The sequence below is a fragment of the Pinus tabuliformis genome, chromosome 4_1 (genome assembly GCF_031772625.1).
Source record: "Pinus tabuliformis cultivar Carrire ecotype Pingquan chromosome 4_1, CPIR1, whole genome shotgun sequence".
Lineage (NCBI taxonomy): Eukaryota > Viridiplantae > Streptophyta > Pinopsida > Pinales > Pinaceae > Pinus > Pinus tabuliformis.
In genome coordinates, this window is record NC_142303.1 from 917891082 (window position 1) to 917963170 (window position 72089).

General features: G+C 36.7%; 1 protein-coding gene across 1 annotated transcript; it reads left to right on the forward strand.

The window, feature by feature from the left end:
- Positions 1-25359: 25359 nt before the first annotated feature.
- LOC149179150 (multicopper oxidase LPR1-like) lies at positions 25360-31020 on the forward strand. Its single transcript, XM_089420534.1, has 5 exons — positions 25360-25606; positions 25764-26008; positions 26122-26691; positions 29633-30625; positions 30766-31020. Exons 2-5 carry the CDS (start codon positions 25772-25774, stop codon positions 30817-30819), a joined length of 1854 nt encoding a protein of 617 aa, XP_089276660.1. The 5' UTR covers positions 25360-25606; positions 25764-25771; the 3' UTR covers positions 30820-31020.
- Positions 31021-72089: the final 41069 nt, after the last annotated feature.

Here is a 72089-nt window from a genome sequence, read left to right on the forward strand (position 1 = left end):
TGTCCGCCCCTCCTCCTCCCCTCCCCTCATTTCTTCTCTCTCTTTTTTATTTAATTAATATCTACAAAATTTATTTATTTATTATTATTATTATTATTATTTAATCTATATATATATATATATATATATATATATATATATATATATATTATTTATTTTTAAATATATTTATTCATTTATTTATTTATTTATTTTTATCTAATTGTTGATTGATTTATTTTATTTTTAGCATTATTATTATTATTATTTATATTTTTTAGTATTACTTATTTACTTTATTTTTAAGTATTATTTATTTATTTATTTAATTTTTAAGTATTATTTATTTATTGATTTATTTATTATTTATTTGTTTTTATTTATTTATTTATTTTTTAACTCTAGAATTAGTTAATCATTCGTTGTATTCCAATATTTATATGTATAGTTAAGAACTCTATAAATAGTTAATTATACTTTTATTTTAATATTTATTTTCTATGGATTTATTAGTTAATCCCCTTTAACTAACTATTAAATTAATAACCAATGAAATTAAATTATTTATATATTATTAAATTAACAACCATTTAAATTAAATTATTTAGAGGCTAGGTCCCTTATTAATTTAAATTATTTAATGTCCCTAGTCCAATTTAGTTGTTAGCCTAGTTAGCCGTTGGAGGCTCTGCTCAAGCTATTTATCATGCAAAGCTGGATTTGGTTCTTCAACTTGTCCTAACGATGAACCACACTAGTTGGTTCGAAACGCGTCGACAAATGATAGATCTTGTGATTTATGCCGAAACATCTCTCGTAACCTAATATGGATCATAGAAGCCTCAATTCAACAATTGAATCCCTGCACGGAGAAGCCATTGCGTCCAAAGTTCATCATTTTGAATAAATTATCATTTTAAATATATTAATTTTAAATTAAAAAAAAATAAAAAATAAAAAATAAAAAATAAAAAAATTAATAGATATATTTGAGTAAATAAAATAATCTTGATTTGATCATTAATAAGTTTACCCTCATTGATTTATTAAGTTATAGTTTTGGTGACTAGTAGTATTTGATATAATGAAGGTTATTTAAAGCCTTAAAAAACTCCATTGTAAAATGTGTGTAAGATGCCTAGTATTTGTCCAACTTCGATAGAGTATATATATATTGAGTCGAGTGTTTTAGGTATTTAAGTATTTCTCTATGCTATATATATGTGATACTTGGTATTTCTATATGCATGCATTTTGTTTTGTCCTGAATATTTCTGTCTTCGACTTTTAATATGTGGTATCAGAAGACGAGATGTTATATATCATAATTTTATATAATAATATGAATTATATGTATAGAACATTTATCATAAATGGAATTTACGAAATAATGGTGAATTAAATATTATGTTATATATCATTCTCTTACATAAAAAAATTATTATATGTATGAAACATTTATTGTAAATGGAATTTACAAAATAATGGTGAATCAAATATTAATAAACTCCTCAATACTTATTAGAGTAAAATTGTGTGTGTATATATATATATATATATTCATTTGAATAAATTAGATTTGATATAGAATTGTGGTAAATCAAATATTAATACATCTCGATATTCATTAGAATGTGTGTGTGTGAAGCACTAAGTAAAGTGTATTGAGGAAGAAAGACCTAGTTAAAGAGTGTTTTCCATTTGGAGCAAGAGGGGTCCAAGTAAAGAACTAGATAGATGCTTCTTGCATCAAGGCCTATTTAGACATGTATTCCCTTGGTTTGATGGTTCACTAGTAAAGTCTATATGTAGACCTAGGTGATTGGGGGGCATGTTGTATTGGTGAAAACCTAGTAAATAAACATTGATGAGGAGTAGGTGAATCTTCCAAGTCGAGTATATGGGGGCCATGTTGGAATAATGTTGACTAAATCATAAAGTAAATAAGAATTTTTGATAAGGACATTAATGGGTTTACCTTTAGTGGTGTATAGGCCTATGACATTTCCCCATGACATTATATATGGTGATATATATTTAAAGGATTAAGATACTCCATAATAAGATGTCTCAAATAACTTGCATTTGATTGACTTAGATTTATATCTTGAGTCTGAGTTAAGGTTTTCCAATGTAAATATTGACTTTACTTGCTTGTTGGCATTTCTATGTGTCATGCATATTGTATAATAAATATTTATCATGTATTAATTTAGTGATTAATTTATTCCTTTCAAAATTTTACAAGTTGTGAAAGAGGGTGAAGTTAAAATGATAACAATAATAAGAAGAGATGTGTGCAATGTTGGTTTTACCTGAGGGTTTCTATAGTAAATCACTATATATTGTGTGTACACAATTGGATTGCTTTTATAGTTTTCTTAAGAATGTATATGCATTATTTTAATTTATAGATTTAAAACTTACATGTGATATCAAAGTTATATTAGTGCCTTCAATGAGACACCTTCTTTGCTAGGAGTTTGGCTTGTTTTGATAAAATAAGTTTATATTAGGTCTATGATAAACCTAATTTGGATGGGAGCATTGTGGTGGCAATTATTTTGTTGAAAAATGATGGTTAGGAGTTGTAAAATTGAGATAAAAAAAATATTTAGTGAATGAATGTTTTGGCTCACTATATTTGGAGTAGGGAGGGATGTTGATAAAGAAGTTGTAAATGCTTCTTGCATCATTTGCTCTAGCATATAGTGGATCATTGTGCAACATATAGTGGATCAACATGTAGCATAAGAAAAAGGGAATTGAGAAAGAAGTATTTAGTGAATAAGTGTTATGGCTCATTTATTTGGAGCAAGAAGGGATGTTGGTAAAGAAGCTAATAAATGTTTTGTGTATTATTTTCTTAGGTAAACACTGGTAAGATAAGTACAAGTTATGATGTTTTTGATAGCCCCAATCACTTTTCACCTTTGAAGAGCTTGTAAATATTTTGAAAGGAAAATATAGGCACATGGGCTGAGTCGAAGGGACAATTGATTCTAGGGTTGAGGAGGACTTTGCTTGGGGCATATTTTGGGTTCTTAATACAACCATGAGGACTCACAGATGACAAAAAAAGGGAAGGTGGAATTATGGTGATTGGCTTGCAAGACTTGGTAGGAATACAAAAAAATTAACTAGTAATGACAAGGCCAACTAACACAAAAATCTGAAACAGAATGGATAGATAGGCAATCTTGATTGTCTCACAAGTTTTGGGACAGATTAGGAAAACAACATCAGGAAGTAGAATTCGATGAATTAAGGAGAAGCAGGTTACTATCATTTTGGAACGAGGGGAACGAATAGAGAAAAAAGAGGAGGGAATCATGAATTTCAAATATCGATGGAAAGAAAAGAAAATGAAAGAGGGATTTAACCAGTTGGACATCACAGAGGTAGTGCACGAAGCCGAGGAAGAATGCAGCTATAGGATCGAATTGTTGGGCAGAGAAGAAGGAGCATGAAGAGAAGAAAAAGGGAGGAGACTAAGAGAGTTGGGGAAAACTTGAAGAAGAGGGACTTGGATCAAATGTAGGGGGACTCAAGAGTAGAGGATACAGAATCATTAGGGAAATTGGATGTAGAAACCCAAGAATGTGTTTATCTAACTTGTTGGGTGTCTTCAACCTTAATACTCACCCCAATATCCTCCCTAAGATAGTGCAAGCATTGAGCAAGGTTGATGGTGAATAATTTATGCAGGCATGGAGGTGATTTAGTTTATTGTGCAACATCTCTGTAATTTGGAACCTAGGTCCAAATGGCAAAATTGTTTTGGTCCTTTAAGCAGCCTTTTCAAGCCCTAGAATCTATCTTGGGGGTGATAATTGCACAAGAGGTCTGATTGCAGCTCATCTATGGTTGGGAGGCAAGTTATTTCCCTTGACTCAGTTGCTTAGTCATAATTGAGATAAGTATATCTCAAGTTTTATGAGTACAATGAATTTCATGTATGTTATTGAGTGCAAATGATGTCATTGATGTGTGAGGTATGACCTGTGATGTGGTTATTCATCTAACAACAACATGGTTATTAGTATTATTATTTTGAAATTCTTATATAATGAAGTGTGTAATGGAAGTTTTGTTGAATAAATGGTTAAAAACTCATACTCAACCTTTTATGTCAACCAACACCAAGACTTGTTGAATTCTAACCTAAAATATTGGGTTGGGAAGTGCTCAGCAATGAATTATCTGCCATACACCTGAATATGTCCCCGCACAACTGAAAGAACACAATAAAAACCTAAGAATTGAAACAATTAACCTTATGTGTGTATGGATTCTTGAATCTAGTAAATATCAGCATTAAAGGTGATTATGGATACCGATCAGGATTATGTTGCTTGCATTAATAGATTTTTGTGTGTTAGAAGGGACTATTGTAGTTCATAAATCATATATTTACTAAATAAGTATGCTCTTGTGTGAGATCTTACCAATTGTGTTTACACTGCTAAAAGAAAGGTGTTAAATCCTATTTCCTGTAGATTATCAACATGGAGTCAAGCCTAGTGACTGGGTAGAAATTCAAGTGTCACGGTCGTATTTACAAGCATATATATATATATATATGTATGTATATATGAAATCCTACATGTTCTTTTCACAATACTATAGGAACATTGATCAAAACTATGAATTATCATGGGCTATACATGCCACAAGGATGCCTCATAGTCATTGAAGAGGCAATATGTATTACCATATTTAATCTCGGGCTACAAGAGCATCAATGTGTATATACTTGGTTGTTTTGTTATTTGTTCTTGAATGCTCGTGTGAAACCCAAACAATGCAAATGGATACCATATGGAAGACAATAATCCATCTTATATGCAAATCTATAAATCAATCTCTGACTGGGTAGAGTGTTGTATGTATTATAGTCTCTCCAGGTTATGCAGATGGTTTAATACAGTGTCCAAAATGTAATTTTACACCAAACCCTCTCATAATAATAGTTGTAGGTTGAGAAAGTATGAATGAATGACCATTTATTGGTGTTCATAAGAAATAAACAACCCCCATAGGGTTTCATAGCTAGTATACTAAGTAAGATACATGATATAAGCAACCTATAGGCATGTAGGAAATTTATAAATTAAGTAGGTTGCAATGGATGTAATGTTGAATATGTTACAGCCTGGTGAAATGAGGTAGAGAATTACATGGAGAATACCTAAATGTTGTAAAGGGAAGTTTGGTCATAAATTTGTAACATAGGCCAAGAACAAACCTACAAGCATGTTTGTATTATATAGGCTCAATGCTTGAACTGAGTGCAGATTGTTGTATATTGGAAACCACTCCCAAACAATAATCCCATATCTATAGTTTGGCCATTGAACCATGACAAGATTTTCCTTGTGGACTAGACATGGTTAAGATCCATTCTGGACACACTATGAAAGCATGGTTGCACTCACATAGGAGGTTAGCCTCCTTAGTATTTTTACCTTGGTCATTTGGTGATTGTTTGATCAAGAGGAGGGGTCGAAAACTAACGCCAATTCCCATCCATGAGGTTAAGCACCACAATCATGGTGTGGATTGTTGAACAATGGGAGGGGCTTACCCCTCGTAATAACTATCACTGAGAGGGAGGGTCACATGGAAATGTGACTCGGTGCCAGAGCGCATCGGTGCTTATGCAAACCATAGTGACTACAAGGCTAAGTGTGTGTGTGTGTGTATCTATATATATATATATATATATGCATAAAAATATTTGTGGGTCACATAGGGGTCATTCCCATGATGAAAGCATCATGTATAGTGAAAGGGGTAAAGAGGTTTAATCCCTTGACCATGACATATAGTGATGTGAACCAAGTGGAAGATGGCATGCCACTTAAGCATGCCATGACACTATGTAGGGTGCCATAGTGATGAAGTGGTAATAAAGAAATATGTCATATGGGCACCATGTGGGTGCCACAAGGCATGATAAAGTGTTGTTGCAAGAGTGCAATGAAGAGACTTTAAAATGGTATAACTTTTATTTCAGAGCCCAGTTAGGGAAAAACATTATGTTATTGAAAACATCTTTACGAGATGGACATTATGAGTTGGTTTATTTTAGTGTTAAAGAAGAAAACAAAAAAAGAAAACAAAAAAGAAGACAAAAAATAATAAATAAAATTTATACCCCGTGCTCATAATTGCACAATGAAAGTTGAGTTACCTTAGTAATCACGTCTTCTTATTGAGTGAGATAAGGGTGGAGGGGGGGCGGGGGGAGGTTGTGTTACAAAGTGGTACCAGAGCTCCCAGGTTCAACACTTGGACCTAATGGGCTCTATCACAAAGGGAAAGGAAGACAAAAGGTTTAAATCTAATATTTTGAAAATAAGTTAGTTCCCTACTATAAATTAACTACACAAGAGGCTCAAGGTTCGAACCCCTAGAGACGAGTGGAGCCATAGCACTCGAGTATTATAACTAACTAAGAATGTGATTAATTATAATCTTACTTGCGGAATGGGATAAGGACCACAAAGATTCTTTTGGTATGACTGAAACCATATTTAAATAACTTATGTACAATTATCATTATTATTATTTGTGTTTCTAAAATAAGAAGTCTAAAAATGCCTTCAATAGTTTATAATGAATTATGATCTTCAATGAGTTTCTCTAGAATTACAAGAGTATGGTAAGATATTTTATTTAACCCATTTATGTGATCATAAGTAAGAAGCTCCATTATTTGTGAGGGTTTGTACGAGTGACTTCCATAATGTATTATTGTGAGTCATGTTTATGCCTAGAGTAAGGGTATTTCTAATACAATGAAGATATGAACTTTGTTAATAAATTCTGCCAATATTGGTGATACATAACTATTGATTACTTAGGATGAAATTATATTTTAGAAATTGGGATTTTCGAGCCTTGGAGTTGGATACAATAGTATTACAACTGCCCCCCTATGGTTTATATGTGGAATTGTTGTGGTACCTTTTGTTGCTTTTATCAATATTGCTCAAGCCTTGCTTAACATTGGAGGTTTCTATATTCATCCTCACATGACCTATTCCAAAATAAACATGTTTGATTGCATAATCAAATGAGTTATCATGTATGTGAAACATATTATACAAGATATGTACTTTTGAGCTTTGCACACATGGAACTTAGCGGGTTTATAAATTAGAAAAAAATATGAAAGTGGATTTCTTAAGGCAAATATGGAGAACCTTGTCATGCCAAAGAGGTCTAGCTTGAAAAGTAATTTGATATCCCTCAAAAAAATACCTACTAGCTCTTGTATGTGAGAGAAGGTTTTTTTTAGTGTAGCAAAAAAAGTAAATTTCTATATATAGTATTTCTTTTTCAACCAATATATCTTGTTGTACTTGTCTTAAAAGGCATTGTGATCTTATTTGATATGGAGTTTCAAGAAGAAATTCACAACCATCCATTTGAGTGTCAATGTATTCTAAGGCATCAATGAAAGGCTTGATGGAAAATATAACACAACACATGTTGTTAATAACTTTTGTTTAAGTTACATTGTTGAGCTAGGGGTGTTTGGATGTCATAGGAAATTGTAAGGTGTCAACTAATAGTTGACATATCGAATATTTTTACTGCTCCTCCTTGTAGTTTGAACATTACATAGAAAATATCAAGAGAGGATCATATTCAATGGGATTTAAAAGTACAATTTCATCCTTCCCCTCCATTTCTAGCTACTCCTCTGTGACTAAAGCCATTGGTTGGTTAGATTGTTGCTTTATGCATTCTTTTCTTGAGTGCCCATGCATCCTATAACCTATAAAAATTACTTTTACCCTAGGATGTAACGTCTTTCACTTTCTTTGCCTATTTTCCTTATATTCTTGTAGGAGTGACATAAGTAGAACTTGAAGACTCGGCCCAAGACACTCTTTTGTTGTGGTTACTAACTTGAATTCACCTTTGGACCTTAGTCTCCATTTCAATACGATCTGAATGCTTACTCCAATACCATATGTTAAGAATTTCCATTTCCCTTCTAAGGCTATCTTCCAAGAAACTTAATTGAAGTGTCACATCTGAATCTGGAATTTGTAATTTGTAATTTGATGGGAAAATTCATAAATAGATAGTTACATTATTGATAGAGAACTCTGATAGAGAGATTTTTAAAGTTTAACATGTTGTAAAAAAAACTCTTCTCGTTTTATTTAGGGTTTCATCACTAGTTTTTTGTAAATCTTGTAGTTCCTTCAAACTTCAAGTCTCATATATTTTGATGAAAACATTGAAAAAAATATTGTATCGATTGTTGTATGGGTAATTCCTAAGCTTTCATAATGCACATTTTCAAGAGAAAGTTTTGGGTTTTAGATGCCTTTCTTTGATCCTTTCTTTAATCTCTTTATTGAATTATTTAGTCTGAATTATGCATCCCTACTTTGTCCTAATCAGTGGACTGTGATGACTAAAGTTGAGGTCCCCGGCCTGCCCATACCAAGTTGTGGAGAAAAAAGTTATATTAATTGTCTAATGATACTATGATTTTTTGTCTAATTGTTGGTATAAACATGATAGGATCAAACCAATCCCAGGTTGAGTCTTCAACCAAAACTTGTTTACCCAATTGTGTAACATTAAATTGGATTTCTTTGCAGAAACATGGTACCTAAACCATTTATTTTACTTTATTTAAAAAAACCTATGAATTATATAGGAAAAAAGAGTTTAGTTGCTTCCAGGTTTTTGGATAAGCTGACTAAAATAGAAGGAGTCTCACCACTGAAAATTTATGTTTCCTTTCCATACTCTTTGGTGAAATCCCTACCGTAAATAGGAAAGGAATATAATTGTAAAATATATGATTTTTAGTCAATTTGAATCCATCTTAGCAATTCATCATTTCCACTATTGATAGACTATTTTTCTTGGATAACAAACATATCACCATGATCTGTGGGGTTGGAAATGAAGATGGGTTCACAAAATTACTTTAACTTCTTGATTTCAAGAGGTTGTTCCCTAAAGAGTTGGAGAGAAATATGAAGGCTTCAGGAATATAACCCAAATCCAATCAAGATCCCTTGAAAGAGGAGCTTTCCAAGAAAGGAGAGAAAGAGGTTGAGACGCCTTCAACCACTCAAGATACCTTGTCAATGGAGGAAGGGTCTAGGTTGATAAGATCTATGGCTAATGGACTCTCAAATGTAAAATAAGAGAAAACTGTATCCCCGTGGATATTGATGGCCACCCACCTATTCCACCTGGACCTCCAGTTCATTTCAATAGTTTCCATGATTATAGCAAAATTTACTACTTTTAGTAGTTTTTTTGGTCCTAAAGTTTTGGAGTTGTTTTGACCCCCTAAACGATGTTTTTTTGAGGTATTTAGTAGGTCTGTAGCCATAAGCAGGGGTTTATCGCAAATGTTGTATTACTCAGAGGTATCTTTCTAACAAGGTATCGCACGTGCCAAACGGAGATCATATGGCCAAATTGCGACCCCGAGAAGTTGGTTGTCCAACTAACCCTAACAGGGCCCACAAACTCTTGGCGTTCCATCTCCTAGGGTTAGGGTTTTGGTTGCTTAGGGTTTCCCCTTATTGTTCAATAATAAAAGGGCCCTTGAACCTCATTGTAGGATAGTTCAAGGGCATGCAGCAACCACATCTCTTCTCAGAGATAAGCTACCATCACCCAAGCTAGTTTATTTCCATTATGTATGTAATCATTTTTCAGTTCTTTGGTATTAATGAAATGAGGATTTATTTTTGCTGCATCTATGTGTTTATGTTTATATATGTATTCGGTTGTGTTCCAGCATAAGTTTTGATTAGTGGTATTAGTGCGGTCTACTCCTTTGTCTTTCTATGCATGTCCCCAACAAGTTCGGGTATAAGGAGTTAGGGATCGAACTAGTTGAAACTTTACAAGACTGGCCTCGCTGAACCTAATGGCCTCCCATGGTGGAAGAAAATAAATATGAGGGAGTAGGAGATCCTTTCAAAATATTTATTAAAGAATGCCTCAAGTGACAAATGAATGCGATGATGGACAAATTTTCCCAGATCCTTCAACAAATGCCCATAGGCGACACATCTTCATCTGGCAACCACTCTGGAGGCACCAATCCCTTTAAGGTCAAATTTGAAATCCACATATTTGAAGCCCAAATAGATGCATATTGTTGTAGATAAATGGTTAAATCTGTTGGAAGGATATTTTTTGGTTCAAGATTTTTCCAATAGGGAAATTATTACGTTTTCACTCCTCAGAGTCACCCCCACGTCAAGGAATGGTGGGAAACCTACTATGAGCAGAGGTACGAGAGGAAACCCTCACTATTTTAAACCACACCCACTTGGAATTATTTATGACATGCCATCATGGAATAGTATTACCCTATCAGGAGCTATGAAGACAAGTACATATGATGGACTACACTGCAGTCGCAAAGGGACCAAGATGTGAATGAGTTGAAGAATCTTTCCATACACTATGCAAAAAGTTGGGTATCAAATATATCAAAAAATATTTGGTGGTCAAGTACCACGGTTGTTTGCACAAATACATTCAAGAGGAAATGGATTTCCTAGACATCTCCTCGCTTGGTTCAACATAATAATATGTTGCCAATATTGAGAAAAAGTTCAAGCAGAAGAAGCAAGACTTTGGATATGTGAACCCAAAGCAAAGAAACAGTGCCCCCAAGCCACAGAGAAAAGGGAAAAGCCAGGCTACGACCCCCCAGGACAACTCCTCAAAGCCGCAAGCTAAGAATAATGGGAATGTGAATAAAGACACCGACAAGTGGGGTGAGTTCCATAAAACTCCCACTCACAATAGGAACGAATGTCGTGCAAAGTAGGTGCTAGTGGCCAACCTAAAGGACTCAGAGATGGATGCATGCTTTGATTCTGAGGAGGAAATTGATAAGGTAACCGAAAAGGGAAATCACATCATTGATGTAGAAGCCACTGCGATGGTAGCCACCACCAAGCTCAAAAGAGCGGAACCTAGGGATCCAGAGGAGGGGGGGAACCTATTCCACTCATAGATGTGGGTAAAGGGTTCGTCAGTGTAGTTCATCATTGACAGTGAAGGCAGAAGAACTTGATCTTAGCCAAGGTCATTAAGATATAGAAGCTACTAACAACACCACACCTAGAGCTATACACCATCAGGTGGCTCCATCAAGGGCGAGATTTTCATGTCAACCAACAGTGCCGCCTACCTTATAGCATCAAGCCCTTTGCAGATGAGGTATTGTGTGATGTTTCCCCTCTAGAATTTTGTGATTTTTTGTTAGGTCAGCCATACCTATGGAAGATTCATGTTGTAGATGAATCAAAACCTCATTTTGTTATTATTACTTTGGGTCAAAAATTGTACAGGATACCAGAGGTAGTGTCGCCTATCACATTTTATTTGCTCTTTGCTAAAAAATGTGGTAATATCATCTCTCAGGCCGGGAAATTTGTCTTCCTTCTGATTTTCCCTTAGAACAAGAGGAAAATTGTGGCCACATCCACATCCTCCAAACAAATCTCCTCCGCACAAAAACAACAGATGTAAAAGGTCATGGAGGAGTACAGGGACATCTTCACTTCACCCACAGGGGTACCCCTACACTATTAGGTCAAGAACTCCATCGATTTCACCTCAGGCGCACTGCTACCTAATGGACGATCTACCAATTCTCTATTTTGGATAACAATGAAATCAAGAGGCAAATTTAGGAGTTGTTGCAGAAAGGGCACATCAAGCCAAGTTCATCACTCTATGGGAGCCCGATCATGTTGGTACAGAAGAAGGATGGAACCTGGAGGCTCTGTATTGACTGTCAAGTGTTGAATAAGATCACTTTCCAGAATAAGTATCCAATCTCACAGATTGATGACCTTCTGGACCAACTCAAGGGGGGCAAATATTTCAGCAATATTGAATTAAAGTCTAGTTATCACCAGGTATCAATCGAATCCTTTGATGTGTGGAAGAATACCTTCAAATAAAAGGAGGGCTTTTTTGAATGGTTGATCATGCCTTTCGGGTTGATGAATGCCCCTCAACCTTCATGAGATTGATGGATGCTATCTTGAAGCTCTTCACCAACTCGTTTGTGGTAGTGTATTAGATGACATCCTGATCTTTAGCCAGAGTTGGGAAGAGCACCTACACCATATTTGACAGGTCCTCCAAACCCTGTGACAACACAAATTGTGTGCCAATTTGGACAAATGCACTTTTGGTATGACCCAGGTTCAATATATGGGGTACATTATTGATGAGTAGGGTGTGCATGTGGACCTAGCCAAGATACAAGTTATTCGGGATTGTCCATCCCAACCACTCTAACAGAGCTCCACAACTTTTTGGGCCTTGCCAATTTCTATCACAGGTTCGTGTTGGGATTCTCTCATATCACTTGGCCTTTGAGTCAAGTCACCAAGGGCAGAGTGAAAGAAAAGTTATTTTGGTTTCAATCTAAACAAAAGGTGTTTTCCAAGTTGAAGCATTGCCTCTACTTTGCACCAGTGTTTGCATTACCAGACCTACATAAACTATTCAAAATTGAGACAGATGCCTTTGACTATGCTATTGGTGCAGTTCTTACCCAGCAAAGGCATCTTGTAGCATATCACAGTGAGACACTTTTAGATACAATCTGAAAGTATCCCATATATGATAAAGAGATGTATTCCATTGTGCAAGACTGCCAACAATGAAAGCATTACATTATAGGGAAGGAAACGATTATCCACACAGACCACCAACCATTGTATTTCATATAGACACAAGGAAAATTGCAGAACAATCGCCATCAGAAATGGTCCACATATCTACAAATATTTCATTTGAACATCAAGTACAAGAAGGGAAGAACTAATAATGTCACAGATTTCCTTAGCTGACCGTTGGTTATGGCGTTGACCACTGTGCTCAACTCTTATGGACACAAGACTTTAGGATGGCCACATCTTTACAAGAGCCATCCAAAATTCGGCACCACACACCAGATGCTCCTGGAAGGTAAGAAAGTTCCATACTTTCACCTCTAAGGTTCTTTGTTATACGACCTAGGACACCTCTGTGTTCCTTCAAGTGAGTGTGCCAAGGTGATTTGGGAGGGGAACTATAGTCGGGTCGTTGTACATTTTGGGGTAGAGAAAAAAATGGCAGTACTACAAAAGTATTTTTATTGGCCAAACCTTTGACAAGATGTTGTGAAGTACATCAAATCCTGCACTATCTGCACCATTGCCAAATATATAATAAGAAAAGAAGGATTTTATACTCCTCTACCTACTCCTAGCCAGCCCTGGGAATCTATCTCCATGTATTACATGTTGGGCCTTCCTTCTACCAAGCATGGAAACGACTACGTTTTCCTGGTCGTCAACAGGTTCTCTAAGATGGCCATTCTTGTGACCTTCAAGAAGAGTATCAAAGCATAGCCTACTGCCAAACTCTTCTTTGAATGAGTGTGGGTACACGTTGGGATCCCACAATCCATTATCTCATATCGGGACAGTAGGTTCCTAAGTACATTCTAGTCAAGCCTCTGATCATTTTTGGATACCAAGTTCACTAAGTCCACGACCTTCCACCCCCAAACTGATGTCCAAATAAAGGCCATCAATAGGATGATCATCAAATTCTGTGCATGTAAAACTCAGAGCATCCATGCACATGGGATGAAAGCCTCCCCTATGTCCATAACATCTACAGTATATCTCTCCATAACTCAACTGGCCATATCCCCTTTCAAGTTGGGTTGGTATTCCAACACTATGTCCCATTGATGTTGTCATACCACTTGCAGCTACTCAAATAGATTCGTCTCTTGTCCATTTCGAAGTTGATAGAGCTACCAACTTCATTGAACACATCCAGCACATCTTCTAGCAGGTCCATGACATATTAGACAGAGAAAATTCCAATTACAAATAGCGTCATGATCAACATCAAGTGCCACACAAGTTCCAGGTGGGTGACAAAGTTTGGTTACATTTGCAAAAGGAGAACCTCAATGGGGCCCAACGCAAGATTTTCTCACTCTGATATGGGCCTTACACCATAAATAAGTTTATAGGAGATAATACTTTCGAGCTTAACATTCCACCATTCCTTGGCCTACACCCAGTATTCAATGTGGACCAACTGCAGCCATACTTTCCGCCATTGTTGGACACATTAGACATTGCTGAGCAACTTACAAAAATAGAGATCAACCCAAGTTGTATCAAACAAGCCACAATTTATAGGATCATGGATACAAAAATCAAGAACACACACTAGCAAAGTATCCAGCTATATCCAATTGTCAAAGCAAGTCAACTCTTTCACCAAGGCAAGGGGCTCATCAAGGACCAAGTTCAACAGAAATTTCCTCACCTCATGGGGACTCTGCACGCAATGGGGACCATTAATTCCACCTGGACCTCTAATTGGTTTCATCAGTTTCCTTAATTATAGCACAATTTACAATTTTTAGTAGTTTTTTCAAATCCTTAATTTCTGGAGCTATTTTGACCCCCTAAATGACATGTTTTTGAGGTCCACAACATGTCCATACCCATAAGAAGGGGCATATTGAAAATTTTGTAGTAATCAGAGAGATCTTTCTAACAAGGTAGCGTACGTGCCAAACAAAGATCATATGACCAAGTTACGACCCCGGGAAGTTGGTTGTCCAACTAACCCCAACGAGGCCCACAAACTCTTATTGTTCCATCTCCGAGGTTAGCGTTTTGGTTGTTTAGGGTTTCCCCTTGTTGTTCAATAATAAAAAGGCCCCTGAGCCTCATTGTAGGACATTTGAAGGGCATGTAGCTGCCACATCTCTTCTCAGAGATAAGCTACCATTGCCCGAGCTAGTTTATGTCCATCTTGTATGTAAGCATCTTTCAGTTCTTTGTTATTAATGAATGAATATTTATTCTGCTTCATCTTTTTGTTTATGTTTATATTTGTATCTTGTTGCGTTCCTACATAAGTCTGGATCAAAACTGCATATGCGCTTATAGGACCTACACTAAGGGAACAAAACCAACCACTCAAGAACCAACCTAAATTCAATGGGCCCCCAAACATTTTGCAAAGATAGAATAAAGTGGAGGAGTCTGAATTTATTTGCCTATCTTTTAATTTTTGTTGGCAAGGTTAGTTTGGAAAATTCAATGAAAAATCTAAAGTCCTATCGTTTTGTGTCATATTTCGCAATCGTTAAAATTCCCTTATGGGTACTGTAGAAAATATGCATGTTAAAATATCTACATCCTTACTCTTATACTTAGAGAATGACTATGGTGGTGGCAGATATGAAGTTGGCCATTTGGTTAGAGGGTACAATATCTTCCATTATGGAAAAACTCTGCTACTTATTGATACACTATTAGTGTTTTCATTTAGTTTCTTCATTATCTAATGGGCCCATTTTATTTGGTAGCTTCTTACCTCAGACAAATTTAAAGGAATTTGTCTCATTGGCCCTGAATCTTTACCTTTGTGGCTCTAGACGCTAATAGAAAAATAGATTGAAGAAACTTTTAGGATTGTTTCTCCATCCATTTTATTTGGTAACTTCTTACCTCAGACAAATTTAAAGGAATTTGTCTCATTGGCCCTGAATCTTTACCTTTGTGGCTCTAGACGCTAATAGAAAAATAGACTGAAGAAACTTTTAGGATTGTTTCTCCATCTAGATTCTAAAATACCAAAAGTATAGTAGCTCTCTCTCTCTCTCTCTCTCTCTCTCTCTCTCTCTCTCTCTCTCTCTCTCTCTCTCTCTCTCTCTCTCTCGCTCTCCCTCTCCCTCTCCCTCTCCCTCTCCCTCTCCCTCTCCTCTCTCTCTCTCTCTCTCTCTCTCTCTCTCTCTCTCTCTCTCCCTCTCCCTCTCCCTCTCCCTCTCTCTCTCTCTCTCTCTCTCTCTCTCTCTCTCTCTCTCTCTCTCTCTCAATTATTGGGGAACATCTTTGACCAATTATCCTAGATGTACAATACAAAAGTTAGTTGAGGGATCATTTTTATGAAGTCATCTATACAAGAAAAAATGCAAAGGGCAAAGCACATATATGATACATATTTGGACAAGGTCCATTTCACCAAGTTTCATAGTTCTTTTTCCTGTAGGAAATTGTCCCTAATTAGAATTTTTTTCATAGATTTGGGAATTACTACTCAAATGCTAATTAGGATAAACACTTGGATTGGGTGGGTAAAATGCCTTTACATACCAACAAGTAACTTTTTTTTTTTTACAATGTCCAGTAGATCAAGCAATGTATCTACAAGAAAAGGAAGCTGAAATGAGGAATGATGGTGTCTAGATGTGTGACTAAAATTGATTCATTCGAATAGTGAGACTCATGCAACTTGACCTAATTGAAATTCACCAAATCATGGATAGAAAACTGAGTTAGAAGATCCATTTTGAAGGAATTTAGACAAGCATGTCATGTGATGGTATATTGTTCATATTGGATTGACCTGAGTTTGTGATTTTGCTGATGTTTTAACTTTTTTTTGTGAAAATGATGCTAAAATTTGTCACCAACCTAAAAATGAGGAGGTATTTGATGTTTGTCATGTAATGCCCTATAATTCACTTGTGTTTACTGAAGTGTGTCATAGAATTTGTTGTAAATTTTGGCCAAGTTTTGCACAAAGAAAGAAACCTTATATTGCTTCTTCTGTTGGTGGGATTTGGGTGTAACACGTAAATAAGGAATGGAAATTAGGGTTAAAATTGTAAGATATCTTAGGGTTTATTCGATTACAAATTTTTAAATAATTTCCTTAAATGCAAGACATCCAACCCTAGAATGGAATTTAACATAGAAGGATTTTGTGCTAATTGAGATCACAAGCAGGTCATGGGATGCATTCTCTTATGAATGCAAAAATTCAAGAATTGATGCATACTAATGTGATGTGGTATCCTAACTGAATGTAGATTGAATGTATTAGGAATGTTGGACTTAATAAGAGGGACAAACCTTCCTAAAGTGATTTAACAATAATGGTAATGATAGTCTCGATAAAAAACAAGCTGACATGCACTACTTTGTTAGTATGAATGACAAATTTGATTCTAACATTGCAATTACAGGATAATAACTATGACTAATGTGCATATACATATGTGTGTGTGTGTGTGTGTGTGTGCTTGTGAGTGTTCCTGAATTCAAAAGAAAGCTTATGTAAATGTTGATTTGTTTGTGACATATAACTGATAACAACCCTATTGATGTGTGAACAACCACATGGCAACATGTTTGAGTTCACTTGGTAAGATGACCACTTGTTTATGTATTTTTATTTTCATTAATGAACTAACAGTTGGGTGTGCATGGAAGCACATGGGAAGAATAGAAGACTTGAAGGCTTAGCCCAAGGAATTGGAAACTAAGCTCATGATCTGTAAGGAAAAGATAAAGAACCTTGTCAGGCAACAACAAGAACTGATAAATTGGAACTATGAATTGCAAGAACGCTTACAGGAATTGACGTACTAGTTTCAAACCTTAGAAAAGAGAAGTGATGATGGCAGGAAAAGGCTTCGAAAGAATGATATGGCAAGGAAACCCACCTTGTGTTGGTATTGTGGGGAAGAGCACATAAAACGAGATTATCCCCACAAGCGGAAAAAGAAGGGAAACTGATTTTGTTATATCTGTATATTCATGGTATGATGGCCAAGTGTGCCATGCGTTTTGGACTCGGGACATTGAGTTAATTTTTAGACTACTTTGTTTGATATTGTTATGCTATGCCTTTAAACTTTAAGTTTGTGATTGATTGTTAATTGATTGTTGCATATGCATGGTCATGTTGTTTTGTGTGTGGTTTTCTCTTACAATTATGCTAACATATATTATATTTATTTTTTGATGTCTTTTTTTGTTTTTCCTCTTGAAATGCCTATTGATTTTATAATTTCCCTTTTATTTACATACTTGGGGCCTGGAGCAAGTTGGTTGAGGTGGTAGGGAAGCCACAGATTCAAGAAAGGGGTGCTATATGAGTTACATACTAAGTACTATTGGGAAAATTGACATGAACATGATAACATGCATAAATGAAAATGTAAATGGTTGGAAATTTGTCACATAACAACATTGTGATAGCCAAGTAGGCCAGTTGAGTCCATGGAAATGATGGATAATAAAAGGGAGTTCTCTTAACCCTGACTTTTTCACACATGTACTTATGTATTGCATACATGATTATATATGTATGTATGTGTGTATGAAAATGCCATTATGTTAGACAGGGTTGTCAGGGATCATTCGAATGGAACAACGACTAACTATGGATGGCATGAAGAGGAATCTACTGAAAAAAAATTATACTAAACATGACCCTTACATTGTGAACATGGAAAAAAAAAGAGGTAGTATGGCATGGTTCACATGTATAGAGACGATGTGGTCTATGGACTCGATGTGATAATGTGTAATGTGTTGAGTCATGTGTATATGTGCATGTGTTATACATGTGTAAATGTGTATACGTTGTACCATGTCATGTGTACGTTTATGCTATGTGTATATGGAATTATGTTATGTGTACGCTTCAATGTGCCACACATGTATGTGTATATGTTGTGTAAAGATTTAAGATGGATAGGTATGGGACTGTTCGAGCTTGTTTTTAGGAAAGAAAAATATGGGGCTAACTGGTCCTATGATGTGTGGAATACGCGTGTTTCATGTCGAAAAAAGACTACCTAGTTTGGTAGTGCCTGTATTCTCGAGGTAGCAAATGGGATTATATATATATCCCAAGTGTCCACCATTGGTGGATGGTAGAGGAGAAGGAATTGGGTGCTTGCATTTTGGAAATTTACCCCATGTGTGTACAAGGTCGAAGACAAGGCACTAGGTGCTTGCGAGGATAGGAAATTGATCCCATGTGTACGAGAAAAGAGAAAGCCATCAAAATCAAGATAAGTACCAATACATTATTGATCTCTGAATTTTACATTATGAATATGGTTTAGTATTCTGATTTGTGATGGTTTGGATTTTTGAGCTAAACTGATATGATATTTTAATTTATGATGGTTTGATTTATGAGCTAACCTGGTTTGTTGTAGGAATTATGGAAAATTCAAAGTTCAATGCAAGGATAAACTACAAATGAGGTATAATTTACATTCATTACATTTTTCTTTATGATGAGTCTCAGGGAATCCATGTGTCTATGATGCATGCATAGACTTGAGACTACTTAGTCCCAGTAAACAAAGCTAACCACAAGGCAGAACAACTGCAATGTATAGAAGCCAAATATCTCAGGGACAGGGACATTGTAGTAAACTAGCACCATTGGTGTTAACTGATTTCCATAAGCATGCTACGACTAGTATGGTAGAATTGAGGCAGGGATATGCCTTGGTTTAGGGATCCTTCCAATGCGAGGAAGCCTTGCCAAGGAATGGATCACCTGAGGGACTAAGAAGCACAAAATGGGATTCCTGAACTTGGAAGGTGAGTGAATGCATGGAAGGGAGGTGACTAGATTACCTGAGAACTAAAAAGAATATAAGGGAAGGCCATACATTAAATTGGTTTCAAATGATCATGAGCATGGATGATTGTAATCAAAAGCACATTGGGATGTTCCCGGAAAAAATGAGTTAGGAATTGTTGGTTGAAGGAACAAGGAGCGCAAGGATAATAACGCTGGACGTTGGAGACAGGAAACACTCCAAAGAAAGGGAACAAATCCAAGTTGGATTGAATACATCAAACACCAAAAGACTACAAAAGGGGCCATTGGTAGATGGCTAAATTTATAAAGTAATGGTACCAAGTGGCTAGGTGAGCCATTATGCATATAAATTCTATTATAAAACATGAAACAAGTTGTATATATAAAGCTCCAAATAAGTTGTATTGTGTCTTTTAAGTAGTTATTTTTTATATTATATATGGTCATTGAACACTAAGGATGGTGTTCCCTCAAGGGGGAGGGGTTAGCCCTAGTCTCTTTTCACTAGTCCTAAGAATTGAGTCACTTTAACCATTTGTAATGTTATTTTTGCATCCATTACAGATCAACATTACTTTCAAGTTGGACCCAATGTTGTATACCATTTTGTGGTATAACAACAATTCGATTCAAGGTATTGAAAGTTATACATTTATCAGTACCTTACTAGAGATCTATGTATTTCTCATTTTTCGTGTAGTAGGGTCCATATAAAATATGCAACATGGGTACTCCTTGGATTAGGAATTAATTTTTTCATCCAACGAGTACTCTCGCTCAAAATTTGAGTAAAAACTTAGGTAGATAGTTGAAATACGAGTTGAAAAAGTAGTTTTATTATTTTATTATTTTTTAATCTTTTTACTTTTTTACTCCAAAAATGGTGAATCATCCCCCATGGTTGAAATCATCATCTTGAATCCTATTGGTTCTTATAAAGTTTATTTTGGTTGTACATTTTTCTTAGGAGGCCCATTTTAGACCTCAAAATTCCCCTAATGTGGATTCTTGAGTCCAGTTAATCTCAACATTAAAGGTGACTATGGATAGGATTATGATTCTTGCATTAATAGATTTATGTGTTAGAAGGGACTATTGTAGTTCATAAATCAAATCTCTATTAAATAAGTATGATATTGTGTGAGCTCTTACCCATTGTGTTTGCACAACTAAGAGAATGGTGTTAACTCCTATTTCTGGTAGATTATGAGCATCAGCCTAGTGACTGCGTAGAAAGCTTGGCGTCATGGTGGTGTGTGTGTGTGTGTATATATATATATATATATATATATATATAATCATACATGTTATGTTCACAATATTGTAGGAACAATAATTAAAACTATGAATTAACACTGGCTATACATATCACAGGGATGCCTCATATTCATTGAAGGGACTATCTGTATTACCATATTTAATCCTGGGCTACAAGATCATCAATGTGTATATACCTAGTTGTTTTGTTATTATTTTCTTGAATGCTCATGTGAAACCCAAAAAATGCAAGTGCATACCATGTGAAAGATAATAATCCATCCTATGTGCAAATCTGGAAATCAATCTCTGACTGGGAAAAGTGTTGTACGTATTGTAGTCTCTATAGGTTATGCAGATGGTTTAATATAGTGCCAAGAATGTAATTTTACACCAAACCTTTTCATAAGAATAGTTGTAGGTTGAGCAAGTATAAATGAATAACCATTTATTGGAGTTCACATGAAATAAGCAACCCATGTAGGGTGTCATACTTGGTATACTGCGTAAAATACATGATATAAGAAACCTACAAACATGTAGGAAATTTATAAATTAAATAGTTTGCAATGGATGTCAAGCTGAATATGTTATAGCCTAGCGAAATGAGGCAGATAATTACATGGAGAATACCTAAATGCGGTAAAGGGAAGTTTGGTCATAAAGATGTATCACAAGCCAAGAACAAACCTACAAGGTTGTGTGTATTCTACAGGCTTGGTGCTTGAACTAAGGACCAAGTGTTGTATATTGGAAACCACTCCAAAATCCTTCACATACAATAATCCCATATTTCTAGTTTGGCCAACGAACCATGATAAGATTTCCCTTGTCAACTAGACACGGTTGAGATCCATTCCATACACATTATGAAAGCAGTGTTGCACTCAAATAGGAGGTATTTTCCCCTCGTTCACATGGTGATTATGTGATATGGAGGAGGGCCCAGGAACTAACGCCAATCCCAGCCAGGAGGTTAAGCACTATAGTCATGGTGCAGATTGTTGAATGGTGGGAGGGGCTTACCCCTCATAATACCTATCGCTGAGAGGGAGGGTCACATGACAATGTTACTCGGTGCCATAACGCATCACTTCTTACACGAACCGTAGTGACTACGAGACTAGGTATATATATTGTTGTGTGCTAGTAAAAGGGAGTCCCACAAAGACTTTATATTATATATAAACATAGAAAATATGTGTGGGGGCATATTAACTAAGTCTAGAGGAGTATCATTGATTTGGAAGGATCACGGAGGGGTCAATCCTATGATGAAAGCATCACTTATAGTGAAAGGGGTAAAGAGGTTTATTCCCTCAACCATGATATACAAACGTGAACCAAGGGGAAGGTGGAATGCCATGACACTATGTAGGATGCCATAGTGATGAAGTGGTACTAGAGCAATTTCACGTGGGCACTATGTAGGTGCCACATGGCATGATAAAGTATTGTTGCAAGAGTGCAATGAAGAGGCTTTAAAATGATATAACTTTTATTTTCGGAGCTTGGTTAGGGAAAAACATTATGTCACCAAAAAGGTCTTGACGAGATGGACATCATGATATGATTTATTTTACTGTTAAAAATGAAAATATAAAATAAGACAAAATAATAATAATAATAAAATTTTATGTCCCATTCTCATACTGCACGTTGAGAGTTAGGTTAGCGTAGTAACCACCTATGCTTATCGAGTCAGATAAGGGGCATGGGGGAGGGGGAGGGGGGGGGTTTGTTACAATGTTTCATAGCATCATGTGCTTGGTCATACAATTGTAATTATTTTTATAGTGTTAGATTGTATCACATGTAAATGGCATATGGTTGTAGGACCTACTTAGACATGAATACCTTTGGTCTGATTGTTCACCCATATAAAGTCTAGAAGTAGACCTAGGTGATAAAGGGGCATGTTGTATTCCTATACATCCATTAATAAAATTTGAAGTGGTTAAGTTTTTATCTAATTTCATTGGACAATTCATCATAACAGATCTAATAAATTATACTTAAAATTTTGAAATGTACACTATGAGGGTTTATTTCTCATTAGATTTTTGAATCTATAATTGATTGTTTATTCCATATGCATGTAAATTATAATTATGTGGAAAATAGAGAAAAAAAATAAAAACTCACAAACCATGATTGACACAAGATATATCCTAGGAAACCCTTTCAAGAGAAAACCCTAGTTGGAAGGTGATGTTGCTGTGCTCTATTTCTCTAAATAGAAAATGGATATGAGTACAAAGAAGTAAGGCTTGTGACCCATGAGCTACTGCAGTGCACAAATCCTCTTTATGTGCTCTCTCCCTATCCCTCTTGACTACTCTACTCATTTATTGTACAAAATACACTAAAAAAGAATGGGACCCCTTTTTTGTCCTAGTGGCCTAGTTATAACATAACTTTTGACAACCTACTAATGATTAGGTTTGACCCTTTCAACTCTTAGCTAAAGTTACAATATGGACTCTTTTAGAGTCTTCTTCATCATGATCACATGGATAAGCCTTTTCCATGAGTAATGGGGGTTGATGTGGCATCCTCTCGAATTATGGTGGCCAAAACAAGAAGGTCAAGTTTTGAGCAGCATAACTTTTGCATACAAACTCTGATTGAGACAATTCTTTATGCTGTTGAAAAGGACATTGTGTGTAGAATAAGAAAAAAACTATGACATTAAAGTGACAAATTTTTACCCCCATAAAACGTTGTTTGATGCCTCAAAATACTCCCGAAGGTTTCACGTCCCAATTTGCCAAACTTGGTCCTGTTGGTAAAAATGGTCATGTGAACTTATTCGTCCACTTTTTCCACTCTGAAAGCATTGAGATGGATGACAAACAATATACTGATCTAATCTGGAAAATTATCCCAAGTCGAGTTTGAAGGAGGGGGAATGTAAGGTTAATCCTAACTTAGTCACAAAGTAAATAAAGTAACCTCGATTCAATTATTGTTGGGTTTACCATTGGTCGTTTACAAGCTCATGATATTTGATGTGAGTATTCGCATGACTATCTCCACATCATGCATGTCATTGCATGGCTATCTCCTTTACATGTATGTCCTTGCATATATTTGCATTATAATTCAATTCCCTTAACAACTTAAGGTTTTAAAATCCAAATCTCCATAAAAAAATAAATGAAGTTAATTCAATTATTAACTTAAACTTTTTTCAAAACTCTACATAATAAGTATGTTAAATCATTGTTGTCAATTACACCATTATTATAACCAATCTAAATCCATCATAACTTTGGATCTATAAGTGCCAAGAGGGGTCAATTCTCTCAAGGTGCAAAACTCTTTTTTGAGTGCAAAAGAGATTCGATCCTTCTCAACGCTTGATAGATCCAGAGTTAAGATGGATCTAGGCTAGTTTAATTTCCTCCTTTAAATAAGCTATATTCCACATGAATACCATGGGTCAATATCATGAGTTTTCGGAGCTCAAAAATCGTTAAATTCTTGACTAAATCAAATTTACCTTTTTATTTACATAACAAAACACGATATAAAATAATATTACAACATTTCTTCAGAAAACTCTAAATATAATAAAATATAAAAAATAAACACAAAAATAAAAACTTTTAATCTCAATAAATATAATAAGATTAAACATACCAGAAAGCTCTAAATATAATAAAATATAAACAAAATAAACACAAAAATAAAAACTTTTAATCTCAATAAATATAATAAGATTAAACATACTATGTGTATACGAGTATATCTAAAAACTTGTAACATGTGATTTAACAAAAGCGTGCGTGTCTAGAGGTATATTAGAGTGAACCTATACGCTAAAGAACATTTGCTTTTCTAGCCCTTATCATCACAATAAGTTGATATATCACTTATGCAAATTAAATTTAAAGAGGAAAAAAATAAATATTTAAACAAATATTTTATAAAATGTGAAATCAGATCAGTTTAAGTAGGATAGCTAAAAAAAAATAAAATTATTTTAGGTATGATATAATATTTTGGTTTTTGACTTATTTTTGTTTGGTTAAGAGTTAATTTTCTTTGGATGTGAGAAAACAAGGTAACGGTCATAGCTTTTGTTTGGTTAAGAGTTAGTCTTCTTTGAATGTGAGGAAATAAGGTAATGGCCAAAGATTCCATATAAGATAGTTTTTCATTAATATCAATAAAGAGTCAATCTACATATGTGGATTGTTTTTCATCTAAAATATATGTTCTGAAGCAATTATCCAGCGGTCTATATAGTTTTGCTTTGGATCAGACTATGAAACGTGTGGGGACCAAACTTCTCCGGAAATTAAACCATAAAACATGCGAGGACCAAACCTCCTCACTTAACACAACCACAGGACTAACCTAACCTATTTAACATAACCAAAGGACTAACCTAACCTACATATATAAATAGCACCCAAGAATAACTATCCCACTATTAATTTGACAATTAAATTATAATACATTTTCCATTAAAAAATATGATTTAATATTTCATATAAAATGTAAGAAAGTATCAGGGTAGGTATGATCTTATAATTAATTAACGGGAGTTTTACGGTTCGATTTTCATAACTCCGAGTCTAAAAAGTCGATCCCATTAAATATAAATAAAGTAAGAAAATGGATAGGTTTATAGTTTACGTTGGCTTTGATTGAGGTCACGTGACCTTGCTTTAGCTTTCCCCTTGAATTCAACGGCGTCGAACGGCCCGAGGAATCGGGTATGCGAGGAATTCGAATTGACTCAGCGATGAGCATTAATTCGCTTTTTATCGATTAAAACACAGCCAAATTTTTGTCGGCTTGGCTGCTCTGAGAGTCGTCGCGAGATATTCTGATGCTCTGTTTTTTCCCTTTTCCATACAAATTATACTAGTATAAACAGGTTAATCAGGTATAATTGCATTACTGCTCAGCTTAACCAGGATACTGAAGCTTTGCATATCACAGCACTCGAGATCATGGCAGCTCGACAGTACAGATAATTAACTATCCATTAATCAGTATCTATGTATAATTATTTCAAGAATTTGTTATTTTTGTAATTGCAGGAAGCAATATGAAGAAGATACGGGGGATGGGGCTGAGTATATGTGTTTTGCTGTTGTTTTTCATTTTTTCGGCGAAGGGGTCGCACATCAGATTTGATAGCATGATTAACATGAAGGATGGAGCTTCCTCTCTTGAGATGTTCGTGGACGAGCTCCCAGACATACCCAGACTCAGGGGATATATCTCGAAAGATGGAGTATTGAAGCCCGGGAGGCTTCGAATTGGGATGTTTGAGACAAAATGGGTACAAATTCTAATTCCTGCAAGCATTCATTTATAGGGAAATTAATCTGCATACGTATTCATGTTATGGCGATAATTAGCCCTCAATTCTCATCCCATTTTTTTTTTTGCCAGAAATTTCACAGAGATCTCCCTGCGAGTACTGTGTTTGCTTATGGAAGGTCAAGGGAGACCGCGACTGTTCCAGGACCTACGATCGAAGCCATCCAAGGCGCAGATACGTACGTGACCTGGGAAAACCATCTGCCTTCTCGACACATTCTTCCGTGGGATCCCAGCCTTAGTGTTGCCAAACCCAAATACGGCGGAATTCCCACGGTCGTTCACTTGCACGGGGGAATTGTCGAACCCGCGAGCGATGGGAACTCAATGGCGTGGTTTACAGCGGGATTCAACGAAACTGGGCCGACCTGGAAGACAGCTAAGTATCACTACGTCAATGTCCAGCATCCGGGCAATCTTTGGTACCATGATCATGCCCTTGGCCTCACCAGAGTAAATATCTTGGCCGGCCTCATGGGCGCCTATATAATTTTCAATCCCACGGTCGAGGACCCTCTCAACCTACCATCTGGTGCAGAATATGACCGTAGTCTTCTCATCTTTGATAAAAGTTTTACCAAGAACGGATCAATTTACATGAATTCCACCGGTGACGATCCAATGATGCATCCCCAATGGCAGGTAGGTACACTTACCCAACGCTCCAGTAAAGTAGTACGATGCTGTCGTGCGTCCCCTATGGTCTGTAGATACACCTCCCTACGCTAAAGTAAAATAGTACTTTTTGATTGAGTTGTAAGTCATTATGTTTTTGTGCTTCGACTTTTCTTTTCAATCTTTACTCTACTGCTGTGATACGAAACAAGCTGTTTCCTTTTTTAATTTTTAGTGAACTGTTTCTTTGTTTGCTCCGTCCTCTTTTCCCCCTTTTCGTCTTCGTATATGAAATGAACTTGCTTCTAATTTAAATGTTTATACAAAATGAACTTTATTTTATAAATCTTTAAATTATTTTTCCCGCAAGAATCTGTGTCTCCTTCTGGACACTCCCGCAGTTTTCTGACCCGTTTGGACAGTCTTTCTTCACTGTAGGAAGGATTTCTGCCTTGATCCTTCATCTGTCAGACCAATATCCCAAAGAGCAGCTCTTTATGCTCCCTGTTGTCATCCGCCCCAAAATAGCTACAATATTAGCGACTTGATTCCTCCACCGTCGAGCTTGATTGAATCCAATGCTGGCAAGAGAGTCTCTGGATTTGAAACTATCTACAACAACTCAGGTTTTCATTTACGATCTTTGAGATTCCAGGTAGAGAATGTTTATTATGACCTGGGAGTTGCCTTCGACTGTGTCCTAAGTAACAGGACAGCTCTAATAGGGCCGGTATCTTAGGACTCCAATACATCTGGCACATGTTTGGCCTGTGTCATATTCAGAGGACACCTGCCAAACATGTGTCTGACACATGCCTTCACAGTGTCCTCTGTAAAAGAGTCATGTGGCCCATAAAAACACATTTTCCCTTTCTTTTGAGTTCATGTAACTGAGGCATCAGATGTTTTGGAGTTGCCTCCGATGTTTTGGAGTGCAGCTGAGGGTTATTGTCGGATTCCAAGTGCTGTCTTCCAATCTTTAAGTGTTTTATCTTCTAGGTCTGCTGGTGCACCATTCCCTAAAAGTGAGGCTGCAATTAGCTTCAAATGATAGAAAAAACACAATCTTAGCAAAGCAACATGCTGAAAGAAAAAAGTTAGTAAGACTAAATTTGTATCATGATAATGTAAAATTATAATTATTAATTTATTTTAATTTCTAAATTCTAAAAAATGATTTTTCTTTTTCTATATTTCATCTTTATAAGCATAATATACTATATATATATATATATATATCAAAATTGTGTGTAATGTGTCCTCTGTGTCCGATTTCTGAGGTCGTCGTATTTATATGGGACACTTGTGCTTTTGTGTCCTCTGTCTATGTGGGACACTTGTATTTTTGTGTCCTGTGTCCCGTGTTATCTTGTCATGTGACTTGGACAGTGAAGTTATAGAACATCATCTACAGAACAGCACAAATCCCTTTACAGTCAACTACCAATTCTGCCATGTTAGAAATTTCACCGCAGTTCCCTGCATCTACATAGATTGGCTTATTCTCGTGATCTCTGATAAGTCCTCCGTAGCCCACCCTTCCTGGGTTACTTTATCCCTCGATTCTCTATTTAGAGAACGCTGGCTATTTAAGAGGATAGCATATACTGTTCCCAGCTTCAATATGATTCGATGCGTTCCTAGATAAATGTTGATACTCATGCTTGCTTGTCTTCTTTTTGGGAGATAGCTAAATCTTCTTCTTTCCAGCTTCTTACTTCACGGTTTATAGGGATCAAAGGGGCTTAGCCCTTTTGTTCCCTGTTGACTTGCACTATTGACTTTCCAAACACAAGTCATCCAGAGTGATCTGTTCTATGTTAATTTAGCCCTTTTCTTCATTGAGGTGTTTCAAACTTTCACCTATGCCTATAACTTTCCAAACACAAGTCATCCAGAATGGTCTGCTCCAGATAAATCTAGCCCTTTGCATCGGTGAGGTGTTCAACCTGTGCCAATAATTTTCCAAAGACGGGTCATCTAAACTGGCCTACTCTAAGTTGATTACTTCTTACATTCAGCTGCCTTGTTACAGCCTAAGCAGGAACAGATGCCAGACCAGCATCTTGTCTCGGGAAATAGGTTTATAAGCATTGCAAATCCAAGATGCAATTGGCTTCACACCCATCACACAAGTTTTAGTGACCTTGAATGTTACAAATGTTTTTCCACTGCAACATGATTGATCTCTCTGGGACATTCTCCTTCATATATTCCTTTGCTGTTTCCCATTCTATTGAACGGGATTTTCCATTCTGCATTTTCTTATTTTAGGCAAAGAAATTCTGTTCCTGTGGAATTCCAGAGTTGCTTTTGCATTCCCTACGGTATATTCTAGTCCTTCTTTGAGTTCCACTAGTCAATTTCATTCTAGTTCTTCTTTGAATCCCATCCCATTAATCAATTTCAGCTTTCATTGGAAATTAATATAAAAATTCAATTCATTTGTGTTTTGGGAGATTTCTTGTACTTCAGCTTATATGTAGACTAGACTGTTGTTCTACCTGTTTCATTTGTTCCAAATATTCCACAGTACAAAACCTGGCATTATGTTTTGAGCTGATTTAGAACTGTGCTTTGGAAATTCACTGGAGGTTACTCTGTCTAACAAAATATTTAAAAATAATAATAATAATAACAATATGAATCAGCTGTTGAATATTTTTATTTTTATTTAACTTGTATATATAGACAAACTGTGTAAATTTGTATTAATTAAAAATATTTAATTGCAGAATTCTTTTTTTTACGTTATAATTTGTTTTCATCCATCTATACCTATTGAGTTATATGGATAACAGATGCGAACTTAAAATAAAGTGAGGCTCATATGGTGTTTACATGATTTTTTCTATCTCTGCACCACAATACACATATTTTATTAGGTCATAGGTTTTTTTTTTTAAATACTCTCTGGAGCACAATACACTTAGAAGGAAATGATGCAGTGTTATGTGTATGTGTGCAGCCAGAGTATTTCGGCGATGTGATAATAGTGAATGGCAAGGCGTGGCCTTACTTGAAGGTGAAGAGAAAGAAATATCGCTTTAGAATTGTGAATGCCAGCAACTCCAGGTTCTACAGGCTGGCTTTAAGTAATGGGATGTCCATGACCCAGATAGGCTCAGATTCTGCATATCTACACAGACCGGTGAGCGTCAAGGATATACTGCTCGGCTGCTCTGAGATTGCAGACATCATAATAGACTTCAGCAATGTGAGCGCCGATGGGGACGGGATTATATTGACAAACAGCGCTCCATCTGTATACCCCGATGGCAATCCAGTGAATAATCTGACCAGTAAAGTGATGAAATTTGTGATTGAAAAGACAGAGGTCTCTGATTCAACTGAAATTCCCCACAAGCTACTGCCATATCCTCGAGCAAAGATCAAAGACTCGGTGCTTACACGATACATTGCCTTTTATATGTACATGGACATGGCCATGAACATGAGTAAAAAGATGGGAATGGAAACGAGTATGGGAAATGGAAATGGGATGGGGATGGGGATGGGAAATGGAAGTGGAATGGGGATGGGCATGATGGGATTGGAAACGGGCATGCTGATAAATGCGGTGCCCTTTGATGCCCCGGTTACTGAGATAGCCAAACAGGGAACCAGTGAAATATGGCATGTTATCAATCTATCAACTGAATCCCATCCTCTCCATATTCATCTCGCATTGTTCATCATCCTGAATCACACACAGCTGGTAAATGAGGAGAAGTTTACTGCTTGTATGACGAAGATGAACGATTCTCTGAAATGCGATATAGACAAGTATGCAAAGGGGAAAGTGATTATACCTCCCCCTAGTGAAATGGGCTGGAAGAATGTGGTGAAGATTGATCCAGGATTTATGACCACAATTCTTGTCCGCTTTTCTCTCCTGGATTCTCACGATTCTTATCCATTCAACGTCAGTGCTGTACCAGGCTATGTTTATCATTGCCATGTAAGTCATTCATCTCAGTTTTCCACCTTCCTTCATTCCTCTTCTTCTACAGCGTTGAAGTCATGGTATATTGATTGTTAGTCTTTGAAGCGAATGAATGTCTGTATTAAACTTTTCCTTTGCTCTCTTTGGAATTGCAGATGTTGGACCATGAAGATAATGAGATGATGAGGCCTTTGAAGATTGTTTCATAATTCCAAATCAATCAATAAATGTCGTTTAGGTTTTACTACAATCTCCAATTTTACTAGATGTATTTTGTCCCTGACTTTGAAGTAGAAGTATGAATATAATCCAATTCTTTGGAGTTTGAATTAATTATCCAACCTGTCTCAGAGTCTTCTGGCCTTCAAATTTCAAAACTCAATAATATTTCAAAACGGATTTGTAATGCAATTCTTGCCATTTTGGGGGTCTTTTATTTTTTGAAGAGTTTACCGTGACTCTTCCTCTGGTCAAGATGCTAAACTTAATCTGTGCTCAACTATGGAGCAAGCTTGTGTTTGAGATAGATACCTGAAAACTAACCTACAGGTGCTACTTGGCCACGTGACTCTGCGAACAATACATTATGATTGGAGTGATGCAAATTTTTTCATCCACTACTTCCCTTTAGGGACAACTGTATTCAACAGATCCATGTAAAATTGAAATTGACTGCAGGTGAATGTTCCAGCAAATATGTTTGCTGTAAGTCGAATTGCTGGATACGAAGAAAAGAAGGAAACCAATATATTCGAATAAATATATTTACTGTATGATTGTAATTTGTATACCCTAATTGTATTATTAGACTGCTCAGTACAATTCTAATTATAACAGCTATGAATTTTTTGAAGGATCCATGGATGCTGTTCTCTTTTAGTACGTGATGTCACAAGAAACATGGTGAAGCTTCACTATGCTTGTGAAAATAAAAACTATGATTGGATGGTTGGGCATATATTTTTCAGTTTATGATTAATAATTTTTTTTATTAAAATTTATTTCCTTGTTAGGATGAATGTGATAATAAAACGTTTTTATTATAAAAATTTTAATAGAATTTATTTCTTTGAAAGGATGAATGATGAAAATAGATAAAATGTTTTTATTATTAATAATGATAATAAAAATAAAATATTAAAATACACCTTCACCTTTATTCAATATATACTTTTATTTTCACATGTACATTCATTTAAATATTCGACAAGTTAATTACAATATTCCATTCATTTAAATATTCTATAAGTTAATTACAATATTCCATCTGCAAATTTCAGAATTAACTAATTACATTGATTCAATCCACTGCAATACTCATTATACTACAGGAATATCGCTTTATCAATAAATATGTTTGCATTTTTTCATCTTATTTTTTCCTTTTCCAAAATTGAATAATCTCTATGCTCATCCATTTTAATTTTAATTGAAATTTTATTATAATCTATATGCCCATCCATTTTAACTGAAATTGATTTTTTTAATTAAAAATTAAATTTCAGATTTATTTTATTCAATATAATTAAAATTGGAGTTGTCTATAATGTGATTTTTTGGAGATTCCTGTGATAGAATCCGGCCGAAGAAATTGAGGTTAAATCTTGATTTGTTGCAGTTAAAATGGTTTTTTAACTGCATATTTGGATTCAGCACCTGAAAAACCCCTGGTACGCTTTGATTGTGCAGAAACTAGCTATCAAACTTGAGATTCCAATAAATTGCTACGGGATTTTGACCAGAAAAACCCACCGGAAAAGCTTCCAAAAAATCTCATTATACACAATTGAATTAAAATTGGGAGTTGTATTAATTATTAGAGTTAATTTGGTCAAATATTGGATATTTAAATTTTATTTAATATCACGTTATTATTTCAATTAACAAATTAAATACGTCTTAACTAGTGATAATACTTAGATTTATTTTTTTAGTATATTAAGGAAAAAACATATATTTATTTTTTAGAATAGAGGTTTCTATCATTTATGATTTAAGTAATTTTTTTTTGGAATAAATTAGATCAATAGGTTTAAGTTTATTATGAGGATAAAGACATAGTGAAAACAACTCACATAATTATATATAATCCTAACGATCATTAAGAAAAATAATAAAATAATATAAACAATTTATTATTTTCGTTGAGGAAATTTCTAGAAAAAATTACTTCTTATTATTTAAATTAATAAATTAATAAAAAATTATCTAAAATTTAAAATAATTTAATAAATAATATATAAATAATATAAAAATGTATATCTTTATTTTTATAAATCTTATCGAAATAATAATATGATTATTCCATAAAATTCACAAATTCTTATTAGATAATATTATATTAAAAAGAAAACGGAAGCATGAATACAATAAATTATAAAAATAAAGCGTAAACTATAAATTATAGTTAGAAAGTTAAAGGATTTTTCTTTTTTAAATAAATAAATTTAATAAAATAATAATAATAATAATAATAATAGTAAATGGATGAATATAAAAACAAAATACAAATTATATTTAAAATGATGATGATGATGATGGAAAAATAATAATAATAGTAAATAATATATGATGATGATGATGATGATGGTGATGGTGGTGGTGGTGGTTAAAGTCCACTGAGAAGGTCAATATTGTGACAAAGATTATGAAACTGAGATCTAACGTGGTTGTACGCGGGGCACTCTAAGAGGAAGTGGTTTTCATCCTCGATGTTCCTATTCTCACATAGATGGCAGATCCTTTCCATCCATTGTGTTTTAGGAACTGCCCAACGACCTGTTTCACTATGGAGCTCATGAGAATTCGTTCTAATCTTTGCTATACAAAAAGGAAAGAGATTACAATGGATATAATAATGGTAAAAACGAAAAGAATCTAAAGAAAGATACAAACGGGACAAGAAAAGGAAACCACAGATTGGAGAAAAACAAAAAGGAAGAGGCCTAAACATGACAAGAAAAGGAAACCACAGACGGGAGAAAAACAAAAAGGAAGAGACCTAGGAATAAAGGCATGGGATCCACAAACTGTTGATCTCCCATGTATAATCCCTATTTAGGGTATTATATCTTTTCTCTGTTTTAATAGCTTCCCTCAATTTACGGTGATGGAAATGATCTTCCATGATCAATCCTAGCGAGGATGTGAGAATCCTTTAAACAAATGCAGTGTTTTGACTTTTAAGCGTGTTCAAAGTAGAGGAGTGAGCCCTACAATGCATTAGGTCAGTCATGTGTTCTTGAATGCTCTCAGATATGAAACGACCAGTTTCTCCAATGTATGGGGTTCCACAAGAACATGGAATCAAATAAACACTCTTCATGTTCTTAGGGTCCACAGGGTCTTTGACGGATCTTAAGGAGTCACAAATGGTTTTCAAGGGTCTAAAGGTAGAAGAAGGGTCTTCTTCCTCCTAAGAATCCGAGCAATCTTGTCCATATTCCCTTGGATAAACGGAAGATAGACACTAAAGGCAACTTCAAAAAACTGTTTTTTAGCCCTAGGACCTCAGTTAGCTTTCAAAATAGTTATGATACCTTGGTATCTATTGTAGCCATTCTTTTCCAAAATATTAAGGATATGGGTTTTCTCATTCACCAGATGGTTCTCATCAAAAACTCTTAAAGCCTGAGTAGCTAAAGTGTTGAGAAAACCTAGTTTTGGGCTGGATAGTGATGGGAATTTGCATGTAAATATTGTTCAATTGGGGTTTTTTTATGAAATACCTAGTGAGAGAAAGAACCATCATATTTTTTTGAGACAAGCACATCAAGGAAGTGCAGGCTACCATCAACTTTAGATTCCATGGTAAATTTGATGGAATTTGATTCACCCTCAAAGCTGAAGAAAGTAGAGGTAAGGCAAATCTCCACAAGCTTGGTTGTATTGGGGTCAGTGATGCGATTGATTACTTCAATAGTCTCATTAATAGGGATGCTGGTGTATAGAGAAACAACATCAAAACTAACCATAATATCACTATGCTCAAATTTAACCTTAACAAAATAATCAATACGACCAACCGAATATTTAAATTTTATAATAACTTTTGTAATTAATAAATTAGTGCAACAATATAAATTAATAGCTAATGAAGATGATAGGGATCAATCCATAATAAACATCAAAACACTTATTTCATGATACATCTCAAGTTGTTAAAATTAAAAAATCCATAAAAATTAACTAAATTATAACTTTATTTTAAATTATTATTATTATTAGTTATAAAAAGAATTAATATATAAGTTAAACATATATATATATATATATATTAAAAAAATATGTAACGAGATTCACCTCCACTTTCCTATGGAGATTCTTATTAATGACCACTATTAATTTAGTATTGACAAATCCAAGTTATAATGTTTAACGTTAAATAACAAATATTTATTTTTCAAACATTTGATTGGACCATAATTTTGAAGATATAGCCTTTGTGCCATGTGGATAACTTGTTGGCATTTTGGCACAGGTGTGGCCCTATGGTACAGGTGTTGTCCTTGATGGCAACTCACTTTGGTGTCAGATCTCAAATCAGGCGCTTAGAATGAAGGAAATCTTGTATACGCAGTTTCACCTTGCCGAAGACGTGTATACACGCGGGTTATACGTTCAGAAGTCGCGTATGCGTATACACGCACTTTTATGCACAAAAAAGCGCGTACATGGTGGGAAACTTATTTTTGGTCTATGGTTGTTAGTCCTTGGAATTTGAACGTATGGTTTTGGACCATGGTATCTCATCAGATGTGTTGACCCCAGGTATTGGGCCCTTGGTATTGTTTATTATGGTTTTGGACCATGGTATTGTGGAAGGCCTAAAACTATAAAAGAGGAAGGAGATCATGTGGCAAGAGATCATCTGATTTATTGAATATCTGATATCGTGCTAGATCTGGAATACTGATGATTGGGTTATGGTGCAGATCTAGATCTGAATGAAGGAGGAAACTGAGTGCGAGAAGGATAAGGACTATTGATGGATCAAAATCTCAAGGCTTGAACATTGGTATCTCTGTATGATTTTGATCTGTTATATGTGGCGCACTCTTGATCTATAAATCTGGGTTAACTAATTTCTGAATGTTTACAAGAATAAATTATCATTTATAGATTTGTACGCAGGTTCAGTGAAGTGCAATTGCGTATACACGCTTTTTCTGTGAATGAAAGAAGCGTATACGCAGGTTGGTTGTGGTACAGAAGCGTATACACGCAGATTGATGAATAGTGAAGTAGCGTACATATCTTGATTTATGTTCTAGCTGCTTCTGTTTTATTGCTGCAGTGTTCTGGGTTCAGAATTGGTGTTTGATTACAGTTACTGTGTTCTGGGTATAACTGACAGAGAAGTGTTTATCTAATTCAGTTTTTGATTGGTGAAAAGGGTTTGGTTGATGCAGAAATACTTGATGTTTGATTGATATTCTTGTGGATCCAGTCTGAAAATTAATGAAACGAGGTCCCTGAAAGCAAAGAGAAGGTTGTAGCCTTCTGTAGGTAGGAGCCTGCATACTAGTATCTCAAGCTAGTACAAGAACTAAGGGGGTTGGAGCTCGCTTCCAGAAAGCTAGAGAACGAGAGAGAGTTGTAGCTCTCTGCAGGTTGCAACCTGCGTACTGGTAAAGGCTGCACCAGTGCAAAACATTGTAAAGAGAAGTTTCTAATTAAAAAGAAGATAGAGACGATTTGCAGCAAGGGGTTTTCACCCACATTGGGTTTCCTCCTTATATTTTGTGTTCATGTGTGTGACTGTCTTCTGCTCTGTTTCACTGGTTCTAGTACTGTTTCTTTGCTTCTGATTCACAGATTAATAACTGACATCTGAAAGATAAATCAAATTATAAGTCTGCTTTATATACGCGGTTTTCCTTATCTGAAGTTGTGTATATACGCGGTTTTTATTAACTAAAGTAGCGTATATTATCTGAAGTTGAAAAAGGAAATATTTGTCTTGATAATACTGATTCACCCCCCATCTCAGTATTATTTCCAACAATTGGTATCAGAGCAGGTCCTTCTGAAGAAGCCTGATCGCTTGAAGGAAGATCTTTCATCATGAGCAACTACGAGAGGGAAGCATCAATCAGGCCACCGGTTTTTGACGGGACAAACTTCGTATATTGGAAGGTAAGAGTTACTGCCTATCTTCAATCTCTGGGTACAGAAATCTGGGACATCATAGAAACATGGTATACTTTTCCATCAGCTACCCCTACAGATCTAGCTGAGAAGAAGAAATATGAAACAAATGCAAAGGCGGTCAATACTCTTCTAGGATGTCTATCTCAATAAGAATTCGTGAAAGTTATGCAGTTAAAATCAACAAAAGAAATATGGGACAAGATTGTCCTAAGCTATGAAGGAGATGATCAGGTAAAACGAGCAAAACTTCAAACCCTCAGGATTCAGTATGAAAATCTCAAGATGTATAATGATGAAAGTGTGGCTAACTATTTTCTTCGTGTAGATGAGATTGTTAATTGTATGAAAAATTTGGGAGAAGAAATAAAAGAGGCTGTTGTGGTTGAAAAATTTTTAAGATCTTTGTCACCTAGGTTTGAATCTAAAGTTTCTGCAATAGAAGAAAAGGAGAATCTACAAAGTCTTAAAATGTCACAACTGCACGGAATTCTTACTGCTTATGAAATGAGGAAAGGAGGTCCATCAGACAGGAGAGAAGCTGTCTTAAAGGCTTCAGGAAAAGGAGAATACTATGAATCAGGACACGTGTCAGAAGAAGAAGAAGAATCAAATTTTGTAAAAAATCTTCAAAGGGGTGCTGGACGATTCCGAGGTAAGTTACCTTTCAAGTGCTTTGCTTGTGGAAGAGTAGGTCACTATGCTGCCAAATGTCCTCATAAGGATAAGATTGACAAGGGAAAGGAACCTGTTAGATGGAACAAGAAACAAAATTCAAATAAGAAAAGCTATTACACTCATGAAGATAGTGATGGTCTTTCAAATAGTGACGAAGATGAACGAGGTAATGAATATAAACTTTTAATGGCTTTTGAAGATGATGACTACATGGATGCTATAGATGTAGAAGGTTTTTTTCAAGAGATGACTAATCTCAAAATCTTCTTAGAAGAGAAAACTGCAATTATTGATTCTCTACAATGTCAACTGGCTGAAAGGGAAAAACATCTTGAAAAATTGGAATGTGAAATTGTTTGTCTTAGAAAGGAGATTGAGAAAACAAAAGCTATTAATCTTAAATTGGTTAAAGGATCTGAAACTCTAGATGAGATTATCAATGTGCAACGTTCTCCACTAATCAAGACAGGTCTGGGATATAATGGAGAAACATCTCAAGCTTCTACCTCCAAAAGTTATATTGATGCAGCAAAGAAGAGCGAGCAAAGGCCTAATAGAAATCATCAAGTAAATCAAGGACAATTTACCTCAAGAACGAATAAAGACTATCAAGAAAATCAGGGACAAGCTACCTTAAGGACAAACAGAAGCTACAATCAACCACAGGTAAAATCTTCCCAATTTGCATCAAGAATGGATGTCAGTAGAAACTACAATCGGTTGGATGATAGATTTGATAATCACAGGAGTTTCTTCAATGGCCAATGTTTCTCTTGCCATAATTTTGGTCACAAAGCATCTCAATGTGTTGCCTATAAGACAATCATGACTAGAGAAGCTCAAAAACAAAGGAATATGACTAGAATCACGAAAAGGACTTATAACAACTTTTCGGCCCTTGAAAATGAAGTTGAATGTTCTATTTTTAATAACTTTGGTCATGAAGATTCTGAATGCAGGAGCAGGTTTTGGAAGACAACTCAGAAGGAACATACCTCAAGTGCCAGAACATGGAGAATGAAGGAACCACAACCAGAAAGATGTGGGATAGCCTTCTATGCAGAAGGACAAGAAAATATATGGTATATCGACAGCGGATGTTCGAAGCATATGACAGGGGATAAAGAAAAACTTGAATCATATACTGCATTAGAAAAGGAAAAAAAGGTGTCTTTTGGAAATGATACTCCTGCAGCCATAAAAGGAAAAGGCACTGCTCAGTTGAAAGAACAGGTCAAAGCTGGAAATGTTTTGTATGTTGATGGCTTGAAGCATAATCTACTAAGTGTTAGTCAGATGTGCGATCAAAGAACCGAGGTAATATTTCGATCAAATGGATGTAGTGTTCGTGATCTTGATACAGGAAAAAACAGTGATCAAAGGCAGAAGAACTCCAAATAATCTATACATATTTGAAGAAGGACAACAACAATGCTATTTGAGCAAGGATGATGAACACTGGTTATGGCACTAGAGGTTGGGACATCTAAGCTTTTCACAAATAAGGAAAGCTTGCAAATATCAGGCAGTTTGTGGTCTTCCAGATATCAAAATACCAAACAACACCATATGCAAATCATGTCAGTTTGGTAAGCAAACCAGAACTAACTTTCCTAAGAAGGAAGGATCAGCTAGCAGGCCTCTTGAGCTAGTCCATACAGATGTATGTGGTCCATTTAGGACAAGGTCACCTCGAGGAGAAGAATACTTGATATTATTCATTGACGACTTCTCCAGGTTTGTTTGGTTATGACTTATGAAGCACAAAGACGAAGCATTCGAAAAATTCAAATCCTTCAAAGCCTTGGCTGAAAATGAATCAGATTACAAAATTAAGTGCCTTAGGTCCGACAGAGGTGGGGAATTTACCTCAAATGATTTTTTTGATTTCTGTGAAGAACATGGAATAAGAAGGGAATTCTCTACAGCTAGGACTCCTCAGCAAAATGGAGTGGCGGAAAGGATGAACAGAACAGTCCAACAAATGGCTCGTGCTATGCTTGATGAGTCTGGAACTCCCGCAACCTTCTGGGGTGAAGCTGCATATGCTGCGGTTGTTATTCTCAACAAAACAAATGTCTGAGTGAATAGCACTCAAACTCCTCATGAGCTCTGGTATGGTGAGACTCCTTCGGTAATGCATTTCAAAATTTTTGGGAGCAAATGCTATATTAAGAATACTGATGAGCAGGATGGAAAACTTGAACCTAGAGCAAATGAAGGAATTCTCCTTGGTTATTCTCCCTACAGAAAAGCATATAAGTGTTACAATAAAAGACTTGGAAGAATTGTTGACAGCATTGATGTAGTGGTTGATGAAAAAGGATACATCCCTAGGCAAGTGAATCATGAAAATATCGATGAGGATGAAGACTACTCTCCAAATCAGACAGATGATGAAGAAGAACCCCAAGAGGCACCAGAGGAACAGATAAGGATAGAAGAGAAGACTCCATCTAGGTACATTCAGAAGAATCATCCAGAATCTCAAATTTTGGGGCAGAAAGAAGCAGGTATACAAACAAGAAGAACAATAGCAGAAGCTTCAAGCTATTTGGCATTGCTCTCTTCCACTGAACCGCAAAATGTAAAAGAAGCATGCAAAGATGAGTGTTGGGTTAAGGCAATGGATGAAGAGCTTGAGCAGATCGAAAAGAATAACACTTGGGAGTTGGTTCCTAGACCAAAAGACAAAAATGTCATAGGAACAAAATGGATCCTCAAAAATAAGTTGAATGAAAATGGAGGCTAGACTTGTTTGTAAAGGGTATGCTCAACAGGAAGGAATAGAATTTGAAGAAACTTTTACTCCCGTTGCTAGACTTGAGGCCATCAGAATGTTCCTTGCTCTCTCAAGCTTTCAGAAGTTCAAAGTATTTAAAATGGACGTGAAGTCAGCCTTTCTGAATGGAGACTTAGAAGAAGAAGTATACATCAAGCAACCAGATGGTTTCATCCTTGGGAATGATCCAAATCTTGTATGCAGACTTAAAAAGGCTCTCTATGGGCTTAAACAAGCTCCAAGGGCTTGGTACTATCGTTTGGATAAATACCTTCATCAACAAGGTTTTTCAAAAGGATCAGCAGATAGCAATCTCTATATAAAAATTGAAAATAACAAATTGCTAATACTTGTTGTGTATGTAGATGATATTATATTTGGAAGCAATGAAGAAGCTATGAGTCAAAGCTTTGCCTTGGTGATGCAGAAAGAATTCGAAATGTCCTTGCTTGGAGAACTGACATACTTTCTTGGATTGCAAATCCAACAAAATGAAGGCGGTATCTTCTTGTCTCAAACCAAGTACCTCAAGCAGATTCTGAAGAAGTATGGCATGGAATATTCAAAACCAGTATGTACCCCCATGGTTACAGGATGCAGCCTTAGTGCAAATGATGAATCGGCAGCAGTGCATCAACCAACCTATAGATCTATGATTGTAAGTCTAATTTATTTGATAGGTACCTGACCAGACATCATGCATGCAGTGGGAATAGTTGGAAGATTTCAGGCAAATCCAAAGGAAACTCATCTTCAGGCAGTCAAGAGAATCTTCAAGTACCTTCAAGGAACTCAAAACTATGGCTTATGGTACCCTAGAGATACAAATCTCACACTTCATGCTTACACAGATGCAGACTGGGACGGAAGCATGGATGACAGGAAGAGCACAAGTGGTGGTGCATTCTTTATGGGTTTCATATTAGTATCTTGGTTCAGCAAGAAACAAAGTTCGATTGCTTTATCTACAACTGAAGCGGAATATGTGGCTGCTGCATCTTGTTGCACTCAACTTCTTTGGATGATGCAAACCTTGCAGGATTTTCAAATCACTTGTACTCCACCTGTCCTTATCTTATGTGATAATACAAGTGCAATAAGCATTTCAAAGAATCCTGTCATGCATTCAAAGACCAAGCACATACCTATCAAATATCACTTTCTTCGGGAACAAGTGCTTGAGCAAAAATTCAAGTTGGAGTATGTTCCTTCTAAGGAACAAATTGCTGATATCCTCACCAAACCACTGCCCGGGGAAACTTTTGAATATCTCAGACAGAAGATGGGAGTAGTTGATGCTTCATTCTGCTGTTGAAGCTTGTCTATTTCAAAGAAAAGTTGGTGTACGCGAGTTGGATGAGGGGAACCCGCGTACATACGCAGATTTATGCAGGTGCAGTCGCGTATACGGAATTCTGAAGAAAATCAGCAAGGACAGACTTTGGTTGAAGAGAGTCTGATATGGGTCTGTCAGAGACCATCAGGCACAGGTTCAGGGGGAGCAGATAATCTTCTAATAATGCATTGTTGGCATTACCTTAGAAGCTCTTGGTTCTAGTACTCAAGCTGTTTTTGGTTCAGGTGGATCAGCTGCAGAAAGAAGAACTGAAGGGGAACATGGTTGCTGATATATACAGTGATTGTCAGATGCTGCTAATAGTAGTTATTGGTGATTTGCATAGTCTTGATATTTCGTCTCTATGTCATGTATGTCTTTTTTTTTATCAAGGTCATGTAACGGCCTATTTTGGTTTTCCCACTATGCCTGGGATGATTGATGCAATTGGTTGTCATATGTAAATTTCTGATGTATCCCCACTTGGTTGGGTGATGATTGTATGTAATGAGTCTTTTGATGATAGGAAGGTCTTTTATGATGTATAAGTCACGGTTCTTCTTGAAGAACACCTTTTTGCAGATCTTGCCTAGAGTCAGGGGGAGCATGTTCAGCATAGCAGAACAGAGATATCAGCATGTACTCAGGGGGAGCACAGCCCTTTGTCCTTGATGACAAAGGGGGAGAATGACTTTGAGGATCTTGGTGTTGCCATCAAGTCCAAAGGGGGAGATTGTTGGCATTTTAGCACAGGTGTGGCCCTATGGTACAGGTGTTGTCCTTGATGGCAACTCACTTTGGTGTCAGATCTTAGTTCAGGCGCTCAGAATGAAGGAAATCTTGTATACGCAGTTTCACCTTGCCGAAGACACGTATACACGCGGGTTATATGTTCAGAAGTCGGGTATGCATATACACGCACTTTTATGCACAGAAAAGCGCGTACATGGTGGGAAACTTATTTTTGGTCCATGGTTGTTAGTCCTTGGAATTTGAACCTATGGTTTTGGACCATGGTATCTCGTCAGATGTGTTGACCCCAGGTATTGGGCCCTTGGTATTGTTTATTATGGTTTTGGACCATGGTATTGTGGAAGGTCTAAAACTATAAAAGAGGAAGGAGATCATGTGGCAAGAGATCATCTGATTTATTGAATATTTGATATCGTGCTAGATCTGGAATACTGATGATTTGGTTATGGTGTAGATCTAGATCTGAATGAAGGAGGAACCTGAGTGCGAGAAGGATAAGGACTATTGATGGATCAAAATCTCAAGGCTTGAACATTGGTATCTCTGTATGATTTTGATCTGTTATATGTGGCGCACTCTTGATCTATAAATCTGGGTTAACTAATGTCTGAATGTTTAAAAGAATAAATTATCCTTTATAGATATGTACGCAGGTTCAATGAACTGCAGGTGCGTATACATGCTTTTTCTGTGAATGAAAGAAGCGTATACGCAGGTTGATTGTGGTACAGAAGCGTATACACGCAAATTGATGAATAGTGAAGTAGCGTACATATCTTGATTTATGTTCTAGCTGCTTCTGTTTTATTGCTGCAGTGTTCTGGGTTCAGAATTGGTGTTTGATTACAGTTACTGTGGTCTGGGTATAACTGACAGAGAAATGTTTATCTGATTCAGTTTTTGATTGGTGAAAAGGGTTTGATTGATGCAAAAATACTTGATGTTTGATTGATATTCTTGTGGATCCAGTCAGAAAATTAATGAAACGAGGTCCCTGAAAGCAGAGAGAAGGTTGCAGCCTTCTACAGGTAGGAGCCTGCGTACTAATATCTCAAGCTAGTACAAGAACTAAGGGGGTTGGAGAACCCTTCCAGAAAGTTGGAGAACGAGAGAGAGTTGTAGCTCTCTGCAGGTTGCAGCCTGCGTACTGGTAAAGACTGCACCAGTGCAAAACATTGTAAAGAGAAGTTTCTAATTAAAAAGAAGATAGAGACGATTTGCAGCAGGGGGTTTTCACCCACATTGGGTTTCCTCCTTATATCTTGTGTTCATGTGTGTGACTGTCTTCTGCTCTGTTTCACTGGTTCTAGTACTGTTTCTTTGCTTCTGATTCACAGATTAATAACTGACATCTGAAAAATAAATCAAATTATAAGTCTGCTTTATATACGCGGTTTTCCTTATCTGAAGTTGCGTATATACTCGGTTTTTATTAACTGAAGTAGCGTATATTATCTGAAGTTGAAAAAGGAAATATTTGTCTTGATAATATTGATTCACCCCCCCTCTCAGTATTATTTCCAACATAACTATCTACCATTATTTATGTATTCTTCAATGCTTTAATATGTAGGAGTAAAAGCCTAAATGTGCCAACTTAGTAGTGGTTACTACCCACCAAAATTTTATGCAAGTCCATATTCTTCAGTAGGCAATTAATTTTTCTCCTTCATATTGTTGTGTAAATAAGTTTTGTTACAATACTATGGCTTATTAATACTACATACCCCAAATACCATAAGTCATTACATATGACGCTTATTCATAGGATATATTTTTTTAATTAATCAATTTAATTAAAAGAGAAAAAATAACATAACTAATTTGAATATAAATATCAATCTTTTATCTATAAATATCAATCTTTTATCTATGAAAACTATTAAAAATAAAAATATTCTAAAATATTTATAGAAATTCTTTTATCCATTTATAATTATCCATATAATTATCAATAAATGGAATTAAATATTTTCATACTATTTTAATGATGGATCTATATCAAATTTTCTCTCCTATTCTATTTGATAAAATAGAATGATATCTTTCACAAGCTAACGCTATAACCTATTCATATAATTTCCATGTTTTAACTTCCCAATGGAAAATGTTATCTTCATATCTCTGATTTGGGGAATTCATTTATTATGCCGTAATAAGCATATTGTTTTCTTTAATATGATGTCAATATTTATTTAATTTATAAAGTTAATATTCATTCCTTAACTTTAAAATTGACATATGAGATATCTATAAAAATTATTTTAGCTTTGAAAAAGAAAAATAATAATACAACTTTGTAGGTATTAAAAGGAAAGACAACCTGCAAAGCTGCAAATTAATATTCAAAATATACAATGACCTTATAAGTATTTATACAAAATATTTAATTAAGGAAAGACACGTGTAGACACAGGGACACCTGTAAATTTCTCCACTAATTTTTATCAATTCTCAATTCTCAGAAAGTTACAAAAGACTAGCGTTGCTATAAAAAAAAATCAAGCTCTTTACTCTTCCATACTCATAAATCCACTAAAAAGTTTCGAATGAGAATTTGCATTTCTTATAAACTGATAACAAGCTCTTTACTCTTCCATACTCATAAATCCACTAAAAAGTTTCGAATGAGAATTTGCATTTCTTATAAACTGATAACATTTTGTTGATTTATTTGGATTATTTCTCATTTATCTCTTTCTCTCTCTGCTACCTTAGCGCACTTATGACTCACTTCTTCCTCTCTTGGACAAGCCACATCTTTGTTATTTGCCTTCACCTCCTTTGTAGTCTTCAGGTTGCCACCCTCCATCCCTTCCTCTTATGTTGCATCCACATACTAAAGCAATGTGTCTCCTTCATAATTCTCTCCCTTGAAAACTCTTAAGGGATTATTAATAAAATTAAAACAACCCTTTTAGAAATGATGCTACCTGTATCTAAATTATTTTATTGATCCAAATATAATTAAAACCAAGAGTACATCCACTTACCTTATTATGTAATTAGCATATGAGGTAATTAAGATTATTTTATTGATCCAAATATAATTAAAACCAAGAGTACATCCACTTAATTCATTATGTAATTAGCATATGAGGTAATTAAGTTGCATGCGAAAAAATGATAGTTAACCATGATGCATTTTCAACATAAGATTACATGAGATTGAATTGGATTCATGAAGACTTTTTTTGCAAAAATTAAGGAAAGGGTCTTTGAAATGTTTTGTAGTTACAAGATGGAGTTGGATCCAATGGATGAGGGTGCATACTAACATTTCTTTTGACAAACACGGTTTAAATTAAAAAGCTATAATAAATTATCGAGGGTTTGTAGAAAAAACAATAGACAATTGAGATGACTTTAAGAGTTTCTTATGTACAAAACCCTTGAATTGGATGCGCTCCATTGATCTATTTTCTTGTTTTGATCGGACATAACTATTGAGAGTTATTTAGTGCCATGAAATGGGATGGTTATCATTTGGTTGCTACTTCGACCTCATTCTCCCATAGTAAAATGAAAGTAGTCTCTTAGAAAACTTGGTAGAACCATCACAAACAAAGTAACTCACTCTAGAATCCTTTTTCCAAATAAGGAGAAGGTGCAAGACTTGAGTGAGAAATAGTTAAATATTTTTAGTTATAATTTATTTATGTTAAGTTTGTGTTTAGGTCTTTAATGAAAAAATTAATCGTAATTTTGGACATGTATTTATGGTTTTGTCTAAGGACATAATTGATCCATAAATGGTAATCCTATGGTTCATCCATATCATAGAAACATATAGTAAAAGGTGGAATTTAATTGGTATATCCCTACTTGTTATTTCTTTGTAATAAATAGCTAAAATAAAAGTTAGAGATTAAATCTAAATGCATAAAATAGCTTTGAAGTAAATAATTACTAGCATAATCAATAACATAACATAGATATACCTTGAAAACTCAAACTTCGGAAAACAAAAATAATATCAATTTATTAGATCTTTTAGCAATGAGAGAAATTTACATGTACGGTAGTAAAACACAGTCTCTCTCTTAATAAGGGATCTTGGATTGATATTATTAGTTTTTTCCAATGCAAATTCTTACCAGAATTAGTCCACCATTACAATGTAGTGGACAAAGCCTTCCTAGATCTTAATCATCTAGTCTACCTTTGGCAATATCACCAATTTTGTTATGAAACCAGCTCACAAAAAGATAGAAAAGATAGATTAGCGCCTTAGAATTCAACCTCTTCGAGGGGGAAACCTCCTTAACATTACACAAATGAATGATTATTTGATGATTCAAATGACAAAACCTCCTTTCTATATATAGGAGTCTAAGGAGTCACAATATAACCCAACCGACCTAACAATAATAATATAAAGGTGCAAAAATAACAATAGAGGGATTCTATGGGGCATAGTAATAACAATATGGGGACAATAGGGGCACAACAATATTAATAAGGGATATAACTACAATAGTAATGGGGTAATCACTAGTATTATAGGGACCTAACATGCCCCTCTCCATCAAAAAAGTGGTGTCCTCAACGCTTGAGTAGTTCTAGATGCTTCTGTATAAAATTCTCATCCTCCCATGTGGAATCTTCAGCGGATAAGTTCTTCCACTTGATGAGATACTCTGAAATTAATCGATTTCGTAGCTGTCGAGTTCTTGTTTCTGTGACTACTTCCGGTTCCAATATATTTTTTCCTTCCTCGTCAAGTTCTGGCAATATTGTTTGAATTGGGAGCTTGTCACCTATAACCTTATTTAAACATGAAACATGGAAAACTGGGTGCACTCAAGAAGCTGCAGGAAGCTCCAATTTGTATGCCATAGTACCAATCTTTTGCAACACCTTGTACGAACCATAATACTTTGGTGATAATTTATTATCCTTCTTAGCTTGCTTTAAGGACATTTGTTTATATGGTTGTAGCCCTAGGAATACCCAATCACCTACATCAAAACTCTTTCGTTACGATGTTGATCTACCTGTTGTTTCATTCTATTTTGCGCCAACACGAGGTTATCCTTTAAGAGTTGGAGGACTTGTTGTTGATGCTCGATGTGATGTTCCACTGCTTGAACCTTACAATTTTCTCTTAAATATGATGTGATCGATGGTGGCTAATATCCATAAAGTGCCATAAATGAGGTCATTTTTGTTGTTGTATGGAAGGAAGTGTTATACCACCATTTAGCCAGAGGCAACCATTTGACCCATTGTGTCTGTTTATCAGATACAAAGCAACGAAGATATCCTTCCAAACATTTGTTTACTATCTCAGTTTGCCCATCAGATTGAGGATGATAAGATGAGCTATGAGCTAACTAAGTACCGAGACAAGAAAATAATTATGTCAAAAAATTTCCAGTGAAAATGGGATCTCTGTCACTTACAATAATCTTTGGGTTTCCATGTAGCTTTTGAATTGTTTCCATAAATGCAGTAGAAACTGTACTGGATTTAAATGGATGTGATAATGCACAAAAGTGTGCATACTTGGTAAGTCTGTCAACTACCACCATGATGACACTCTTTCCCTCAGACTTGAGTAAACCTGTGATAAAATCCATTGAAACCTCCTCCCAACGTTGCCTTGGAATGGACAAAGGTTGTAATAGACCCAGGGTCTTAATTGTTTCAACTTTATTTTGTTGGAAAACCAAACATCCTGCCACAAACTTTTGAATATCCGATTTAAGGCCATCCCAAAAAAATTCCTTCTTAACCTTGTGGTAAGTTTTTAAAAATCCTGAGTGCCCTCCTAAGGGAGAAGTGTGTAATTCCATAAGAATCTTTTGTTTGAGTTGGGAATTCTTACAGAGGTATAAGCGATCTTTGTACCATAACGAATCATTTTTCCAGCTAAATGTATCAGATGTACTGGAATCTTGTTGTAACTTTTGAATAAGTGCCCACACTTCTTCATCATTCTTCCATTCCTCCCTTGCTTCGTTTATCCAATCTGGTTGGATAATAGAAATGGCGCACAAAAATTCTTCCACATCCTCATCCTTTCTTGAGAGTGCATCTGCCACCACATTTTTCTTCCCTTTTTTTGTAGATGATTTCAAAGTCATAACCCAACATCTTTGTGACCCACTTTTGTTGCTCTTCAGAGAATAAACTTTGTTTTAAAAAGTATTTAAGGCTATCATGATCCGATTTTACCTTGAAGTGTCTTCCCATTAGGTAGGGTCGCCATTTCTTAAGTGCATGTAGTATTGCCAACATTTCCTTCTCATAAATGGCTTTGTGTAAAAACTTTCCCTTGATTGGATGACTTTCAAAAGAAATGGGTCTTTCATCTTGCATTAAAACAACACCAATTCCATTTCCTGAAGCATCACATTCCACAATAAAGGTTTTTTTGAAGTCCGGTGTAGCTAAGACCGGTGCTTGGCACATTGCCTCTTTAAGATGTTCGAAGGCCTTTGTTGCTTCTGGAGTCCATGAAAATGCATCTTTCTTCAATAATGTTGTTAGAGGTGCTGCTATTCTCCCATAATTTTTAACAAACTTGTGATAATACCCTATCAACCTGAGAAATCCTTGCAGATGCTTTATGGATGTGGGGATTTTCCATTCCTTAATGGCTTTAATTTTGCCAGAGTCTACCTTAACTCCTTCATGAGATACAATATAACCCATATATTCCACCTCTTGTACTCCAAAGAAACATTTGGATCTTTTTGCATATAATTTTTTCTCCTCCAATAGTTGTATCACCTTGTCAACATGTTCAACATGATCCTTCCAAGACCTACTGTAGATTAATATATCATCAAAAAATACTAACAAAAATTTTCTAAGGAAGGGTTTGAAAATGGAATTCATAAAACCTTGAAATGTAGAAGGTGCATTGGTAAGGCCAAAAGGCATGACCAAAAATTCATAATGACCCTCATGAGTTCTAAATGTCGTTTTCAGAATGTCTTCAGTCTTCATTCTGATTTGATGATATCCTAAACGAAGATCCAACTTGGTGAAGTAAATTGATCCATGCAATTCATCCAGTAATTCATCAATGATAGGAATGGGAAACTTATCTTTAATAGTGAGCTTGTTGAGCTCCCTATAATCCGGACACATGCGCCATGATCCATCCTTCTTGTGCACCAATACTACTGGAGCAGAGAAAGAACTTTGACAAGGTTGAATTATACCAGCCTCTAGCATTTCTGCAACCATCTGTTCAATTTCACTCTTTTAGGCATAGGGATATCTATACCGCTTGATGTTTGGAGGAACACTTCCTGGAATCAGATGAATAACATGATCATGATCACGAATAGGTGGGAGACCTTTGGGAGTCTCAAATACCTTGGAATGATTGTCCAAGACTTTTTGGAGATTTGGAGAAATAGATGATTTCGATGTGGAAACATCTAGCGAACATAATTGTGCAATTACACCTCTTTGTTCTTTTTTTAGAAGCTTTGTCATATCGTTATAGCTGATTATCTTTCGCAGTTTCCCTGCAATACCCCTTAATTCAACTTCCTTTCCTTCCGCAGAAAATTTCATGAAAAGTTCTTGAAAATTAAAAGCTATTGTACCCAAGGATTGTATTCATTGGACTCCTAGTACAACATTAGCACCTCCCATTGGAATGGAAAGCATTGGGCTAGTCAATACATATTCTCCCATGGATAGCTTGATATTATGGCACTTTCCAGAGCAATTTATTGTTCCTCCATTTGCAACCATCACTTGACACTTTGGTGCTGGATATAGGAAGCAATTCAATTCTTTTGCTACCTTACAATGAATAAAATTGTGGGTACTGCCTGAATCAATTAACTCTATTACCTTTTTCCTCTTGATTTGTCCTTCTATCTTGATGGTTTGAGGAGTGGTAATTCCTACCAATGCATTACAAGATATGGTCGGATTAATTTCTTCTTTATTTAGGCTTTCTTCCTGGAGTATATCCTCTTCTTTTGACCTTTCTTTCTCCTTTTCTTCTTCCTCTTCACAATCTATGTAGAATAATTTCTTCTCAGCACACTTATGACCTTTAGTGTATTTGCTATCACAATTGTAACAAAGCCCTTTTGCTCTTTTTTCTTCCAATTATTGTGGTGTCAACCTTATAGGTTGTGGAATACTAGGGGCAACAACACTTCCATATTTATAGTTGTGAGTGGTATGCTTCCTGGTTGCCATAATTTTTCCTTCCATTTTTCTTGCTAACCTGAATGCGTTCTCTAATGAATCAGGTTCCCAAAGGCGAACATCATGTTGGATATTATCCTTTAAAGTCCCTATGAACACATCAATCCTATGCTCCTCTAGAATATTTTTTACCCTTATGTTCAATTTTTGGAACTCTTCAATGTGCTCCATTATTGAACCCTTTTGTTTGAGACTTATCAATTGGCTATAAAAAGTGTTGCTTTTTATATCCTCATGATGTGCTGTCAATTCTTCCATAAAAATTGCCCAAGTGATAATTTGTTTACAAGAGCAAAGCCATTGATACCATACAAACTGATTTGGTTCCAAATATAAAGTTGCAATACGTACCTTTTGTGTGTTTTGCACATTATTGAGATCGAAAACTTGCTCCATCTGTAATATCCATGTTGTGGGATCCTTGCCATCAAACTTCCTCATATCGATTTTTGGAATATGGTGGGTCTTCGATCCAACATTAGAGTCTATGAAATCATGATTAACATTTCTTTTGTTTGCATCATGAGTTTCCTTTACTACCCTTTCACCATTTGTAAGTATTTCTTGTAGAAAATTTTTCAACTCTGTCTTCAAATCTGCCATGTCTATCTTCAAATATGCCATGTCTCTCTTCAAATCTGTCTTCAAATATATCTTCAAATCATCCATCTTAGCTTCCATTCCATTCATCTTAGCTTCCACGCCCTTTATCTTAGATTCCACGCCATTTATCTTAGCTTCTGTTAGCTTTTGTGAGAGTGACATTTGTTGCACTTGGTCTTGTAATTTTGATATATCATGTAGCATTTCTTCCTCTTCTTCATGATTCATGCTAGAGCTTTCAGGTTGCTTACTAGGTGTTTGCATTTTCTTTCCTCAGGCCATCAGTTACCGATAATAATGCTCTACTATGCCCTTTGAATTCCTTCAAAATAATTTTTCAAACCAAGCTTAAGAAAAAATTAAAAAATCTACACACCTTTTTTTACTTTGTAGGAACTTGATATTGCCTCTGATGTATCTCTGTAATTTCGGATCATCCAGTTCTTAAATTACAACCTGCAGTAGCTCTCTGTGTCCTCTTTCCAATGCCACCAGTCTAATCCAAATTGGATTCTCCTAGGAAGAGTTATGCCAAATCTCCCACAGTGACCTGATTATAGACTAGTTCAATAGAGGGAACTTGTATGACATGCCACGTGTCCCTGTTTCGACCTTTGGCTCTGAAAAATATATACAAGAAACTACAGTTTGTCCTCTTTCTATACCTTCTTACGAAACTTCAATCCGATACTCAAAGAGAAAGTTATGACAATTTTCCCCAGGTCACTTGTTTGGAATGTAATTCTGGAGTCTGCAAAAAGACCAACTTCCTCAGATCATATCTCTGCAAATATAGCGCGAAAAGCTCTGAAATTTGGACCCAAGGTTCAGTGCGATTTCGTCTCAAATGGGTTTTTTTGTTTTTATCTTCTGAAACGTCGCAAAAAAAAAGAAAAAAAAAGAAGAAAAAGTTATAGTGAAAATGCCACGATGACCTATTTGGAGCAGCGAAACCATAGAATCCAAAGCTCTGATACCAAATGTTATGAAACCAGCTCATAAAAAGATAGAAAAGATAGATCAACGCCTTAGAATTCAGCCTCTTCGAGGGGGAAACCTCCTTTTTTCCAAGGGAAAAAACCGAGCTTTTCTATTATAAAAATAAAAGAGCTACAAAACAGATGAGTTAACATCCAGCAGTTAGAGGACTGCCTGAAACATTCAGTATGTTGCCACATGGGCTCGCATCGTTAGTGAACTAACGTGCACAAAGAATAAGAAGGAGAAGAGAAAAGAGAACGAAAAAAAAGGAAAAACCTGGCATCCGGTTCAGGTTTTTCGCCCCTTTTTCTTCTCAACCTTGCGCCACTCTCCCACAGTGGGCTCGGTCGAGACCATGACTAACTGGGCTGTTTCATTTTGCTGTCCTGTTTCTTTATCTGAATCTGATGTATCTGAATGATGCTGCCGTTTGATGCCTCCCATGCTTTGATCCACGCTTGTCATCTGTTGCTGGGTCTCTGCCTGGAAAGAATGTGGCTGTAGCTCCTTGTTGACTGCTGTATTTTCCTTTTGGGTCTCTAGACCAACCTCCTCTATGTTTGTATCGTCCTCCTCTTCTTCTGTTTCTGCATCTTCTGATACTGTGGGAACTTTCTTTTCCTCGGTTTTCTTCTTTATGACATTGTCTATGTTCTGCCAGCCTTTGTGCTTCCTTTGTTGTGGCTTGTTCTTGTTATGGCTTTTGCATGCATTGAACAAATGCCCTGTTTGTTGACATCCCCTGCATCTGAATGCTGTGTTCTCATAGTCCAAAGATTGTTTCCATTGAGTATTGTTGAAGTTCAGAATGATGCTTTCTGGTAACCCCTGGCTGAGATCTACCTCGACGCAAATTCTAGCAAAGGTAAAGATCCCTTTTAGATGTCTCTCTGTATCTATCTTTAACATTCTTCCGAGAGTATTTCCTATGGCTGCTAAGGATGAAAAGTGCCAAAAATGCATCGGAAGATTATGTAGCCTTACCCATACCGGCATTTTTGATACCACCATGGAGTTTGGATCAAACTCCGGGAACCAGGGGGTAACGAATAATCCCGCACTGCCCCAGAACCATGGTCCTTCGGTAAGTGCTTTATCCTTATCTTCTTCGACTCGAAAGACTACTATGAAGAATCCTTTCGAGCATAGGTGAATCCGGCAGTTTTTTGTCCATGTCATGTGTATCCATTGGAACAAAGCATCCGATCTAGGCCAGAAGCCGTTAAATCTACAAATGATTGCAGTTTTTTGTAGATCTGTGAAAATGCCCTTTACCTCTGGGATATCCAACAGAATGGAGGGGCTCTCTGGTGCTTCATCTACAATATACTGCCCTGGGCGGGTATTTACATTTGCATGTTCTTTCCCCTTTTGAGTTTCTGTCCCCTTTGCTGCGTCTCTGTAGGATCCTGTAGGTTTTGATGTAGATCCCTTTGTTCCACCTCGCAGCTGGAGATTGAGAATAACAGTTGAATCTTTAGCAACCCTGTAATGCTGGAGGGTGTGTTGATCCTGCATGCATAACCCAGAAAATAATAGGTTTTGTGATGCAGCTGGAGTGCCCAGTTTGACCTGTATCTCTTTTTTTAAGTCCAATACAGTCATCCATACCCAGATCTGCATACAAAAGTGCCTTCCTTCTGTTGATCTAATAAAGATTTGTTTCAGATCTGCTATGTCTTCCTTGTTCTGGTTCCTTGTTACTGGTTTGAGTTCTGGATCTGGTTGGCTTTCAAATGACTTATGCCTAGATCTGGCCAGATCCAATCGTTCCGCCCCGTGTTTATAGTGAATGGCCCGTTCAGTTGAGCCGTTTCCCCAATCTGGGCATCTGAGAGAATGCTGGGGGCTTTGTATCATACGCCCAGAGGGCGTCTTGAAGATGGGCTTCTCGTGGCTAAACTTTCCGGCTGTCAAGATAGCCGCCTCCCTCTCCAGAGCCCCCAAGAACAGGGTGACCTCAACCCTTTGGAGTACCGGCTCCCGCTTTCCGTCCCGGAGTAGATCTTTAACCTTGGAAAACAGCCGTATTGTGGATCGAAACCGCAGCAATCCCAGAAGGGGTTCCCCTTTTGCGCGGGCAAGGATATCTGTCCAAGGTGAGCAGCCAACGGTGGAGGTCTCATCACTCCGCAAGAGAGTGAAGGGCGATAGATCTGGGAAATATATCCCCAAACAGTAAAACGCTTTGCCCCGATTCGCCCTGAGACAGACAGATCGAGCCAAAGGAAGAGGAGAGATCTCGGGAAAAAAAAAGTGTTGGATCAAACCCTGCAGCTCCTCTTCGTTTATGAATCCGGGCCACTTCCTGCAAAAATGATCGCAAGCTATGAAGCCCACGTCCTGGTTCCAAACCGTTCCTGCATCCAATAATCCAGTGGGAGCATCGCCGGCGGCCACAAGACCTGCTGAAACCCTAACTTCGTATACGCCGGCCATTGCTCTCCCTCTCTCAGAAGCTCAATTCGATCTATTTTTAGGGGGAAACCTCCTTTACATTACACAAATGAATGATTCTTTGATGATTCAAATGACAAAACCTCATTTCTATATATAGGAGTCTAAGGAGTCACAATATAACCCAGCCGACCTAACAATAATAAAATAAAGGCACAAAAATAATAATAGAGGGATTCTATGGGGCACAGTAATAACAATATGGGGACAATAGGGGCACAACAATATTAATAAGGGATATAACTACAATAGTAATGGAGTAATCACTAGTATTATAGGGACCTAACAAATTTAAATATGGTTTGATTCCTTTTTTCTGTAAAAAATATATTTAGTTCTAATTATATCCTTTATGTCATCTACCACGGATAAGGATCTCAACCTTTCACCCATTTGGTCTTGGAACATGTTGTTACTATTAGACACCTCTTATATCTTCAAATCCAAGCCAATTTTCTCACTACTACATTCAACAATGTTGGATCTTCTTGTCATTAGTACTCTTGATCAACTTCCACTTAGAATTCTTCAAGAGATTCCTCCTACTTCATTCTCGTTAATAAAATCTTCTATGTGAAGGAAAAGGAACATGGAATAAGTAAATAATGGCTTTGGAACTATGCCATGTGTTTGTGTAAGGTTGTCTAGTTTCCTCAACGATGGATGACAATCTCATATCCATTTGGTCAATGGGGAAATTCCTTCATTCTGCTCAATTTAGTCTTACTCAACACTACCCTTCCACAATGAACTTTAATTTTATTTCATCCTTTCCTAGTAGCATTACACTTCAAATTTCCTTTCAATCTTGTCTTCTTTTATTTCAATGCTTGCATTATCATTGTTCAAATTCTCATTTTTTATTTATTTTTTAATTTCTTGTAAGAAGTGAGTTACTTTAACCATTTGTTATGTTATTTTTGCATCCATTTTAGTTCGACACCAGTTTTAGTTGGACCTAATGTTGTAGACCATTTTGTTGTATAACAACAATTTGATTCAAGGTATTGGAAGTTATACATTAATGAGTACCTTACTAGAGATCTAAGGCTTTTGTTAAGGGTCCATCCAAGTGAAAGGTTATAATCTGTGATACTCAATTATTATATTTGTTGTAGAACATTGCATTCTCTACTAGTATAAACTAAATGAAATATATCATAACCTAATTCTATTCAACATTGGATAAAAATATCTATATACTTGAAAGAATAACTTTAATATGGATAGGAAAGTGTAGAAATAACTCGAAATTTGCAGTCGCTAATGAAATTACACTGAAATTGATGGACACAAATTTTTTCTACTCAATCTGCAAAAAGGAAAACATACAATAGAAACACATGCAATCATTCAATCACAATGAACACAATATTTTTACTAGGAAACCAAACTGGGAAAAACCCCTCCTCTATTTGTATTATATAAAATGAGACAATGATCAATTACAATGACTGCTTCAATTCTTGATGCTCAATCTGCACTTCAAAATTGATCTTCTGCTCTACCTTCTCTAACCAACACTTAGCTAAAATAAGCCTCCAATGTTGGAAATAATACTGAGAGGGGGGGTGAATCAGTATTATCTAATTCTTTTAATAAATCTTCCTTATTTGATCTTTGAATTATTTTTGCATGTCAGTACCATAAAAATAATGAGCATGAACAAAGAAAACAGATAGTCACACCAAAGAACACAAGATGTAAGGTGGAAACCCAATGTGGGTGAAAACCACCTGCTGCAATATGTCTCTATCTTCTTTCAAATTAGAAACTCCTTTTACAATGATTTTGTACTGGTGCAGTCCTTTACCAGTACGCAAGCTGCAACCTGCAGAGAGCTACAACTCTCTTTCTCGTTTTCCAGTCTTCTCCTAGAAGGGAGCTACAACCCCCTACTTCTTTTCATAAAGCATCAAATGATCATCAAATACATAACAGTTACAGTCCACTACAGTTATCAGATCAGCAATAACAGAACTAACCCAGAACACCTTATCAACAGAGAAATTCAATCAACAGAACATCTTAAGACAGAGACGCAGTTTTCCCTTCTGTGGCCTGCATCGCGACGCAATTCACCTTCTGCTTTCCTGCGTACACCCGCAGGTATTCTTCCGCTGCACTGCGTGCCCACGCACTGCTCCTTGAACTGCACTGCGTCCTGTTGCTGCAGGGACGCACCCAGAAACTTATCGCGCCGCGTACTTTGCTGCAGGGACGCACCCAGAAATGCTATCGCGCCGCGTCCTTTTGCTTCAGGGACGCACCTCAACCTTAGTCGATCTGCGTCCCCACGCAGGTTTTTCTGATAAACACTTGCGACCTTCTGATTAGGGCTGAATAGGCAGTTCACTAGAGTGGCACAGATACTCAGATCTGATCATGCGCTCGAAAGATCACCCTTCACAGATTCGCCTTCAACTTCCTTTTCATATAGATCAAGCTTTTAAGACCATAACCCAATATTTCAGATCTAAGGATATTCAATTGCAAAGATACTTAGCCAAGTGATCTCCTTTGCTTTATATAGGCAAGCTCCTCCTCAAATCATGGAACAATACCACGAGCCGACACCATAAAAACACAATACCGTCGGCTAGATACCAGGAGTAAAACACAAGAAACCCCCACGTGTGCCTTTCTCTGCCTTGAAATGTGTGCACTGGGTGGACGCACCTCCTGAACGGCTGGGCTGCGTCTCTGGACGCGGTCCCTGCATGGTGTACCTGCGGGTACGCACCTTATGAGCTGATTTCCTGCGTACTCCTTAATTTTCAATAAATTGAGAGCCTTGCCATGGGAGTTGCCATCAAGTACAACATCTGTAACATATAGCCATACCAGAACCATAATGCCAACAATCTCCCCCTTTGGACTTGATGGCAACCTTACAAACTTGCAACCTTACAAACTTCAGCTTCATTCTCCCCCTTTGACATCAAGGGCAAAGGGGTATGCTCCCCCTAAGATCATGCTCCCCCTGAAAATGAACCAGATCTGCAACAAAGAACCATAATCCACCATGAAAGAGATAGAGACATATTGCAGCTATTTCCAAGATCTCCTTCTGACCATCCTCCATAATGCCAACAATGCATTATATGCTCCCCCCGAACCTGTACCATCAATCAGAAAAGGTTCAACAATAAGATGATGCATCAACAACCCCCAGCTTTTGCCTGAGGTATTCAAAAGTGTCCCTGGGCAATGGTTTGGTGAGAATATCAGCAACTTGTTCCTTAGAAGGAACATACTCCAACTTGACCTTCTGTTCAAGTACTTGCTCCCGGAGAAAATGGTACTTGATTGGTATGTGCTTGGTTTTTGAATGCATAACCGGATTCTTTGAGATGCTGATTGCACTTGTGTTATCACATAAGATGGGGATAGGTGGTGTACAAGTGATTTGAAAATCCTGCAAAGTCTGCATCATCCAAAGGAGTTGAGTGCAACAAGATGCAGCGGCAACATATTCCGCTTCAGCTGTAGACAAGGCAATCGAACTCTGTTTCTTGCTGAACCAAGATACCAGTCTGGAACCCATAAAGAACGCACCACCACTTGTGCTTTTCCTGTCATCCACGCTTCCGGCCCAATCTGCATCTGTATAAGCATGAAGTGTAAGATCCGTATCTCTAGGATACCATAAGCCATAATTTTGAGTCCCTTGAAGATATTTGAAAATTCTCTTCACTGCCTGAAGATGAGTCTCCTTCGGATTTGCCTGAAATCTTCCAACTATTCCAACTGCATGCATGATGTCTGGTCGGGTACCTGTCAAATAAAGTAAACTTCCAATCATAGATCTGTAGGTTGGTTGATGTACTGCTACAGATTCATCATTTGCACTGAGGCTACATCCTGTGACCATGGGTGTACATACTGGTTTTGCATCTCCCATACCATATTTCTTCAAAATCTGTTTGAGATACTTGGTTTGAGATAAAAATATTCCTCCTTCTTTTTGTTGGATTTGCAAACCAAGGAAATATGTCAGTTCTCCTAACAAAGACATTTCAAATTCTTTCTGCATGACCGAGGCAAAGCTTTGACTCATAGCTTCTTCATTGCTCCCAAAAATAATGTCGTCTACATACACAACAAGTATTAGCAATTTGTCATTTTCAACTTTTATATAAAGATTGCTATCTGCTGATCCTTTTGAAAAACCTTGTTGATGAAGATATTTGTCCAAACGGTAGTACCAAGCCCTTGGAGCTTGTTTGAGACCATAGAGAGCCTTTTTCAATATGCATACAAGTTTTGGATCATTTCCAAGAATGAACCCATCTGGCTGTTCAATGTATACTTCTTCTTCCAGGTCTCCATTCAGAAAGGCTGATTACACGTCCATTTGAAATACTTTGAAGTTTTGAAAACTTGAGAGAGCAAGGAACATTCGGATGGCCTCAAGTCTTGCAACAGGAGCAAAGGTTTCTTCAAAGTCTATTCCTTCTTGCTGCGTATACCCTTTACAAACAAGTCTGGCTTTGTTTCTAATTACTTCTCCATTTTCATTCAATTTGTTTTTGAAGACCCATTTTGTTCCGATAACATTCTTATCCTTTGGTCTAGGAACCAGCTCCCAAGTGTTGTTCTTTTCGATTTGCTCAAGTTCTTCATCCATTGCTTTCACCCAACATTCATCTTTGCATGCTTCTTTCACATTTTGTGGTTCAGTAGAGGAGAGTAATGCCAAATAGCTTGAAGCTTCTGCGACTGTTCTTCTTGTTTGTACACCTGCTTCTTTCTGCCCCATAATCTGAGATTCTGGATGATTCTTCTGAACATATCTGGATGGAGTCTTTTCTTCTATTCTTGTTTGCTCTTCTGGTTCTTCTTGAGGTTCTTCTTGAGGTTCTTCTTCTTCATTATTCTGTCGTTGGGGGTAGCCTTCATCTTCTTCTTCATGATGTACTTGCCTAGGAATGTATCCCTTCTCATCAACCACTACATCAATGCTGTCAATAATTCTGCCAAGTCTTTTATTGTAGCATTTGTATGCTTTGCTATGTGGAGAGTAACCAAGAAGAATGCCTTCATCTGCTCTAGGTTCAAGTTTGCCAAGCTGCTCATCAGTATTCTTGATATAGCATTTGCTCCCAAAGATTTTGAAGTGCTTTACCGAAGGAGTCTTACCACTCCAGAGCTCATGAGGAGTTTGAGTGCTGTTCACCCGGACATTTGTTTTGTTGAGAATAACAACCGCAGCATGTGCAGCTTCACCCCAGAAAGTTGCGGGAGTTCCTGATTCATCAAGCATAGAACGAGCCATTTGTTGGACTGTTCTGTTCATTCTTTCCACAACTCCATTTTGCTGAGGAGTTCTAGCTGTAGAGAATTCTCTTCTTATCCCATGTTCTTCACAGAAATCGAAAAAATCATTTGAGGTCAACTGCCCACCTCTATCGGATCTGAGGCACTTAATTTTGTGACCTGATTCATTTTCAACCAAGGCTTTGAAGAATTTGAATTTTTCGAATGCTTCATCTTTGTGCTTCATAAGTCCTAGCCAGACAAACCTGGAGAAATCGTCAATGAATAATATCAAGTATTCTTCTCCTCTAGGTGTTCTTTTCCTGAATGGACCGCATGTATCTGTATGAACTAGCTCAAGAGGCATGCTAGCTGATCCTTCCTTCTCTGGAAAGTTAGTTCTGGTTTGTTTTCCAAACTGACATGATTTGCATATGGTGTTGTCAGGAATTTTGATATCTGGAAGATCACGAATTGCCTGATATTTGCATGCTTTCCTTATTTGTGAAAAGCTTAGATGCCCCAACCTCCGATGCCATAACCAGTGCTCATCATCCTTGCTCAGATAGCATTGTTGTTGTCCTTCTTCAAATATATACAGATTATTTGGAGTTCTTTTGCCTTTGATCACTGTTTTACCTGTATCAAGATCACGAACAAGACATCCATTTGATCTTAATATAACCTCGGTTCTTTGATCACACATCTGGCTGACACTTAGAAGATTATGCTTCAATGCATCAACATACAAAACATTTCCAGCCTTGACCTTTTCTTTTAACTGAGCAATGCCCTTTCCTTTTATAGTTGCAGGAGTATCATTTCCAAAAGAGACTTTCTTTCCCTTTTCTAGAGCAGAATAAGACTCGAGTTTTTCTTTATCACCTATCATATGCTTCGAACATCCACTGTCAATGTACCATAGATTTTCCTGTCCCTCTGCATAAAATGCTATCCCACATCTTTCTGTTTGAGGTTCCTTTATTCTCTATGTTTTGGTGCTCGAGGCTTGTTCCTTTTTCTGCTGAAACCTGCTCCTGCATTCAGAGTCTTCATGACCAAAGTTATTGCAAATAGAACATTCAACTTCATTTTCAAGAACCGAAAAGTTGTTATAGGTCCTTTTTGTACTCCCTGTCATACTTCTTTGCTTTTGAGCTTCCCTAGTCATGATCGTTTTATATGCAACACATTGAGCTGCTTTGTGACCAAAGTTATGGCAAGAAAAACATTGTCCATTGAAGAAACTTCTGCGGTTATTGAATCTACCAGCCATCTGATTGTAGTTTCTATTTTCATCTATTCTTGAACCAAATTGAGAAGATTTTACCTGTGGCTGGTTGTAGCTTTTGTTCACCCTTAAGATGGATTGCCCTTGATAGTTTCTGTTTGTAATTCGTTCCTGCTTTACCTGTTGATCTTCATTGTTCTTTTGCTCATTTCTTCTTGCTGCATCAAGATAACTTTTTGAGGTAGATGCTTGAGAAGTTTCTCCATTATAGCCCAGACCTGTCTTGTTTAGAGGAGACCGCTGCACATTGATAATCTCATCCAAAGTTTCAGATCCTTTGACAAACTTGAGATTAATAGCTTTTGTTTTCTCAATCTCTTTTCTAAGACCAACAATTTCACCTTCTAATTTTTCAAGATGTTTTTCCTTTTCATCAATTTGAAATTGTAGAGTATCAATGATCATGTTCTTTTCTTCTATACATCTCTTGAGTCTAGTAATTTCATCATAAAGGTTATCCACATCTACAGCATCCATATAATCATCATCTTCAAATGCCATTAACAACTTATATTCATTACCTTGTTCATCTTCATCACTGTTTGATAGACCATCACTATCTTCATGAGTGTAGTAGCTTTTCTTATTTGCCTTCTGTTTTTTGTTCCATCTAGCAGGTTCCTTTCCTTTATCCTTATAAGGACATTTTGCAGCATAATGACCTACTCTTCCACAAGCAAAGCATTTAAAAGGTAACTTACCTCTGAAACTTCCAGAACCCCTTTGAAGATTTCTGACAAAATTTTATTCTTCTTCCTCTTCTTCTGGGACGTGGCTTGCTTCATAATAATCTCCTTTGCCTGATGCCTTGAAAGCTACTTCTTTTTCTCTGCTGCATCTGTAGGAGTAGCTGAAGGAAAAGCATAGCCTGTCTCTACGATGTCCCAAACTTCTGTACCAAGAGATTGAAGATAGGCAGTAACTCTTACCTTCCAATAATTGAAGTTTGTCCCATCAAAAACCGGTGGCCTGATTGATGCTTCTCTCTCGTAGTTGCTCATGATGAACGATCTACCTTCAAGCGATCAAGCTTCTCTGAAGGACCTGCTCTGATACCAATTGTTGGAAATAATACTGAGAGGGGGGGTGAATCAGTATTATCTAATTCTTTTAATAAATCTTCCTTATTTGATCTTTGAATTATTTTTGCATGTCAGTACCATAAAAATAATGAGCATGAACAAAGAAAACAGATAGTCACACCAAAGAACACAAGATGTAAGGTGGAAACCCAATGTGGGTGAAAACCACCTGCTGCAATATGTCTCTATCTTCTTTCAAATTAGAAACTCCTTTTACAATGATTTTGTACTGGTGCAGTCCTTTACCAGTACGCAGGCTGCAACCTGCAGAGAGCTACAACTCTCTTTCTCGTTTTCCAGTCTTCTCCTAGAAGGGAGCTACAACCTCCTACTTCTTTTCATAAAGCATCAAATGATCATCAAATACATAACAGTTACAGTCCACTACAGTTATCAGATCAGCAATAACAGAACTAACCCAGAACACCTTATCAACAGAGAAATTCAATCAACAGAACATCTTAAGACAGAGACGCAGTTTTCCCTTCTGTGGCCTGCGTCGCGACGCAATTCACCTTCTGCTTTCCTGCGTACACCCGCAGGTATTCTTCCGCTGCACTGCGTGCCCACGCACTGCTCCTTGAACTGCACTGCGTCCTGTTGCTGCAGGGACGCACCCAGAAACTTATCGCGCTGCGTACTTTGCTGCAGGGACGCACCCAGAAATGCTATCGCGCCGCGTCCTTTTGCTTCAGGGACGCACCTGAACCTTATTCGATCTGCGTCCCCACGTAGGTTTTTCTGATAAACACCTGCGACCTTCTGATTAGGGCTGAATAGGCAGTTCACTAGAGTGGCACAGATACTCAGATCTGATCATGCGCTTGAAAGATCACCCTTCACAGATTCGCCTTCAACTTCCTTTTCATATAGATCAAGCTTTTAAGACCATAACCCAATATTTCAGATCTAAGGATATTCAATTGCAAAAGATACTTAGCCAAGTGATCTCCTTTGCTTTATATAGGCAAGCTCCTCCTCAAATCATGGAACAATACCACGAGCCGACACCATAAAAACACAATACCGTCGGCTAGATATCAGGAGTAAAACACAAGAAACCCCCACGTGTGCCTTTCTCTGCCTTGAAATGTGTGCACTGGGTGGACGCACCTCCTGAACGGCTGGGCTGCATCTCTGGACGCGGTCCCTGCATGGTGTACCTGCGGGTACGCACCTTATGAGCTGATTTCCAGTGTACTCCTTAATTTTCAATAAATTGAGAGCCTTGCCATGGGAGTTGCCATCAAGTACAACATCTGTAACATATAGCCATACCAGAACCATAATGCCAACATCCAACTTTCTCCTATTTCCTTGCACAATTCATGCTCCTAAAGAGTAGGAGGCTTCTATTTCCTTGTGTAATTCCTGAGGAAATTAGATCACCTGTTACATGCAAAATCTATACACACACTAGTACACAAAATCAACACAATTATGCTTTTTCCCTCCACTCAACTAGGAAATTTGAATTGCATGCATGACTAGGGATATTTTTAGTAAATTGACTAGTTAACTGAGATGTCAGTGAGTTAACAATAGTTACAACTACTCAACTAAACTTCCTACTAAATCTATTAATGACTAGAGCTCAAATAATTGATTTTCACTAACTATAACTCCACTAGGTTGTTAGATCGTAGCAATCAACTCACGCACAACTCTACTTCTTGCCCAAAAAATCAAATTAATTGAATTAACTAAGTGACTTAGCCATGTCACTTATGCTCATTGCAACTCAAGTCATCTTACTGACGTGGAAATTCAAATTTCTCCATTTGATGAAGGAACAAGTCAAATGAAACATTTTATTGCTACAATTTAACACTCCCTCTTAGAAAGAAAAGGATTTTTCATAACCCCAATATCACTCCTCTGTAGGAATGTATTATAACACAACTAACACTCCCTCTCACTGTTATTGTTACTACTATAACAATTGAAACTAAGAAGCATCCAAAATATTGAATGAACTATCTCTTAATTGCAAATAACTCCTGAGTTTTTGACTGCTACTAGCCTCTACATTGTCACTCAAGATCTGACTGCATCAATTAAAACTAATCCTTCTACTGCTGAATACTATGGTCCCCTATAGTAAGGGCAATGATCCATGAGAAGAGTATACTGCAACTATTGTTGCTCTCCTATGGACCCTGCCCAAATATTTGTAACTCTAGGACTAAGGCACGAATTAAGGAAAAAAGCATGCAGATATAGGGACACCTAAAAATTTATCCACAATTTTTCATTAATTCTCATAAATTTACAATTTAGAGGACGAGGGCCTTAAAATACTAGTGTTGTTATAAAAAATTAGGTTTTTTACTCTAAGTATTACATGGGCATTTGCATTTCTCATAAATCCACTAAAAAGTTTCACATGAGAATTTGCATTTCTTATAAATTGACAATATTGTGTTGATTTATTTGGATTATTTCTCCTCTATCTCCTTCCTTCTTTGTTGCCTTAGCGCACTTATGACTCATTTATTCTTCTCTTCGACAAGACACATATTTGTTATGTTCCTTCACCTCCTTTGTAATCTTCATGTTGCCACCCTCCACCCATTCCTCTTATGTTGCATCCAAATACTAAAGCAAAGTGTCACATTCATAATTCTCTCCCTTGATAACTCTTAAAGGACTATTAATAAAATTAAAGCACCTTTTTTAGAAACGATGCCACCCATCCCAAAATTAATTTATCCAAATATAATTAAAACCAAGAGTACATCCACTTAATTCATTATATAATTAGTTAGCCCCAAGAGTTAGCTCAATCAGTCAATCAAGTGCCTCGCCAATGGGAGGTCACAGGGTCGAAACCCGAAAGCTCTTGGGGTTAGGTCAGTAAATAGGCTGAGGGGTGTGATCCCCTTCGGGTGGGGTCCACCCTAGCATTTTTCGATCCTGGACGTAGCGGACCCATTGACCATGGGTATTTGTTAACCAGTTGTGAAAAAAAAAAAAAGAAAGAAAGAAAGAAAGAAAGAAAAAATCATTATATAATTAGCATGTGGGGTAATTAGGTTGCATGCCTAAAAATGATAGTTAACCATGATGTATTTTCAACATAAGATTACATGAGATTGAATTGGATGCATGAAGGCATTTTTTGCAAAATTTAAGGCAAGGGGTTTTGAAATGTTTTGTAGCTACAAGATGGAGTTGGATCCGATGGATAAGGGTGCATATCAACATTTATCTTGACAACCACTGCCTAAATTAAAAAGTTGCAATGAATTATTGAGGATTTGTAGAAGAAACAATAGACAATTGAGATGACTTTAAGAGTCTCCTATGCACAAAACCCTTGAATTGGATACGCTCCATCGATCTATTTTCTTGTTTTGATCGAACATATCTATTGAGAGTTATTTAGTGGCAAGAAATGGGATGGTTATCATTTGGTTGCTACTTTGACATCATTCTCCCATAGTAAAATGCAAGTAGTCTCTTACAAAACTTGGTAGAACCATCACAAACAAAGTGACTCACTCTAGAATCCTTTTCCCAAGTAAGGAGAAGGTACAAGACTTGAGTGAGAAACAGTTAAATATTTTTAGTTATAATTTATTTATGTTAAGTTTGTGTTTAGGTATTTAATGAAAAAATTAATCATAGTTTTGGACATGTATTTATGGTTTTGTCTAAGGACGTAATTGATCCATAAATGGCAATCCTATGGTTCATCCATATCACATAAACATATAGTAAAAGGTGGAATTTAATTGGTATATCCCTACTTGTTATTTCATTGTAATAAATAGCTAAAATAAAAGTTAGAGAGTAAATATTGTTGGCATTATGATTCAGGTTTGGCACTATGGCACAGGTGTTGTACTTGATGGTAACTCACTCAAGTGGCAAAACCCTGTTCTGGCTCTCAAAATGATGGAAAATGAGGGGTTCGCAAGTACACCGTTCAAAAGGTGCGGACCCGCAGGCACGCCATTCAGCAAGTGCGGTCATGTCCGCAGGTTATCCGAATATAAGGTGCGGACCCCAGTGCACTCACTCCAATGTAGAGAAAGCGCACACACGTGGGAATTCTTATGTCTGGCCCATGGTATTTAGCCCGACATTCATGATCCTATGGTTTTGGCCCGTGGTATAGGATCTAAATTATTGAACCCCGGTTTGGATCCCTTGTATTGGTTTTCGATGGTTTTGTCCCATGGTGTGAATAAGGGCTTGCTTATAAAAAGGAAAGGAGATCACTTGGCTAGTCACTTGTGAAATTTGAATATCTTAAGATCTGAAATTTTGGGTGATCAGTTTTAAAAGCTAGATCTAAATCAAGGTGAAATTTAAGGTGAATCTATTGATAGGTCGTGATCTCTCGGGTGCATGATCAGATCTGTGGCACATTGGAGGACTGTTAATTTGGCTCTATTCAGAGGTCCGTAGGCGATCCACAACGCAGGTGCAGGGGTCCATAGCGTAGCAGAAGGCGCAGGTGCGGGGGTCCACAGTGAAGCAGAAGGCGCTGGTGCGAGGTACGCAGCGCAGAAGAAGGCACAGTGTGGAGGTACGCAGAGGAACAGAAGGACCAGGTGTGGAGGTACACTGTCAGGCAGACAGTGCAGGTGCGGATCTGAGCAGAGGTACGCAGTGCAGCAGAAGGAGTAGGTGCGGAGGTACGCAGAGCAGAAGAAGGACTAGGTGCGGATCTGCACAGTTTAGACACAGAAGAGCTGCGGATATTCGCAGGCTTCTATTGGTGAAGTTGCGGATTTTTTTTGAAATATTTGTTGGCTGTCTTTTATCTATTGCTGAAGAGTTCTGGGTTTAGATTACTGGTATTGCTGTTCTGGTTACTGCATTCTGAGAAGTTATTGGTTGATTCATTGGTTGATTGAAAAAGGAGATTGGTTGATTCACATGTACTTGATGATTATTTGATGTTCATGGATCCAGTTTGAAAATTTATGAAAAGTGGTCCTTGGAAGAAAAGAAGTAGGTCAGCACCTACGTACTAGTAGATTAGCTAGTACAAGAGCTAAGGGGGTTGTAGCTCCCTTCCAAGAGAGACTGGAAAATGAGAGAGGGTTGTAGCTCTTAGCAGGTTGCAGCCTGCGTACTAGTAAAGGACTGCACTAGTACAAAATCATTGTAAAAGAAGTTTCTAATTGAATGAAGATATAGACATATTGTAGCAGGTGGTTTTCACCCACATTGGGTTTCCACCTTATATCTGGTGTTCTTTGGTCTGATTATCTGTTGTTCTTGTTCTTGCTCATTATTATATGGTACTGACATACAATCTAATGATCAATATCTGAAGAATAAATCAAAGTATAAATCTGGAAGATATATTGAAAAGAATTTGATAATATTGATTCACCCCCCCTCTCAATATTATTTCCTACAATTGGTATCAAAGCAGGTCATTCTGAAGAAGCTTAATCGCTTGAAGGAAGATCCATCATCAAAAGAAACTACGAGAGAGAAACATCTATCAGGCCACCGATTTTTGACGGGACAAACTTCGTATATTGGAAGTTAAGAGTTACTGCCTATCTTCAATCTCTTGGTACAGAAGTATGGGATATCATAGATACAGGGTACACTTTTCCATCAGCAACTCCTACAGATCCGGCTGAGATGAAGAAATATGAAACAAATGCAAAAGTTGTCAATACTCTACTAGGATGTCTATCTCAATCAGAATTCGTGAAGGTTATGCAGTATAAATCCGCAAAAGAAATATGGGACAAGATTGTTCTGAGCTATGAAGGAGGTGATCAGGTAAAACGAGCAAAACTTCAAACCCTCAGAATTCAGTATGAAAATTTCAGAATGCACAACGATGAAAGTGTAGCTAACTATTTCCGTCGTGTAGATGAGATTGTTAATTGTATGAAAAATTTGGGTGAAGAAATAAAAGAGGCTGTTGTGGTTGAAAAGGTTCTAAGATCCTTGTCCCCTAGGTTTGAATCTAAAGTTTCTGCAATAGAAGAAAAGGAGAATCTACGAAACCTTACCATGTCACAGCTGCACAGAATTCTAACTGCTTATGAAATAAGGAAAGGAGGACCATCAGATAGGAGAGAAGTTGCCTTCAAGGCTTCCGGCAAAGGAGATTACTATGAGTCAGGACACATGTCAGAAGAAGAAGAAGAATCAAATTTTATCAAAAACCTTCAACAGGGTGTTGGACGATTCCGAGGTAAGTTACCTTTCAAATGCTTTGCTTGTGGAAGAGTCGGTCACTATGCTGCCAAATTTCCTCATAAGGATAAGATTGACAAGGGGAAGGAACCTGTTAGATGGAACAAGAAACAGAATGCAAATAAGAAAAGCTATTACACTCATGAAGATAGTGACGGACTTTCAAATAGTGACAAAGATGAACGAGGTAATAATTATAAACTTTTAATGGATTTTGAAAATGATAATTATATGGATGTTGTAGATGAAGAAGGTCTTTATGAAGAGATTTCTAATCTCAAAATTTGTTTAGAAGAGAAAAATGTGATTATTGATTCTCTGCAATGTCAACTGGCTGAAAGGGAAAAACATCACGAAAAATTAGAATGTGAAATTGTTAGTCTTAGAAAAGAGAATGAGAAAACAAAAGATCTTAATCTTAAATTTGTTAAAGGGTCTGAAACTCTGGATGAGATTATCAATGTGCAACATTCTCCACTAATCAAGATAGGTCTGGGATATAATGGAGAAGCATCTCAAGCATCCACCTCCAAAATTTATCTTGATGCAGCAAGGAGGAGCAAGCAAAGGCCTAATAGAAATCATCAGGTAAATCAGGGACAATCTACCTCAAGAACGAACAAAGAATATCAAGAAAATCAGGGGCAAGCTACCTTAAGGACTAACAGAAGCTACAACCAGCCACAGGTAAAATCTTCCCAATTTACCTCAAGAATGGATGTCAGTAGAAACTACAATCGGTTGGGTGATAGATTTGATAATCGCAGGAGTTTCTTCAATGGCCAATGTTTCTCTTGCCATAACTTTGGTCACAAAGCAGCTCAATGTGTTGCCTATAAGACAATCATGACTAGAGAAGCTCAAAAACAAAGAAATATGATTGGAATCACGAAAAGGACCTATAACAACTTTTCCGCCCTTGAAAGTGAAATTGAATGTTCTATTTGTAATAACTTCGGTCATGAAGAATCTGAATGCAAGAGCAGGTTTCGGAAGACAACTCAGAAGGAACAAACCCCAAATGCCAGAACATGGAGAATGAAGGAACCGCAACCAGAAAGATGTGGGATAGATTTATATGCAGAAGGACAGGAAAATCAATGGTACATCGACAATGGATGTTCGAAGCATATGACAGGTGATAAAGAAAAACTTCAATCATATAGTGCTTTAGAAAAAGGAAAGAAAGTTTCTTTTGGAAATGATACCCCTGCAGTCATAAAAGGAAAAGGCACTGTTCAGTTGAAAGAGAAAGTCAAGGTTGGAAATGTTTTGTATGTTGATGGCTTGAAGCATAATCTACTGAGTGTCAGTCAGATGTGCGATCAAGGAACTAAGGTAATATTTCGATCAAATGGATGTAGTGTTCGTGATCTTGATACAGGAAAACAGTGATCAAAGGCATAAGAACTCCAAATAATTTATACATATTTGAAGAAGGACAAAAACAATGCTATTTGAGCAAGAATGATGAACACTGGTTATGACACCGGAGGTTGGGGCATCTAAGCTTTTCACAGATAAGGAAAGCATGCAAATTTCAGGCAGTTCATGGTCTTCCAGACATCAGAATTCCAGACAATACAATATGCAAATCATGTCAGTTTGTAAGCAAACCAGAACTAACTTCCCTGAGAAGGAAGGATCAGCTAGCAGGCCTCTTGAACTAGTCCATACATATGTATGTGGATCATCTAGGAAAAGGTCACCTCGAGGAGAAGAATACTTTATATTATTCATTGACGACTTCTCCAGGATGGTTTGGATAGGACTTATGAAGCACAAAGATGAAGCCTTCGAAAAATTCAAATCTTTCAAAGCCTTGGTTGAAAACGAATCAGATCACAAAATTAAGTGCCTCAGGTCTGATAGAGGTGGGGAGTTTACCTCAAATGAATTTTTCAATTTTTGTGAAGAACATGGAATAAGAAGGGAATTCTCTACAGCTAGGACTCCTCAGCAAAATGGAGTAGTGGAAAGGATGAACAGAATGGTTCAACAAATGGCTCGTGCAATGCTTGATGAATCTGGAACTCCCGCAACCTTCTATGGTGAAGCTGCATTTGCTGCGGTCGTTATTCTCAACAAAACAAATGTCTAGGTGAAAAGCACTCAAACTCCTCCTAAGCTCTGGTATGGTGAGACTCCTTCCGTAAAACATTTCAAAATCTTTGGAAGCAAATTTTATATTAAGAATAATGATGAACATCTTGGCAAGTTTGAACCTAGAGCAGATGAAGGGATTCTCCTTGGTTACTCTCCTCACAGCAAAGCATATAAGTGTTACAACAAAAGACTTGGAAGAATAGTTGACAACATTGATGTAGTGGTTGATGAAGAAGGAAACATTCCTAGACAAGTAAATTATGAAAATATCGAGGAGGATGAAGATCATCCTTCAAATCAGACTGATGATGAAGAAGAACCTCAAGAGGCACCAGAGGAACAGATAAGGATAGAAGAGAAGACTCCATCCAGGTATGTTCAAAAGAATCATCCAGAATCTCAAATCTTGGGGCAAAAGGAGGCAGGCATACAAACAAGAAGAACAATTGCAGAAGCTTCAAGCTATTTGGTATTACTCTCCTCCACTGAACCACAAAATGTAAGAGAGGCATGCAAAGATGAATGCTGGGTCAAGGCAATGGATGAAGAACTTGAGCAGATCGAAAAGAACAACACTTGGGAGTTGGTTCCTAGACCAAAAGATAAGAATGTCATAGGGACAAAATGGATTTTCAAAAATAAGTTGAATGAAAATGGGAAGTAATCAGAAACAAGGCCAGACTTGTTTGTAAAGGGTATGCTCAACAAGAAGGAATAGACTTTGAAGAAACTTTTGCTCCCGTTGCTAGACTTGAGGCCATCCAAATGTTCCTTGCTCTCTCAAGCTTTCAGAAGTTCAAAGTATTTCAAATGGACGTGAAATCAGCCTTTCTGAATGGAGACTTAGAAGAAGAGGTGTACATTGAGCAACCAGATGGTTTCATTCTTGGGAATGATCCAAATCTTGTATGCAGACTAAAAAAGGCTCTTTATGGTCTTAAACAGGCTCCAAGGGCTTGGTACTATCGTTTGGACAAATATCTTCATCAACAAGGCTTTTCAAAGGGATCAACAGATAGCAATCTTTATATAAAAATTGAAAATGACAAATTGCTAATACTTTTTGTGTATGTAGATGATATTATCTTTGGCAGCAATGAAGAAGCTATGAGTCAAAGCTTTGCCTTGGTGATGCAGAAAGAATTTGAAATGTCATTACTTGGAGAGCTGACATATTTTCTTGGTCTACAAATCCAACAAAATGAAGGCGGTATCTTTTTGTCTCAAACAAAATACCTCAAGCAGATCTTGAAGAAGTATGGCATGGAATATTCAAAACCAGTATGTACCCCTATGGTTACAGGATGCAGCCTCAATGCAAATGATGAATCAGCAGCAGTGCATCAACCAACCTATAGATCCATGATTGGAAGTCTACTTTATTTGACAGGTACCCGACCAGACATCATGCATACAGTGGGAATAGTTGGAAGATTTCAAGAAAATCCCAAGGAAACTCATCTTCAGGCAGTTAAGAGAATCTTCAAGTACCTTCAAGGAACTCAAAACTTTGGCTTATGGTATCCTAGAGATATAGATCTCACACTTCATGCTTATACAGATGCAGATTGGGCCGGAAGCATGGATGACAGGAAGAGCACAAGTGGTGGTGCATTCTTTATGGGTTCCAGATT

What these genes read in the sequence shown, in the direction of transcription:
- LOC149179150 (XM_089420534.1), top strand. Translation starts at nt 25,772, where the DNA reads ATGAAGAAGATACGGGGGATGGGGCTGAGTATATGTGTTTTGCTGTTG. An exon ending in GGATGTTTGAGACAAAATGG is followed by an intron (nt 26,009 to 26,121) that starts GTACAAATTCTA and finishes TTTTTTTGCCAG; the next exon opens with AAATTTCACAGAGATCTCCC. An exon ending in TGATGCATCCCCAATGGCAG is followed by an intron (nt 26,692 to 29,632) that starts GTAGGTACACTT and finishes GTATGTGTGCAG; the next exon opens with CCAGAGTATTTCGGCGATGT.